General features: G+C 38.7%; 1 protein-coding gene across 1 annotated transcript; it reads left to right on the top strand.

The window, feature by feature from the left end:
- Positions 1 to 14,581: 14,581 nt before the first annotated feature.
- Positions 14,582 to 66,329, top strand: ATP10B (ATPase phospholipid transporting 10B (putative)). Its single transcript, XM_054389387.1, has 22 exons — positions 14,582 to 14,892; positions 15,941 to 16,135; positions 28,019 to 28,223; positions 31,229 to 31,314; positions 34,025 to 34,131; positions 37,613 to 37,744; positions 40,204 to 40,331; positions 41,466 to 41,718; positions 42,611 to 42,846; positions 48,592 to 48,771; positions 49,281 to 49,866; positions 50,399 to 50,505; positions 51,200 to 51,326; positions 52,805 to 52,989; positions 56,250 to 56,562; positions 57,753 to 57,829; positions 58,430 to 58,555; positions 59,895 to 60,095; positions 61,890 to 61,970; positions 62,074 to 62,178; positions 62,621 to 62,808; positions 65,822 to 66,329. Exons 1-22 carry the CDS (start codon positions 14,582 to 14,584, stop codon positions 66,327 to 66,329), a joined length of 4,437 nt encoding a protein of 1,478 aa, XP_054245362.1.
- The last annotated feature ends 5,760 nt before the right edge of the window (positions 66,330 to 72,089 follow it).

Raw genomic sequence — 72,089 nt, 5'->3', positions numbered from 1 at the left:
ATTTTCCCATACAAATCTCTGGCTTTTGCTGCTACACTTTGAGATCTATCCATTCCTTGAAAGGTAAAGTGCTGAGGAACCACCAAAAATTACTTTTTTTCTGTCTATTAGGTCAGTAGGGAAGAGAGGTCAGGATCTGGGCAGGGTTGTACTTACTCTACTGTCTATTATGTTGTTTTCAAATGGTGCTTGAACACACTGGATGAAAAGACCATCATAGATTATTGCAGCACTACCCAGGTGAAGGGATCTGGATGGACTCTGAGGACTTCTTTCCACCCTCTGTTGCTAACATAGGTAATATGTTTGTCTCATCAAATGAATAGTACAGTGTGGAGAATCCAGTAGTAGCAGGAAAATGGAATGATAGTGTGTCCCCAGAGGGTTGTAGATGACCAGTTAAGTGCAGAGAACATAGCTTTGAGTGTGTCTTGTTGAAAAGATCTTATTCAGTTGGCACTTGTTTCCAGCTTCAGCAGCAAGTCTGGAAACAGAAAGCTACTGTGAGCCAAAGCACAGATATAGGCAAAAGAGACCAGAGAGGGGAAAGTACCCACCTGCTGGAGCTGTCAGCAACGTGTGAGGTTCCCCAGGGGCTATATAAATAAAGGAGCTGTCTGGGTGGGAAGTTTGAAAGAAAGCCAGATGGCTGTCGTTGCTTGTGAGAAGGTTGGTATGCTAAATAACTTTTTACTACTCTAATGTGTTAAAAAGGTTTTGCCCTTGAGTTAAAAGTAGTAGAGTTTGCCTGATACTTCTGTGGCTTTTTTCCTCCCAGACAGCAGGGTTTGCTACATTAATCCTGCAAGTAACTGGGGAGGTAGGCAGTGCTTAATCTCTGCAATCTGCCTTGCAATCCTGCCACTGCAAATTGTGGGGATGCAGCGTTACTGGCAGCAAATGCAGAGTTCAGAGTTGTGTGTGCCTGGCTGAATTTCAAATGGATAATTACATTCTGCTTACCTAGAATTCCCCTTTATGGCTTTTAGAAATCCCTTGCTCAAAGTCATTATTCTAATGTCACTATCTGCTCTTAATTGGTAACTACCTTTCACTCCGTGAGTGACGACATTTCAGTGACAAGCGAGGTGGTACATACTGTGGTGTTGCCATCATAAGCTGCAAATTCATCTAAAAAAAAAAAAACAGTAGTTTTTCATGCATGTCTCATCCCAGCTCTTCTCTCCCAAATGGTATATTTCTGCAAAGAGTACTTGTAAAATGGTCACCTCTAGTTTGCACAGAAATATCCATTTTCCAGAGTTCTTCTATCATGAATTTATTTTTTTACTGTTTCAACAATAACTCTTTGTTATCTTTTCCTTGGGTTTTGTAATTTTTTTTTTCTATTATGAGCAAAGCATCACTTGTTGGTGTCCCCTGTGGTTAAAGAGATCTGAAACTCAGTGATGAGAAGAGATTATTCCAGAGCTGGAGAGCTCTTGCAGAAGCTTCCTCACTTCCAGAATTTGGTCATAATGATGAGTCATAACATCTAATTAGACCTAATGAAGTAGTACAGAAGTAGGTAGATTAGTAACAGCATGCTCAGTAGTGTAGGGGGTTTTGTCAGCCCACTGGTTGGACCATTCATATTGTGTGAATCCCATTTCCGGTTCCATTTGAAAGCTGATGCTCAGAGTGTTTATCACACAAAGCTCTGAAGTGGGTAGTGCCAGGTGCAGGTATTGAAGGCTGAAATTACACACATTCTCCTATATTTAACTGTAATTAAGCAGACACTTGAGTGTCCTTTCATGTGGTTTGTGCTTTTTTAGGCTTTCCATCATTCAGTAAACAGATAATTTTCGCTTTATTCCTCACATAAGGTATACACATGGAAACAATTAAAAATGTTAAGCTATTCAAGGTAGACTTCACATTATTCTTGCAGAAAATGTGTTTTGATGCTGTTTCCATCCTGACTCCTATGGCCTCCTCTAAAAAAAAAAAAGGATAAGGAAAATAAGTATCTCAGATTAGGAGAATATGTTGCTCGCTGGCAAAGAAAAGAAAGCAGAAGGAACAAAGCCTGTGGAGCACATTGGTGAGCTGCAAACTCATTCTCAGTTTTTGAAAACACCACCATAATGAGCCTCCCACTTAAAAATCCGTAATAAAAAATAAATTTGTAATGTTCCTGCTAATAGCACCACATTTCTGTAACCCAGATAATACCCTCATAGTGTTTATGCTCTGCAGGCTTTGTGAAAACAAACAAGTAGTTGCTTGAGCAGTACAATTTATGAAGCCTGGTTAAAGGGAGGAATTAGTCTCCTGTATCAGCCACTGCAAAATAGCACAACTGCATTTTCATCATAGCCCTTCATTCCAGGGGAGGCTACTTTGGGCTTCCTCCCATGGTCTGGTTGGTTGTTTTTCACAAAAGTCGTGGGGTGCTAATGTCTTTGGATTTGGACTTAGGTGATTCCAAAATTCTCACAGGGGAAAGAAAAAGGGAATGATGAATAGAATGATACCAGAACTGCACACACTTCCCAGTACATCCAAACTGAAAAGAAACATGTTCCCTACAGCATATCTTGCAAAGCTGAGCAGTAGTCCTGATTTTCTTCATTCCTATACATGTTATGAGGAGTCATTCTGCCCCTGGCTCCTTTACAACACAGTTTAGTTCAAAGGCACAGCTGACTTTCCTTGAACAGTGACAAATACTGGAGGTATTTATTGGACACTTAAGTCATGCACTTGGCTCATTAATTGGGTTCACCTTCAATTTGAATGCGGTATATTCTTCATTTTTCTTTGGGCAAACTGCAGAGGCAATGGCAGTCTCTCCCTGGCACCTGACACAACACCTTGCGTCCGTCATTTCGTATCTGCAAAGCACATACTAACAACCACGCTCACTCTCCCATAGGTGCAAGGCCCACTCTCTCAGCTCTGCAGTTGGGGCTGCAGTACAGCTACAAAGGCATTTATTGATTTTTTTGAATACGGAGCAGCTCCAGAGAAGGGCAGCAAATCTGGTGAAGGGCCTGGAGAATAGGTCTTGTGAGAAGCAGCGAAGGGAACTGAAGTTGTTTAGTCTGGAGAAAAAAAGACTGAAAAAAGGTGGATGTTGGTGTCTTCTCACTAGTAACAAGTGATAGGGTGAAAGGAAATGGCCTCAATTTGCACCAGTGGTAGTTTAGATTGGATATTAGAAGAAACTTCACTGGAAGCGTTCTCAAACACTATAACAGGCTCTCCAGGGAGATGGTTGAATTCCTGTCCCTGGAAGTGTTTAAAAGATGCAGAGATGTGATGCTGAGACATGGTTTAGCAGCAGATGTGATAGAGTTAGATTATGGTTGTACTTGATGATCTTAAGGGTATTTTCCAACCAAAATTATTCTATTCTATTAGGGTTCAGTTGTTTTTTCCCTTTTGATGAAACAGTTGCACTGATGCCAGTTCAGATATAAGCAAATGAACCTCACTTTGATCTGTCTATGGGTCACATAATGCTTAGAGCGTCTGGTGGGTTTAACGTGTTTAACATTTTTATGAGGCTACGTTTGTGGGATGGCAAATGTTGCCACCACACTAGAAACAGGGGAAATCATCCAGCAAGAAAGGAACCACATATGCTGCACTGCCCGTTCAGTCAATATGTGTTATTGAGGTCTGCATTCTGGTCCAGTTCTCCAACACTGTTGTCATCTAATTGTAGCCTGCTCTGCTTTAGGTTTCTTCCAAGTTATGGTTGTGTTTTTTTCCCCACTTGTTTATCCCATTGTCTCTCTTCATGGCCATTGGAGTTTACCTGAACATGGGTAGAAATGCTGGTGCTCAAGCTTCCCTGCTACTTATTTGTCCTCTGAGAGCATACTTCTGTCAGCAGGCAGTCCTGTGAACCAGATTACCTGATTTAATATTATATGAGACCCGTAATAATGAAGCTAGTAAAATTGGCCAAAATGGTGCCATCTTCCATTGTGACCACTAGGTGAAGCTAAGATTTATTGGCTAGAAATACTGCTACCTTGCCATTAATAAAACCAAAGGTTTGGGGTAGTGCCGCATGGTTATTTCTTCATGTGAATTTATGAGGGCGTCGAGGAGAGTCGTTTGTCTTCACCTGGTTCCCTTTTCCTCGGAGTGAATGATGATTGTGCTGCTGCTGACTGCAAGGCGAGTAGAGAGCAAACAGTTCATAAATGTAACTGCCTCCAGGAGAGCTCTTCATGTGTGCAGCAAAGTGCTCTAATAGAGGAAGCAGGCAGGCAAGGTGGGCAGGTTGTAAAATAAATATATTGCTACTTAAAGGGTTGGCTTTGTTCTGTTTATACCTCACTTGCTGCTTGATGCAAACTGATTGGAGACTTTTCAGTAGAGATATCTCTGAGGCTTTTGATAGGCAGTTCTTCTGCTCATCTTCAATGTGCCATGTCAATCATCATCTGCCTTTGTGCCTGTTACCCTGTGAATCTCTGCAGTGCGGCATAATATAAAAAAAAATATTCTAGGCTGTGAGCAACTAATAAACTTTTAAAAGATATATCTAATTCTACATCTACTCTTACACATTGTATAAAAGGAAAGATTCTTACTGTTTTATTCTTTGTGTCTTAAATCTTAACACCATACGGCTCAGATAGGAAATTTGTTTAGCTTCTATAGCTCAGGAAGGTCCCTTCTGTGTTTCATTAAGAAAAAAGGAAACATTTTTAATACATTTATATTCAGAATCTAAGTGAATGGGGAAGTGTCTTTTTTCTACTAAAATCTGTGGAGATTTTTCCCTGGAAGAAATAGGACAAATGGAAATATGTTTCCACCAAAACATTCATTTGTTTTTAATGTATGGCACTGACCTAGTTTAATGCTGTTGCTTGTGTAATTATGGGCTAAATAATGTGTTAATCTTTCTTTAAACATGGGAGTGGACTTCAAAGCTAAAACATGTAAAACAGAGTCCTGAATCCACATTCTCTGCCCGCTATTTACCTTTAAAGTATTGTGCCTCTTACAAATAAAGCTATCAATTTGCCAGGCTCTGTGACTTATGATTTTAAGCAGCAGATGTGGGTTAACCACAATTCTGTGTTTATATAGGCAATTGCTTTGTGTCTCTCTGTATGCTGAAATCCTGTTGGGATGGAACATAAGGCTGAGACAGTTGTTCCTGAATTTTTGTCCTTGCTGCCACACTGACAGCCATTTTCTTATTAGCACAGTGGGTGGTGCATTTACATCATCAAATCTTTACAATGGCTACCTAGTTAATGATTGTAAAAACAGACAGAAGGCTCTGCAATAAACGGTAAACTATTTCTTATTCTGTTCTTATGTTGATCAGAGACAGAATCTGTTGCGTATGACATCATTTCATATTTGAACACTCAGCCTGTTTATTGAAGCTGTCATTAGTTGGCAGTTCAGTTGTGGACTATTTTTCAGCTGTAATACAGTAAAAAGTTTCCAGGGCAAAGCTAGGCAAAAGCTCTTCCTAGCTGCAAGGTTTGAAGGCACAGCAGACTTGATTTTACATTGTGGTTTCTGTTAGAAGGAAATCTAGTCAAGGGAACACGGATGTAGTCAAGATGTATTTAACAATATCCAGGGTCTGGACAGCCAAGGAACCATGTCTGCAAAACCCTCTCCTAGAAGTGACAGAGGTAGGTCCTCGGTGATTAGCTAGGCTTGTGCAACCCCCTTGTCATTCCTTTCCACTGAAAAATCACTAAAACACATTTCCTTTTTTGATTCTAGCATCTGTGCTGCTATTCCATGGGTAACCATCTATATACAGCATAACGTGTGAAAAATCTCTTGAGAACTGCCTAGTATTACACCACAAATCTTGAGAAACCATCACCACCAGCTGGCAATGCTCTTCATTTATTGTCAGCAAAAGGTTGAACTTCCTATACAATAGTGTTGAAATTCTATTTGTTCCTTTCCTGCAGGAAATCATCCTGATATCTATATTTTGTGAAATTAAGGAAAGTATGTTTTAGGAGAGACCTTCTACTCTAGTTCTTGGTGTTAACAAATCAGTAATTCCATCCAGCACAGACCTATACTAAATAGGGGAAGAATTTGATAAAATTATTGGCCTGTGTTAACAGGAAATCAGACTATGCAATATTATGTCCCAAACAGCTGCAAAACTAGGAACCCTGACAATTCAGTTATGAAAACAGCTCACTTTTCTTTTACCAGTGGAAATACAGCTCCTTAGTAAAGACTGTACCACTAGCTCTTGTGAACAAGGTTCCTAGGGTGCATGCATTGTTTTTCATACTACAGTTCCCTGAAAAAAGTCCTCAGATATTACAGATTAGTTAGACTATTGTGTAATGGCAATATTGGCCAACGTGACCTAGAATGGCAGACATAGACAAAGAGGAACTTACTCCTGAAAATAATTTCTTTTATGGAATTCACATGATACAATAAACTATGTCTTGAGGTACTGCACTGATGAATAAAAAGATGGCACACTGGGTAAGAAATGGATTCTTTTCTTAACAAAAAGAGTTTGTCTTCTAACTGCTAGGGAAAACAGTAAAATTGCTGTGCAGTAACTTCTAGTTTGGACCAATGTAACAGTAACTGCATATTGCAGTAGTTGTGCTATAGCCTTCACCCACTCAAGTGATGCTGTCAGTTAAAGTCATTACAAGCAGTCTGTGAATGTTACACTTTTCCAGGGGGTGCAACTCCCAGCACCCAATGCTATTTATAACTTCACTATATGCTAGTGCAATGAGAAAGAGCAGCAGGATCAACACCCAGGACACTCAAACTAAAGAAAATATTGAAGAAATAGAAAAGAAGAAGAAATGCAGTCCAAGGGTTTGAATCTGTCTCTCTGAATTTAGAAGGAAATAATTCCCACTGTTTTCAGCAGGTCAGCTAGGTTTAGATAATAAATGAGTATAATTCCAGGAAGTTAGACTGACTACTTCAAAGGCTCATAACACTGCCTGTTGAAAACAAAGCAGTTAAACAATTATGGTTCCCATCATCCACTTGAGGGTTATAGGTAAACCTAGCAGAGTTAATAACTGGAGAAGATGACTGAGTCAAATACCACGTGTAATAGCAGGTTGTAATTAACTTAGCATGAAGATATAAATTGCAATCAGGTGCTTTTAAAGGCAAAAATAGTCAGCTTGAAATCACTGTGGTAATGCACACGTAGACTGCTGGGGCAGAAGAACAACCTGGATGAAGTGTAAGAGAAGCTCACACACTTGGTGTGATCACTTGTAACTCTTCAGATTTTGTTAGGAAGTGTTGGTTGCAGATCTCTCTTTGTTTAGCAGTATGGGCAAGAAGAGGATGATGGCTTTTTTTCTCTTTTGACTCAGAAAGACTCATGACCTAATAGAATTTCAGTGGAAACTATTGTATGTAAAAAGCCTAGAAGTTAAGTCGTTTGTACATCAGACTCAAACAGCATTTGTGCTTACTAACACTTCTTGTTGTGTTTGACTTTGAATGTCATCTGCTTTGGGTTATAATGAAGTGAATGGGAGTACTTTGAATAGCCAGTCTTTCAATTTGCATCAGAAGTCAGCCTCAGCCATACTTTAAAGGCAAGCAAAAAATATTTGCCTTTTTCATTGAAACAAGCCTTGGCTACAAATGATCAGAGTGATAGTATATTTCATGTTCTGTTTTTTAATTACATAGTAATTAAAACCTGAATTTTGTGCAATATTTATAATAGTAATAAAGTTTGATCAAAGAGCCCTCAGGATGGGTAGGTAGTAATTAACAACACAGGTAATGATAGTGAGGTCTCAGATATTTTAACCAATAGCAAATGAAGCTGAAGTGTGGAATTAAAGTTCTTTAATTCCATTTGGTTTCAGGCTTAATACTTGATGGTCTATTACCATTTGTATTCCATTCCGCCTCTCGCGTTTTGGAATTGGTCAACTGATTGCTCATAATCGATGATTTTGTATTCACACAAATGACTGCACAAGATGCAAAGCAACAAAAACACAAGCCTAGGGAATCTTCATGATGACAGATGTGTTTGCTTTCTGCCTTGAGGTTTTAGGCCACAAATATGAATTTGCAAAAAGCTTACTGTTCGTTCCTTATTACAGACACTGTGTTAAACTTTGTTAGAAACACAGACCTTGAACACAGATTGGGAGAGGAAGTCTGAACTCTTGTGTCTGTGCTCCTGAGAGATTCTGGCAAGGAAGTATCTGTACACAGAGCATGATGAGAAGAGATACTCAGTTAGTATAACTGTCTCCGTTAGGTCCAAAATAGTCAGGGCACGGAACAGTACAGTTTTATGCTTCCTGTCAGCCCATTTTTCTTGGCAAGTCTTTGCCTTGCCTAATTTTATAAAAAGGACTGCCCTGCTGAATAACAAAGAGGTGCTTCATCAGATCTGTCCCAGTTCTGCTTAGCAGTAGTGATACTTAAACATAATCACTATTTTCTCTGCATGCAGCCTGAGTAAATAGAGTAAAATTAATTTTTCTGAAATTTTTCTGAAGCTCACTTTTTTAATGTGCTTTTGAGTCTCTGCTTATGCTACCGCACTGCAGTACATCTGATATTCTGTAAATACAGAGTTTCTGAAGGGACTGGGTTACTTTCTCTTGCTTTGAGTATGGATGGTTTGGCAGGAATAAGATGTGAAGTTCCCAAAGATTACTTGATAATTACAGTTCCCTTGCAAAAGTTTTGGCTTGAGTCACCTCACAGTAAAAACGTAATCTTCCTTTCTCTCTGTGGAACATTGACTGTAGGCCACTGCTCCCTGATTTCTTGTTGTAGAAAAAAACAGAATATTTTAACTAGTTTTAGGTACCTGTAATAATTTTCACTGTGAGTGCAGCAGCATTTCCCCCTACTTATGTCATCTCCCACCTTCTCCCTATCACTGCTGCCCAACCTGTCTCCTTGTCAAGTGACTCAGATTTCCTGGGACGAGGTGGCATTTACTAAGGTTAATATTATATATCTGTGACTTGACAGATGGAGAAAAGAAAAAAAAATTGCAGAGGAAATGAGATATATAGCTAAGGAGTTAGATACCTTTCCAGGAAAACCAGCCTTGACTAGGCATATTGCAAATTTTGGTCTTTTTGGTTTTATTAACATGCAGCTGGGAGGAGATGCCCTGTCATCAAGTGAACTTCTGTACCATGCCTTTTTTTTTTTCTGTGGTCTTATAAAATGTTTCTGTTGTATTATCCTATTTTATCTATCTAGTTTAATTAAACACAAAAATGTATATTCAAGTTACCTTAGCCTGGGGAAGGATGGAGGATTATAGGAATTAAAATACATATAGATATGAATGAAAAGAATCTTGTTCCTATTTTTAAAAAGTAATTAGTGCTTACAAGAAACTTTTCACATGTGGCATTATGCATTTTATGCTCAGATTCTTATATGGAAATCTGTGATGCTCTTCAAGGCCAAGGAAACCTGTGGCTTAGAAAGAAGAGCAGATCAGTTTCCTGCATCTTAACTTAGCTCCATCTTCCACTAGCTGACATGGTCTTCTCAGTTCTCCTGACTCTCTCTCACTGTGCTGTAGTACCAGCCTGTATAGCTTTCTGGCCTGAAGGCAATTTCAAATCATTCTTTCTAAAAGGCCTTTAAAGCATCTCTCCTGACAGAACCAGAAGAACTGTAGCCTGTCTGCACACCTAGTTCAGCAACCCAGGTGTTACTGGACACTTCAACAATACTGTGTGATTAGAGCCTGATTAAGCTTTCCCTTGGTCCTTGATTGACATGGAGCTGTGCCCTACTAAATTGGCAGTTGGTTTAGCCTCTCTCTTTTTTCTTTCCGTTTCACATAAATAAGTAACTACTCTCTTTGAGGCACTTTAGTTTAATATTCAGATTTGGAGAACTGAAATTAGAGTCAGCACATTCTGACAAAAACGTAGTTGCATAAAAGGTTTTTACATATAAAGGATCTTCTGGTCAGTTTCCAATTTATTTTCAATTTTTCTGCTTCCTTTTGGACTTTTTCAGTATTGCTGAGTTCCTGCATGAACATCTGCAACATAATTTTGATCAGAAGTGCCTTATAATCATACATGCTATAAATATTAGATTGTCTTTTAAAGGCCACTTCACTTTGATTTTGAATATTAAGTGGAACAAACAAACAAAAAAATATTATGCAGACAATTGCTTTAATTTTGGTGTCCTCATTTCTGGGCTAAAATGCAACTAAATTCTGCCATTGGCTGGAGTTTGAAATACATGGTCTTCTAATTAAGTAGTGTGCAGGATCACTCAAAGAGCTAGAGAAAGAGGCACACATTGCATTGAAACAGATATTCACCTCTCTTGCAATACGAAACTCGAAAGATTTCTAAATAGCCAGATGAGGGCACAATGGAAAATTCCTCCAACCTGCAGCAATGAGAATGCTTCTCATGATATAATCTGTAAAACAAGAGAGAGCCGTGCAAAAAGCACCCCCAGAAATGGATACTGGGCTGGATATATATATTTGCAGTTTACCAAGTAAACCTTATTTGATTAAATGAGCTTCCAGTACAGTGGATCTGCAATTTGCTTCACTTTGCCTTACCCTAATCTCAGTTTGCATCCCTGGCATGGCATTGCTCTGTTCTTGCTTTCTTTCCAGGATCTGGGTGGAGATGACTTAGCAAACCATATGATGATTGCCACCTGAGTTGTGTGTGTCATGGAAGTTTCTCTGCCCAAGCAGAGGTTCTGTAGTCATGCTTAACTGATGTTTTGGAGCTCTTTTTGCAGTCCATTATTCCACTACTGGTTTTAGATACACTGGTTTGGGCCCAACAAGAAAGTTAATAACTGGACCCAAAATTCTTTAATACCTTTTAAAACCTTAAAGATGTCATTTCCCCTGCCATGGAAAGACATTGGAATTGTAGAACTCTGGTGATGCAATTCACTCCTGCTTTCTCTGATTACTGGTGTCTTAAATGTATTATAGATAGAAAAGGCCAAGTCCAAGAAGCAGAGGTGAGCTGGAGACGTATGACGTGTCAAATGAGGGAGTGAGAGGCAGTGTAGCATATGCATCATTTCCTTTCTTTCATTTCTTTATCTGGGCTTTCCTTTCTGATAACCAGGCTGGACATAATGGAGATGTAGTTTCACAGAGCTTATCTGAAGGTGTGAACAGGGCAACTGATTAATTAGTGTTGGAAGGCAGGAAAGATGCAGAAGCTACCTCTGCCTACATTCATGGAAAGTGCAGTCGGCCAGATGTAATAGGTATTACTTACATCACTGTAGTATTTGGGCACATGGGCAGCAATGATACTCATTGCAGCTAGACAGCTGATTTCAGTCTAAGTGTTTAAATGAGCATGTAATATGGGAGAGCAGAGCAAGCTCCTTATTCACAGAGTGAAGATCAACACAGCATCCAGCATTACTGTTTGCAAGTTGGAGACTTCCTTCTTGAATGATATCTAATAATCATCCTTGTCTGTATGACCCATATGTCAGCATATGCTGAGAGCACATCTATTTTGAAACTAGTCTTAATAACACAGCTGCAGCCCTGCAGGAGATTGTGCTGCCTGAACATGCCTCCACACAGCTCAAGCTAGAGGAAAGTTCTGCATCAGGCACTGAAATGTAGTCAGTCCTTGGAAAAGAGTCTTATAATTAACCTATTATTCCAAGATATTTTGATTTATTCACCAAGGAAAGACAATCTAGTTGAGACATGAAATGCATCTTTTCCAATAAAGGGAAATATTTCTAAAATTTTTTGCTAATTTAAAATTACAGTACTAACAAATAGAAGACAAACTCAAGATATTTGGGTATAAAAATGCCAAATTCCATCAACTGCATGCTGGGGTTTATAGTGCTATCTTCCCTCTGATTGGATTCTTATTTAAGGTATGTCTCATAACAACTTCACCTCTTGTATAAGACTGCCTATGTATTCCCACTATAAGAAAGAGAGAGGAAAAAATAATTTAAAAATAAGCATAGGCCTGCTTGAGAGGATGTCAGACAGGTAAGCAGACAGTAGCTCACCTCTGATATGCTGAACTGTCCAAACATGTTGAAATCCACACTTGGAAAGGACTCAGCATCATTCCCTCTATCTCTGCCTTTCAGCACTTCTCCCAACAAAAGGAATAAATAATTTCCCCATTTATCTCTAGTTTTCAAATGTTTCCCTGTCCTCTGGATATCTTATGTTATGAATACAGGGAGAAGCTCCCTGTAAAATCTTACCACAGTGTAGGCTAAATCATAAAACCTGCCTGGATACGTTTCTGAGGGGCCTGCCCTAGGTGATCCTCCTTTGACAGGCAGGGCTGGACTCAGGGATCTTTGGAGGTCCCTTCCAACCCCTAACATTCTGTAAATGAACACACTTTGACTTTGCAGGTAATGTTTAGGGCAAACTCATTCACTGGTTAAATGTAGCAAGAAGAAAATAAATGAGGCTTTTGTAACATGAATGGTGACCTTAGTTTTGACGAGATATAGTTAATGGCTGCTTATTGCAATAAATACAATCCTGCTGTGTTTATTGCATGTGCAAAGGCCTCTTTCTGAAACAGGGTAGCCAAGAGCTTTTCGCAGTGTGTCTTTTTCAGCATGCATGGCAAAATGTGGTTTTTTTTCCCAAGAATAGCATGGTTTACTCTTTTTAGTTAATACAAATAGGATATTTAAATCCAGATTAAAATGGCAAAGAACAATTGTTTAATGACATTGTTGCTCTGAATGGCCTGATGATGCAAGTTATCAGATTGCACCCCAGACTTTACAGAGAGCCCATGATGTCAGTCCTCCTTTTGTGACAAAGAAATTCTGATTTTTCAAGAGCTTCCTGATGACAGTGGGAATGATGCCATTTTAATTTGCAGCATATTGTTCACACCACCTTTTAATCAAATATCAGAAATCTTGAAAACTTTCTTGGACCTTATTCCACAATTTTATGGGAAAGGTGCAAAGATTTTCACTCTTTAGTTATTACTTCGTATTTCAAAAATTTTGCTGCAGGCTTGTGAAATAATGTGACCCCCACAACATCCTACTTGATGAGTTAGAGAGATGTGGATTTGATGGGTGGACTGTTCAGTGGATAATGAATTGGCTGGATGGTTGCATCCAGAGGGTAGTGGTCAAAGTCCAGATGGAGACCAGTGAAAAGTGATGTCCCTTAAGGGTCTGTACTGGAACCAATGCTGTTTAATATTTTTATCAATTATATAGACAGTGGGATTGAATACACCATCAGCAAGTTTGCAGATGGCATTAAGCTGAGTGGTACTGTCAATACGCTAGAAAGATGAGATGCCATCCAGAAGGATCTGAACAAGCTGAAAGGTAGGCTCAGGTGGACATCACAAGGTTCAACAAGTGCAGCGTCAAAACAATTCTCATTATCAATACAGGATAGGTAATAAGGTGATAGAAAGCAACCCTTCTGAGAGGGAGTTCTGGTGGATGAGAAGCTGGACGTGAGCCAACAATGTGCATTTGCATCTCCGAAGGACAATGGCATTCTGGGCTGCATCAAAAGAAGCATGGCCAGCAGATTATCAATCTGATTCTGCTACTCTCTGGTGAGACCTCACCTGGAGTACTGCATCCAGCTCTGAAGCACTCAACACAGGAAGAACATGGACCATCTGATGGAGCAGGTCTAGAGGAGGGGTATGAAGATGATCATGGAGCTGGAACACTTCTACTGCAAGGACAGGCTGAGAGCTGAGGTTGTTCAGCCTGGAGAAGAGAAGGCTCCAAAGATACCTAATATTGGCCTTCCAGAGGGGATGGTTCTGCTCTGCAGCAATCTCACATTTAGTGCCTCATCATTGTAAGGCAGCTTCTAGTCCTCAAAGTCTTACTGCTGGATTGAAATTTTATTGTGTTCAGGTTGAGCATAACATCTGCACCTGAACTGCTGGAGCCTGGGCATCCTGCATGCTGTATCGGAATTGCAGTTGCAGATGTGTGAGCAAGTCAGAAGCAAAGTGTTCAATGACAACAGGATTGGTATTGGGAGATTAAATTTCTTCATCTAACTAATGAATTATCCATTGTTTTACTGCTGACTGGTGTTTTCCATTCAAATCAGATTTCTATGGAGGCTCTGGAAAACTGTTACATGAGTGTAAATGAGATTAAGCTGATGCAACAGTTATTTGTTATCTGAGCTATTAAGATTCAACACCTAAACCAGTCCCTCTGTAAAGTAAGTGTGAATACAAAAAAACATTGTGAGAAACTCAGGCATTTGAAGAAAAATGCCTGAATAGATTTGGTGGCAGTTTATGACCGAGGAAAATGATACAGAATTTGTGATGGAAAAGCCATTGTTCATCTCTGTTAAATCAGCTTTATCTATGTTAGTTTGCTGTTATAACACAGAGAAAATATATATGAGAATTTTTTCCCCCCAGAGATAGAAATAGATTTTCTCATATTGAAGTTTTTCTTCTGTCTTTTATTCTGTACATTCTCTGCAGAGGGTGCTGAGCTCAAAGGCTGAACATGCACTGCACTGAACAGTATTGTTTGCTTCTTCAGACCTCTGCTAGCAAGAAATGAAGTGACTTTTCTATCAGAATGGAATTGGTTTTCAGTCCTTGTCATGCATTTGTCTTTCAGCTTGACATCGCTGCTGGGAATGGCTTTGTCTGTGGACTCTGCTTTGTACCGTTGGAGGCGACTAGGAACTGAAAGTTCCTCCCAGACTTTATCAGAATCGACACCACTGCTGTTTTCTGTCAGAGATAAAGCAAAGCTCGACTTAAATAAATGGAGGATTGTGTTTCCTGACAATGGAAGACAGGGGAAAGACTGGAAACAAGCCTCAACCATTTATTCTGGAAACAGGATACGGACCACAAAATACACGTGGTTCACTTTTTTGCCCCAAAACCTTTTTGAGCAGTTTCACAGGTAAAAATCTTCATTCAGTGATGCATGAAAATTAAAACTCTCTGAAACACTGATATTTGAGGTTGATAGAGAAGGGCTGCTTTAGGAATTGTCACATTGCTAAAATGTAGGTGATGATTATTTGTAACCAAATGCCACTCAATTCAGACTGAAATGGAGGTTTAAAACAAGTGAACACAAGGAGTGCTTAACCCACCCCAGCTGTCTCATTTGAATGCTGGAAGTGTTTGCTATGCAAAAATATCAAGGTTTTACTTAAAAACCCCTCTGTTTCAGAGTTGAATAAGCCTCTAATTTTTAAGAACATGAAGATATTCATTGGATGTCATGAGACACCTATAAAATTTTGTAGATGTCAGAGGCTTATAGACTAATTTTCATATCTTTTTGATGGCATGCAAGTGACCTTGTCTACCAGCTTATAAACAGTTTACATGTATCTGCGAGTGCTAGCTCAGGCTTCTATCCAAGTGATGGTTTGAAATTATGTAAACAACCCCCCCCAGCATAATGTATCATGTCAATAAGATGCCCAGAGAAATATCAGTATGATACATGAAAGTTGTATATCCATGTCTAGCTTTGAAATTTTCCTTCTGTATTTAGATTTATGCATTTATAATTTAACCTTCCACCTGTAGAATCCTTTATGGATTCCTGATGGAAACCTTTCCATAATTCTAAATGTGAGAGTTTACACCCATTCTATTATACTGGCTTGAGTTTTTTAAGTTTCTTTAAGCATTTGTTTTCAAGACTAAGGCAGTGGGGGGTCATTAAAGAATTCATAGTTCCTTGAGACATAAAGTGTTTGCAATAACTGGAAAATAGAGTAGCTATAATAATATGGAAATGTATTTCACAGGCTCTTCCAAAGAAAAAGAAAATAGGATCTCAGTTAAGCAACTGATTCATTCATTCTGAGAAAAGAGAAGAGGGAAGAGGAGTGAAATGATTAGTGTTCCTTTGACACAAAATGGGTGATGTGCTTTAAGAAAAGGACACAATCTAGTTTCTGGCTGCTTTTTCTTTTTTCATACCTTTTCAGGCTGGGTAATCTTTATTTTCTATTTCTGGTGGTTCTGAACTGGTTCCCACAAGTGAAAGTCTTCCACAGGGAGATTACTGTGCTGCCTCTGATTGCGGTGCTGCTTGCCAGCATGATTAAAGATGCCGTTGAAGACTATAAAAAATACCTTTTTGATAAGACAATAAACTTCTCTAAAACCAGAGTATATGACAAGTAAGTAAACTTAACAAATTATTTTGCTTTGCATTGGATGTGGTGGAAACTATTCATCTGACTCTGCAGTAATTCCCTTGCTGACCCTTTGGAGTAGAGTAAGTTTGGACAAGCTGTTATAAAAGACTTCTTTTTCTGCCTCTAAAAACGCTTCATTTATCTCACTTAAGTCATACTGCTATCATTGAAGTTTTGTTTCATACCACAGCAGTGTGTGCTGATACACAAGCTTTCATTCCAAGTTTCCAAACCAGCTTGCCAACACACACAACATCCACTCCAGGTAGCAGAAGGAACTGAAGGGAAAATGAAACGTATCCAAGTCTGAAAAGGATCACTCAGGCTGTTTAACAAATTGGAGCAGTCTTTCAGACGTCTCACACTAAAACCGTTACTGGAAAAATGAATAATCAACTCCATTCAAGGTGAAGCACAATCAGGAACTGAAAATAATTTTATGGGACTTCCAGTAAAGGCAGGCAATCAATACAGCACAGTTTTGCTGTGGAGATGGTACAACACCTGCAGTAAGCTGTGATGTTTGCTCAGTAGTGACTCAGAAGGAAGAAGTATTTTCATGTGCAATTCTTATTGCAACATTTCGATTTCATCATAGTTTCTCATCCAAGTACTAACTTGAGACTACTTAGCTTGTGACTACATAATGTAATAGACAGGAGATTCCATTTAGAAATGTAAATCCTTGGATCTCTTTCTGTTTTTCACATCTCCTTAAGCTCAGGTCATAGAAAAGAAATCACTATGGTTTGTACACATCTCATTAGCTCTCTGGGAAATTAAGCCTCATCTTTGCTTACATACATGTCCGAGGCACATGGACTGATAATGAAGAAGAAATGAGAGACTGGGAGGAGTTACTGGATGAGAGAGTGATGCATTGGGTGTCTAGAAGCTGAAGGCCTATCAGAGGAAAAGGATCGGGGTGAAGGGTGATTTAGGTAACCTGTCCTTCAACTGTCTATCATCGATTTGCTGGATTTGGGGAGGTAAGGTTGTTTAATAATCAATTTTATAGTCTTGCAAGTAGTAGTGAATAGAGGAAGTAAAAGAAAGATTGCTTACAGAAATCTTCTGTTGACTTCTGGGACGCAGAGCTCTGCCCATTACCTTTGAACTTCCTGCCAACTCCCAGGCTTATAAAGAGATTCTGAAAGCTGTGGAGTGATCCATGAAAATTGTGTGCACGTTCTTAGCTTTGACGCTGTTCTGTGTAAAACTAGAGCAGATACTCAATGCCAGGGAAGTGCTCTGAACAGGGCCTCCAGGCACAGGCTAACAGGAATAACAAAACATTCAGGATGCCTCTGTCATAGCTGAGGTGCAGCCTCCCCAGCAGGCTCTAGGACCCAGAGCAGCTGAGTCAGGATGATACCTGTTCCCAGGCAGGTGGAGGTTGGAGTAAAAGGACGTGCAGCCCTGGGCTTCGGACATCTTTACTCCTCTCTCTGTTCCTTGGGAGTTTATTTGGGTTACTGAACTCTTCTAAATCTGTTGCTTTCCAACTTGAGGCCACTTTTTGAAAGGAAAACAAGATGTCAAGGAAAGGTATTCCAGGTTGCTTCTCTAGAATGTTATGGAAAAAACATTTTTTCAAGGAAACATGCTGCCGATGTGGTGCTTCAGAAACTGAAATCCAAAATGAAGAGCTGGATAAGAGAGGAAAAGCAAAGAAAAGGAAGAAGAAGAATGAAAACAAGCGTGTGATCATCTCCAACTTGCCCTTTGGAAGTAAGAAGTGGAAGGAAAATCCAAACAGATACTATGACTCCAATAAAATTAAGACCACGAAATATACCGTCTTGACTTTCCTCCCTAAAAACATCTATGAGCAATTTCACCGTTTTGCCAACATTTACTTTGTGACCATTGCACTGTTGAATTTTGTGCCAGTGGTGAATGCTTTCCAACCAGAAGTTTCTATGATTCCCATTTGTGTTATAATGGCCATTACAGCCATTAAAGATGCTTGGGAGGACTTTCGGCGGTACAAATTAGACAAAGAAATCAACCATATGGGATGCTATATCTACAGCAGGTGAGTTTTGTACAGCTTTTATTACTGAAAAAAAAATGTTGGCTTGAGATCTTTTATCAATGATGAGGCTTTTAGTTGTAAAAAAACAATTAATTAATACCTATTGGAAAATCAAAGTCATAGCGACCCTGTATCACCTGGTATTTGTTCTGATATAGGGAAAAAACGTTTTATTTGGGGGGGGGGGAGTTGTGGGGTTTTTTGTTTGGTTTGTTGTTGTTTAAACCTCATTTTCAGATTGGGGAGGTAAGTTTGAGTTTCGTGGTATTGATGTGGCTGTTGGCCTCTTAAACATGGAATACAGTGAAAACAGGTGCCTAAATAGCTATGAATACATGGATTTTTAAGGAATTTCATGAGGGATTAATTCTACCACTACAAGGTAACACAGAACAAGATCTTCATGGAACCTATTTGCACTTTTAGATGCCAAGAAATATATTTAAAATGTAGCCCTTCAAAGTACATTTAATTTTACGATATACACTATAGACTAGCTTTCAATTTTATTTCTTTTACTATGTTGTGTATGAAATAAAAGTGGTTTAAAAATGGAAGACAGTGATATGTGCCTCTGCTCAGACATCTCTAAATGAATTAACTACATGTATTTGTGCTCAGTTCTTCAAAAAAGAGGTTTCATCACCTCTTGCTGTTAGGACTTTCAGAAGTTTGCAAATTATATTTCATTATATCCAAACTGTTCTCTTAGCAAAGCTGAAAATTACTTCTCCTTGTTAAAATATCTGGGAGCCAAAAGAGCAGAAGTTCCCATCTCTGTGAATGCTGCCTGTCATCTCTCAAATTAATCAACAGTACTTTATATAACATATGCTTTCACAAGCAAGATCTTGCAGAACTCTGGCTTTTATCACACAGTGTTGTCATTCCTGTTTGTTTCTCCTGCGTGTGTTTCTCAGATTTTTATTTTTATATCCTGCCAGTGGAACAGGAAAACAATGGATTTGCTTGTCTGGGGGCTAAACATATCCCCACATATAGAGAATAACTAAATCCCACTGCTCTCCTTGCCAGCTTGGCTGAAAAAGCAGACATTTTGAAAGTGTCTAAATATTGCTCAGTTAAGATTTCTCCTCTTCCACCATGAACACTCTTGTAGCTCTTTGGGTAAGGTAGCAAAATTGCCCTTTTTTTTTTTCCTATCTCTTGAGATTGCAATCTAGTTGGATTTTTTTAACCTTCTCAATGTTGCATTAATCTGTGAGGCAATGGATTATTTGTTAATGCTTGTTAAAACCAGTTTGAATTATAATAGATGTTGCACTAGGTACTAATGAATGAATCCACATAGGAATCTTATTTGTTTCCTCTCTGCATAAAGCAACCATGTTAATTTACTATGGGAACATGAGAAGTAGGGAATACAATAGAACTTGCTTTATATAAGAGAAAAATATCCACCATGGAATTAAAACATGTTCATATCCGGGTTCAAGTTATAGCTAGGAGTGCTTACACAGAAAGTTGACATGGGTCTGTCATAAAGTTGGTTATCCTACCCCATAAAAAGGATTTTGATCTATGAACAAATCTTGTCTAGAATTTTGTATTTCACCAAACGTTTATGGCCCAAAATGGCAATGTAAGGGAAAGGAAAATGAGGAGAGCTTCATTCTGTAACATTCATCCTGTCTGGAAAAATTGTGGGTAATTGCAATTGCCGTAAGATCAGTAGCTACAGCTTATTATATCATGAATAATTTTAATCAGGCTTCTATAGTGCTTTGGGAAGCTGATATTTCTTGTTCTGCTTGCTAGTTGCAAAGTCATGGAAGAGCCTGATGCCTTCTAATTTTCTTCCTTATGAATCACTTGACATAGGTAATTTTTTTAACAAGGTGAAAGTCTATTTTAAGACACTGAAAATTTTATTAATCTTGCAACAGCAAAAACTCTTTTAAACAGATGAACTGGTCTTCCATCCTGAAGTGAAAGATTACTTAGATTTTAAGAGTTAGTCATAGAGAATATATTGTCTTTATTTCTGATTTCAATAATAAGAACTCTAGTTCTTGTTGAAAAAAAATACAAAGGCAGAACAATGTTTTCCAAATGCTGAACATTCTTCAAAACTTTCTTGAAGACTAGGGGAACTGCAGTAACTTGCCTTCTTTCAGCTTAAAGCAATGGAAATCGAATTTAAATAGGTTGCCCTGTAAACACATTTCTTCTAATTTTCTTTTCACAGAATCAGCTGGAATGGGAAATCTAGTCTGCCAGTCAAATGAAAGAAAAGACACTTCTAATAGTGTATTTAAAGAACATTTAATTGAGAAAATAAGAGACAATTAATTATCATTAAATTATCTTTGGGAAATTCAATAAATTAAATCTAATGTTCAATTGCAGAGATTTTGATTCCTGAACCAAAAACTTTTGGAAACATAATAGTTGTACATAAACTGTTGTGCTGTCAGAACAGATTGTACAACACTAAAAGACAACAAATAACCCAATTGCAGGTGGTACAGTTTAATTAAAGTTTAATTTCATCCTTTGCTTGGTATTCTTTAAAATATACTTTGTCTGCTTTTGAATTTTCCAAGCAACGAGGCTTCCATGGCTACAAAATGTGACTGTCGAAGCGTTTTCTATGATACTATGCTTCTTCTTTAATTCCATTTAAATTCCTCATATCACCTGGTGTCATGCAAGCCTAATTAGTTATTCATCCATACCATTTAATTACAGTCTTTGAATATGTGTGATTTTTATCATGTTCCTTTTGCCACACCCTGCATATAGATCACTCTTTCATCTTTCTTGTCAGTCAATGCTTCTAAATCTGCTGTGGTTAGTTTTTTCTGAACTCTTTCCATTGGGGGCTAGCACTGAATGTAGTATACAAACCCCTTATGTGAATGTCAACAGTTGCTAAAGCTATTATTTAATATTTCTTGAAGTTCTGTAATGTTCAAGGAGCTACTCTATAAGCAATTGATATATGACCTGGATCTAATCACAGAATCACAGAATCAATAAGGTGCGAAAAGACCTCAAGGATCATCAAGTCCAACTTGCCACCCAAGACCTCATGACTGCTAAGCCATGTCACCAAGTGCCACATCCAATCCCCTCTTGAACACCTCCAGGAGTGGTGTTAAACTAAACTGGATATAAACTAATACTCCATAAAATCCAGACAGGTTTTTACATTTGTTTCACAGTTCTGAAAGAATTAACCTATTCTTTTATCATTGTTTCAACAGACCCTCAGATACAAATGCAAGGACTGCACACAGTTCAGGATGGTACAGAAACACATTAGATAGCAGCAGCCATATAAAACTAACATTATTTAAGCTATTCATATTGCTTAATTTTAAGCACCTAAAGTCAGATACCTGAGACAGTGACTCAGAGAAACCTAGCTGCTTTGGCTAATCCTGTGGAGGTGTTAGATAACTAGGTAGTCAGCAGGCATCCTAAATGAGGTAGCCTGATTGCTCTCTCAATAGAAAGTTCCTCTGTGATGCTTTCAGGCCCTGTGGTTTTCAAGTAGTACCTACAAGCATCAATCTCCCCTTCCTCTGTAGACCAACTGATGGCTGTAATACAAAAAGTTCAGGCTGGCCTTTGCTACAACTCTCTATCTCCTTGGTGCAAGTACACCAGCACTAAGTCCTAGTGCAGGAGAAATAAGGAAAAAACAAAGAACTCATCTCTGTGTTGCATGAAAGCAGAACTGACAACAGCTGGAAATCTGGAATTGGCTTATGATGGACACAGTGGTTTGAAAGGGAATTAAAATATTTCAGGCAGCTTAGGTTTTTGTAATCCAGTGCTGTAATTTATCTATTTGACAGCAATGGAGATCCACTTGTCTGCAGTATATAGATTATACTCCATGTTTTCTTAAAACTAAGGAAGCTGCCCCTCTATTTCAACCATCTTCATATGCTGTGATCAGCTGAACCTTCTGAAAGAAGTAGAGGTTTTTAGCTCCTTTGGACACTCCCCGAGTCTGGGAGAGTGACTGGCTTTGGCCAAGGATGCGATCACCAACAGAGGTCTGTGGGATCTGGAAGATAGCAGAGAAGGTAGGGGGCATGCTTGAAAACAGGAATTGACCTACTGTCAAATCTCAGACATGAAAGGAAAAAGACAACTTTTCTCTGGATTCTGGAAACACCATATACAGTTCATTCATCTCAGGGTGAACCTGAAAGTTTGTAGAGTGAAAAGCAGGATGAGGGGAAAATACCATCCTGCCAAGGGCACAGTCAGCAAAAAGAGATGAGTTGTCAGTGCTTTCATTTAAAGTGTCATTCAGCAACGCTGAATTTTCACTTGTTAAGAAGCCTTTTATTTCTGCTTTATTACTTTTATTTTCAAACAGAGCATAACTTTAAACACTAGAAGCCTGCTGGAGGCTTTAGTGGGTTCATTTTATACACATCCCAAAATAAAAGAGTCTGAAGCCTGTGGCTCACCTGAAGTCCTACCATTTTTCCTGTGGGTTAAAAATTTGCAATCAATTTTCTTTGGAATAGCAGTATCAAATTTCCAGTGAGCTGAGAAAATGTCCTTAACCAACACTACACTCAGGTGTGTTATATCACCATGCAGCTATTTGAAATAAGTGGTACAAAAATTGTGAAGAAATAATTAAAACACAAATGTATCTTATAGTGAACATGCTGACTGTGTAATGAAGAAATATATGAGGTGCTGAATTGACTAAATGCTGAAGTAAAATGTCAGGTTTTCAACAGGTTGCAGCAGGTCCAGACAGGAGCCCTTGAAAGTCAAGGAGCAGCAAGCTAGCAGTTCCTGTCAGTGTGTGTTGCTACAGGGAGGATCTTGGTCTCTGGGGAAGAAAATCCATAAATACATTACTAATGCTACCCTTGGTTTGTGTGTTGCTTTATCAGAGCTTTCTTCAAGATCTATTACCTGCCAAGGCATTTAAAACTGCTTTGCAGAAAATGTGCAATGGATTAGCAGGCAGCAGCAGAAGCTAACATCTAAAGACACAGGGCAAATAAATGAGAACTTACGGCTTTGGCTCAGAGACCTGAGGAATCATGACCTCATGGCATTAAGCTCCATCCTAACTGTCTGAATTTTTAAAACACCTGGAGAGAAGCAGGTTTCTACCATATGACCTCAAGAGCTACATGATCGTGTAAGGAGATAACTGTAGGGGGGGAAGAATAAAAAAAAAACAACAACAAAAAAAAAAAACAGCTCTGTCTTCCAGAAACTTGACAAGGTAATGGGAGTCTTTAGAAACTAATGTTAATTATTAGCAGTTGTTAAGTGACCTTGAAGTTACCTATTCATTCCACCTGGTGCCAAGCAGAATTGTAGCAATAACATTCTGTTCAAGACAGCACTAAAAAATTTACAATACTCTGTAACTTACAAAATTAACCTAGTAAAGACTAGGAAAACGTATTCAAAGTACTTGTTACCTTTTTATTGTAATTATTTCTGCATTTGATATGGATCATTATAGAATTGGGATGAAGGTGAGTTAAAAGAACTCCAAAACCTTGTATATGGACATTTAATACATTTATGAAGCTCTGGTATGGTTCACATAAACTTGAGTTGTTTACAGAAGTTGAATATTGACTTCTTTTATAGCTGAAAGGATAACTTCCTTGTCAGGATGCTATAGACATTTTTTAGCACATAAAAATGTAAGATTTGTTTCTAGTATTAGGGAGTTTGGAACGTTAAACTGGTACAATTAAAGTTGCGTTTTATTAGGCTACAGAAAAATTTCACTCCTGTTATCTTTAGAAGATGCTCATTGCTGTCTTAAAGTGGCATTCAAATCCTGAGAGAGAGTTTGGGCCTATGAGGAAAGGCTGTAGCTGTTTGCTAATGAGGGCTTGTTACAGGACCAGCTGCTGCTAGATGACATCATTGGTGCTGCTGGGCTGAAAATAACCTTCCCAGATACTGTAATGGTAACATGACAGAAACCAGTGACGAACGCTCAGATATCTCTAGTTCAGGAGTACTATCAACCAGGGTGTGCTGTACTCTAACCTACAGAAAGGTTTCAGAATCAGTTCCTCCAGTCTAGTGACTTACTCAAGTTCTAAATCTGCTCCTTTGTTGTCATTTTTCCAAAGCTTTATGGCAGTAGCTCATATTTGTGAGGTCATGGCCATAAAGCAGTCTTTGAAAACATTTTATGAGGCTTTTCTTATAAAAGCTGGTGTAGTCTTTGATAGCATAAAAATGTGTGGGCTTTCTATGGGCAAAACTAAGCTGTGAAGGATAAGTAGCTGTGTGATTCTACCAGTTGTCTATGTAGAACTGAGACTCTCAGAACACGAGCACTGTTTATGTAACAGGTGATGATCAAGGCAGGGCATTTTCAGATCTAACATTCCAGTGAATCTATCCATGATAAAGCACAAACGTTTGGGTTTGTCTTTTCACGAGACTGATACTGTTTCTCAATATGTATTATAGTCTTATGGCAATTTATGGGGTGAAAGGGAGAGCAATGTCTTCATGCTACAAAGTGTTCTGAGATGAAGCTTGCAGTAATTCAAGGAAATAAAACTCACTGAACTAATTGGTTGATACAGGTGATAAAAATTTCTGAAGATCTTTCCCCAAGACAGTCTAGGACTCATAGACCTGTTGTGGAGTGCACATGAAAAATTATTTTTATTTAATCTTATCTGGGGAGCAAACAACAATTTTTATTTGCTCCCATTCACCATCCATCTTGACCCAGTTTTTGTATGAGATTTATCTTCACTGAATCCAAGAATGGGAAATGAAATTGTTGACACAAAGTCAATAATTTATTCATGTTCCCCCACAATCTCTACCCACAGCAGGATTTTTTTTATGATCCTTCTTCCCAGAAATGACTTCATAAAGTCTATTTAGTTCAGGCCTTCTGGTCAGATATGATGAGTTCAATAACAAATTCTGGCAGACTTCACTTTGACTGTTCAAGGCTAACTGCCTCTTTTTGTCAGCACTATGCTGTGATTGGCATTATCATGCTATCCCATTATCCCAGAACTGCAAAGGAACACCTTTTAAGTGTGCTGTTTATAAATTGACTGGTAAAGGAGAGAAAGCACTGAGAAACTTTTATCTTAGATCATGTCTTTGATGTGCCCCAGCCCTGACTGCATATGCTATAAGAATCTGAGTTTCAGCTTTCCCCCTCTTGAAAATCACCACATTTTGTTTCTTTTATTGAATAAATGTGTTTGCCTTCTTTGTATGTTCGTCGTCAGACCATCTTAGCTTTGTGAAGCTCCTCTGTTTATTTACCAGCTGGGGCTTGTGCTATGAACTTTAATCACTAAACAGAAAATGGGCAGTGTTCTCAGGTACAGGAATTGCTAAAAGGAAACTACTGCATTTAAAAATCTTCTTAGACAACTGACCTAGTGCTGCCGTGGGGTGCACCAGGTTCCTTATGAAGTCTTTTTCTTCCTTTCATCCACTAGTAATCCTCCTCAAATTTGTAGAAAATCTTTGAACTGTAGGAAATTGTTAATCTCAGAGCTCCAGCTAAATAGTTCAGGAAAAGAAAATGTGTTTCTTTACCAAATTCAACACTCATTGGGAGAGTGGGACAGTCTATGCTCCTGAATGCAGGTTTGGGGTTCCAGCAATTCCTTAACTCTAATCCCTGTGCTAAGAGAGATATTTCCTCTGAACTAAAAGAGGTCATTTGGCTTTTCTTACTCACCATCTGCTCTGTAATTAGTGAATGGGCAGAACCTAAAGCTTTATGTGTAATGTATGTTTCATAGGGAATTACTGAAAAAAATGTTGCAAATCTATGATTTCTGTGGATTAGTTTTGCCAGCCTGGTCTATTCAGGCTGATGTGGAAAAGAGCCAGCTGGGCAAGGCCCTTCTATACCATTTTATGAGCACAGAAATTCAGAAGTGTGTTCTATAAACTTCAGAATTATGCAAGAGTTGACGTACAGAGGTAGAATTGCCCTGCAGAAGTCATAGCAGACATTGTATGGAAATTCTACCTGGCATCCAGATGACTTTGGATAGCAAGATAAGCTACCTACTTGCTCTGAACTGCCTCTGTTATCTAATTTTTATGTTTTAAACAAACAAATTTCAGAAAGTATTTGACATGGGAAGGATTCATAGCTACTTAGCTGATTTGCTGTACTAATATTTGCATCTACTTTGTAGAGCAATAAATACTCAATATGCACCTGCTTAAACGGTGTTCAAATACAAGTTGATCTGGAAGTTTGGATTTTTTTTTTTAATTTAAATGCATAGCAACATCAAATTAAATTACAACGAACTTCTGATCTTCAGTGTGTTCTTTTATGGCTGTTGAACAAAACAAAAAGGGACATACAGATAAGCTGAGACAGACAAATGTATAAAGAAGAATGAAAAATTCCAGAGCAAAAAATTACAGCTACAAAGTATTATTTGCCCAGTGCCTCACATGTAACATTAAAGGGATTTAAATAGTTAGGTTGGGAAGGTTGGGGGTTTGTTTTTGAATAAAGAGTGGATGCCACTAGGAAACACACAGAATTTAACTACATGCATAACCTTTACAGGATGCAGTTATTTCTTATTGTTTTACAGCTGAGGATATAAGCCAAGTGCAAGGGTTTGCCTGCCAGCATCATGGCTGGCTCTCCTTTATGGAAGACCAGGAAAGTAGGTTAGCAGGAAGTAGCCTTTGGCATGACTCTGAAGCAATGCTTGGATGTATGCTTAGAACTGTAGCAAAACATTTTATCTGCTATATCACTGCTCCCCTTCTCATGATACAAACACTTAATTGAAACACAGTATTCTCCAGGCAATAGATGAGGATGATTAAAAACTTAAAAACAAAAAATGAGACTCTGAGTCATTACAAAAAGCCTTTTACTGTCTGTCTGGTAAAGTACAATGAACATTTTCCCTCTTACAGGGCAAGGCAAAATACGATTCAATTATTCATATTGAAAAAATAATTTCCTCTCAAGAGTTAGAGGAACTAGGCCATTGTTGCCCCTGCAGTTTTCCCATTAACTAATATCAAAGCTTATTGTGCAGTTTTCAGTTTGCTTAGATGGTAAAGAGCAGTCAAAGGCTCAGTTATTGAAAATGTAATGTCAAATAAAGTTTGCTATTTTATGAACCCTGAACCCCATAAACTTTTTTTTTTAATTTAGAATCTCTTTGTTTCTTACCTTAACTTTTCCATTAAACTTGAGCTCCAGTTGCCTTTTTTTTTTAATTATTATTAATATTAAGGAGTCATTTGTCTGCTGTTCTACCTCTTAAGTTTGTTTCTTTCTGACAAGTTCAAGATTTGTAATAAACCTTTTGAGAGATACAGACTGGAAACATCTGAAGCAAATGTAGCTGAGACACCAAGTTTGCTTCTTTAGGATCTATGTGCTGTTGTTGAAAAATATCTGAGAAAAGGTCACATGGTGAAAATTAATATTTTTTGGTTAAACGTCTACATTTCTTGATTAAAAATACTTCAGAACACCTCCCTTAGTCTATGTTTTGCTGTGGAGATTCCTGATCTAATGCAAGAATGAAAGAGGAATATTCTAGTTTCTTTTTTTACTCCATGTAAAAATTTTATTTGAATGTGATGTACAGTGAAGTAATACTATGACAGTGTCTAAATCACTAGTTTCTAGCTCTTATGTTGTGTCTTTAAAAAAATAAAACACACACACAAAAAAAAAACCAAAAACCAAAGAAAAGTCCGAACACTGTGTCACCACTCCTCTATTTTCTTTTTTTGAAGCCCCACTAACAAAGAGCCCTGCCTTCCTAATGTCACTGTTGACCCCTGACATGTTTTTAATGCAACAGGGAAGAACATGCTTATGTTGAGAAATGCTGGAAGGATGTCCGAGTGGGAGATTTCGTGCAGCTGCAGTGCAATGAGACCATCCCAGCCGATATCCTACTGCTCTACTCCTCTGATCAGAATGGGATCTGTCACTTGGAAACTGCCAATCTTGATGGGGAGACCAACCTTAAACAACGACAAGTTGTGATGGGCTTCTCCAGCCAGGTATGTCTGCTGAAAATGTGGTGTAGGGCTGGGCCAGGCTGTGTCAGTGTGAGCTGAAATTCCACCCCCACACCAACAATAACCAGGCTAGTTCAGTCTGGAAGCAGATGAAAGCTGTATTTACAAAGCAGAATCTACAATCTATGATGAAATGCAGTGAATATGTACAAATATACAAAATTCACAACATTTACAAATATATACAATCAACAGAAAAGCACAACCAAGATCCCTTTGCTTCCCCCCAAAGGGGACCTTTCCCAAGGGGCCTCTCTCCCAGGAGTCTTCCCCCAGACCCCCTTGGCAGAAAGCAGAGTTAGCTAAAGCAGAAAAGTTGTTAACTTAGCTTGCCAAGGTCAGTACGTGTTATCTTCAGCCAGAAGAGAACAGCAGCTAGACAGCCCAGCAAGTTGCCCCGACTGCAGACTGCAAACTCCCCACTTTGTTTTGAGTAGTACTTCCTAAACATTTCTATCTATCCAATGGAAGTGTTTAGAACAATCGTTATTTTGCTTTCTTACACCCAATAGTGACTTATTTACACTATTTCACTTTCTCTGCTTGAACTTTGCAAAGAAAAATTAAAGAGACAGTTTCAAACCATCACACAGGCCCATTGCCACACGCTCCAGCCATGAAGTGCGCCGGTTCTGACAGGGTGGTTGTGCTGATACATCTCATGAAAGGGTTTTGCATGTTGCATTTGCTAATGCCCTGTGTGGAAAGCAACAATTTGTCCTAAAATATTTTTGTTATTCCAGCATAGGAACTGCTGTGGGAAAAGGAAGATTAGCTCAGACAGTATTTTTTTATCAGCAGACTGTATCAACAGATGCTTAAGCGACAACTCATGGTGTCACTTGTTAGGACAGCGAATCCCCCTGCAAAGGTGCTTCTACTCAGATAATCTTTTCCACATGGAAATTGGAAGAGAGCTCATGGGCCCTCTTTCAGAGCAGCCTCGGGCTTCCTTATGGATTTTGCTTCTCTGTGGCAGCTGCTGTACCATTGCTCATTTGCTAGGCAGGTAGACATATGGCAGTTTAAATAGGAACTGCTCTGAGGCACACAAAGTTGTTGCGAAATAATGGAATCTTTAATAAGGGTATAATAAGCAACTGAATAGATACTCAAGGTAAATGAAAATGCAAAAAGTTAAATAAAAGTGATATATTTGACATCAGTTTGATTGTTAGCAGAGGTCAAGTATGAATGCTAAAATCACCCTTTTTTTTCCCACGGACCATAATTTTTTATTTTTTTTTTTTTGCAAACAATTTGCTAGTATATTTTCTTGACTCATGTTTGATAGGGCTGAAATAAACAAGTAAATGTGACTTAGGGAGTTGTACTTGTTACATATTTAATATCTTTTCAAACATAGCAGGGCAGTTTTTCGACTAGAGCAAGTTTAAGGAGCTGTAGCATGTTCCGCTGTTTGTTCACTGGAATCACTCCAGCAGACAAGAAATCCAAACACTTGGCAGGCAATCTAGGATTTACATCCACTTTTTTTAGCCATTAGTAGCAGTGCCATTTGGAAGATCTTTTTGTGTTATTGGTGGTGAGACACAGCTGCCAGTGCGCATTTAGGTTTATTAAACAAAACTGCACCCTTTTCCATGGCCAGTTGTGGTCAGGTACTGTATGCAGTGAAAACATTCCACCACGTGGATCAGAAGGTACACAAAACGCCCTTATGGTCATCAAACTTTTCTGTTTCTTCCAACTATATAATTAGATCATATTTTCTGCTTGTGCTTATGTATATTTACAAAGAATATGCATATGGGTCAGAAAAAAAAAAGAAAAAAATAGAAGAAAAATAAAAGAGAGAGTAATGTAAAAATTGAAGTACAGAGAAGAAATAATTGAGAAATAATTCCCAGCTTCAAAGCTGGGAATTTTTTTGTGAATTCCAATGGAAGATTCCCAGGATTTGTGGTTTCTGAAGGAGCTGAATATTTAGAAGTCTCTCTTGTTGTAGAAAAGTGTAGTATAGGGAGGCCCAGCAGCAGATTTGCTTTCCACCTTCCCTAATGGGAGAAGTTTGGATTAAAGTAAGTTTCAGTTCTTTCGAAGATTTTATGGCACAGCAGTAATAATTCTCTTTCATATTTCTCACATCCCATTTTTAATACAATTTTCTTAATTGAAAAAACAAAGTGTTGTGTGTTTTTTCAATTAAGAAAAAAAATTAAATAACACTTAGTGCAGCTAAGTACCTTTCATGCTGTCTGCTTTCTGGACTGCTTTGCACAGTAGAAAATCCCATCGTGTTTCCTTGAACACAGGGGAAATCTAGCAAAATTGTCTCACTTCAGCTCCAAGCTGTTTTTGAGCAAGTACATAGCCTGAAAAGCTCTTTCTTGTTTTGTGTCTCTTGGCAGTTTGGACTTATTCTACTCCCTTCCTTCTTTGGGGTTGGTTTGTTCATTTGTTCATTTTGGGGTTTGGGGTTTGTACTTTGTTTTTCTGTGATGGTTTTGCATTTAGTTTTATTTGTATAGGATAATTTTATTTGAAGTTTAAGGGGTAGTAGCATGTTTGCATTTATTTTATGGTTATGCCACCCTGGCCAGTAACTCAACTTTTCTCACATATTTCAGGATTTACCCCAATCCTGATAAATCCTGAAATTATTTTCATTTGAACTTGGTTTTGTTTGAAGGCTGTCTTTATTTAATACACAATTTGAACTATTTGTTACTTTCACTTGAAAAGAAGACAGATGTTTTCACTAATTGGAATCTGTGATGTCTCCCCCAATATATAGCATTTTCTTCATTTAACTTAACCAGGTCTTAACTTAACTCACATCTTTACTCAGCCTCTCTGAAGCTTTGCTTCAGGCTGAATGAGCTAAGCTCCCTCTGCCTTTTCTCACAGGGGAAGTGCTCCAGCCCCTAACTATGCTGGTGGCCTATACTTAGCTGCTCTTGTTGTTTAATGTTTGAAATACTCATTGGATTTGACACTCATTATTGGTGTGTTTCCTCTTGCAGAATACTTTGTTTGAACCTGAATTTTTCCAAAACACCATCATCTGTGAAGTGCCTAACAATGATCTCAATAAATTCAAAGGGTACATGTAAGTATTTGCTATCCATAAATGCATTTTGTATCTGAACTTCAATATTTCTCTTGGAGGAACTGAATGGTAGGGACATATTTAACAGAAATTGATGGAGGCCACTACTATCTATTCCTGGATTCAGAAGTCAATGTAGATTGGAATCTGAGACAGAATTGAGGCTTGGCACTGAATTTATGGTTGTTTCATACAAACTGTTCTCACAAGGCTTCAGCTCTTTTCATCATTCAGACACAAGCTTATTTACATCTCATCTGAGGGTTAGGCTAAGCTAGATTTTAAATCTAAATCCTTTCTGATTTTTAAAGATATTCAGCTGTGTGGCTCTAGTTTCTTCATATTTGTGTCCACAGGGAAAAGTTAATCAGGATCTAACCAGCAAATAGACTTTCTTCTTCCAGCTAGAAAAAGCAAGCAAGAAAAAGCTTTCTGAACTAATGTGCTAGACTAGTATAAAAATATAACCTTTTACTTATGGTGTAAACCTGTGTATGTGAGGGAAAAGCCACATCCACTATCCATGTTCTTTCTCAATAAATAATTCTGGCACAGGCATAACAGGAACATTTACACTAGAAAATTCCACAAAGTCCATTTCCTGGCTGTAAGGCCAGTTTGTATCTTGTGGTTCATGTCCTAAAATCTTCTTGCCCTCCAAAGCAGGACACCTGTTTCCCAAGGACCTCTTCAGAATGGCTGTAGGAGATTTCCACTCCAGAGAACCATCTGAAATACCTGCTGCCCCAGACCAAATCCATGACCAACACTATGCAATTAACTGTATCAACCTGTCACTATCACAATGCCTCAATTCTGTTAAGTTTACTAGTAGCTAAACTAGGAGTTAATATTTCTCCAAGAGACTCTGTGCTGTGAAAGTCTTGTACTCAGAGTAACTGTAAATGGCCAGATCCTCTGACATGAGTGAACCAGAGGGTTCTCACCCCTTTGCTTAATCTGGTCTTGAGAATTTATGCCCTGTAAGAATGACACCTCTAATAGCAATGCCATTTCCTCTCTGCTGTGATATCTTAAAAGGGAAAAAGAGGTCAAGTTTATATTGATTCCTGGCTGTAGTTGCTGGCTTTGAGGACCACTGGGTATAATCTAAATTGGAGCAATCCTTCCAATTAGCCTGCTGTACTATGGCACAAGAGCACTGAGATCGTAGAAATGGAGGTGATATGTCACAAGAAAACAGACACAGATACACACCCTTAGGGCCCAGGGCTGGCTTCAAAATCGTCAAATCTCTGCTGAAAGTCTGGAACAGAAATCTCTTTTGGAGATGCCTATTATCTCACCTGCTTGAAGGAATATGGAATTAGCTGCCTTATCTCTCCCTGCTTCAGGGGTAGATGAAAGGATTTGCCAGTGAAAACTACTTATCAGCAGTTAGTGAAGTTTCTGTCTTTAGTTCTTTAGTATGCTGTTATTTCAGCTATTGAGCAAAATTACTTGGAGCAGGTTACATCTTTCTCCAAGAACCTATAATAAATTATTGAAGCTCTGTTGCCTTGCTATAAAACAGTATCAGTACACTCTCTGGATGAAAACCTAAGAACTCAATGACATCCATCTGACATGCCTGACCACAGCAAATTCTGCTTACAGGAATGCAAGAAGGCTTCTACTAGATGAGCTTCACCAACGCTGAATCTAGATTCCCAGAGAAAACAAGTTTCTGCCATTATTTTTAACAATTTTACCAGCTGTAGGTTGCTGACACCTAATTATTTTTTTAATTTGTCTTTTAACTTTTAATTTGTCTGGTTTGATGCCATGTAATAATGGGCAGCTGCACATAGAAGTAGGACTGTGCCTAGCCCTGAAGATAGCAACTAACCTTGCTGGCCATTTAAGTGACACAGCAGTGTACTGATAAATGCAATACCAAATATCAAATCGAAAGTAACAAAAGATACAAAAGACAAAAATCTCTTCTAATGATGATATTTGCAGTGCAAAACCAGATGGACTGACTGAAGTGAAAAATCTCAGCTTTGGTAAAGTGCTCTGGATAAGCTTATCAGAGTATATAATAAAAACTGTAAGGAAAATCAGTCTTCTGCTTTCATTCTCAGAGCCAAGTAACAACTTGCCTGCCTGATGAGGCACTGACTTTACAATGTCCATTTTCATCAGTCTATTCTGTTAGCAGAATGATCTAGTGTGTAGTGGGACATCCTCAGCCAGGATGAAAATTCTTCTGTCCTTTGTGAGAATGAAGAGAGCCTCAGCCTAGAGACTGTTCATTTGAACTGATATTCACAAAGATGAGAAACCCTTTGGTGGCTGACAGAAGCCCTTGCAAGGTGCGGATGTACTTATCTGAGCCTCTACCAGCAGGCAAACCCTGCTCATCTTTCTAAAAGAAATCCATCTGAATTAAGTCACATAATAGATCTTGTCTTCATTTATGAGATACTGAACCTGCCAGATAAGGTACTGAGTGAAAGTCAAACTTGCTTCACACTGACATCATGATACAGAGCCCTTGGAAGTGCTCTTTAAAAGAGATATTTGGACTTCTCTGTAACTTCTTACTGGGATCTTAACTGAAGCTATGTGGAACACAAGCAAAATAAGTCCTTCACAGTTTGTTGAGTTCAACTTAAAACATGTACGCACACAACAATTTTGTTTAATGGTCTGTTAGAACAGAAAAAGGCATTGCTTAATTTTTTTCTTGGTTTATCTCTTCTAGGGAGCAGCCAAATCATGAACGGATTGGTTTTAACATTGAAAGCCTCTTGCTTCGTGGATGTACAATCAGAAATACTGAGGCTGCAGTAGGAATTGTTATATACGCAGGTAAGATGTATTTTCTATCTAGGTAAATACAGAATTTCCCTGGAAATAACCTTAAGTAAATATAGGTAGTCTAACACTGCACCACAGTTTGACATTTAAAAATGGTAGTACATGGGAAAATTACATAACTTTTTTGAGATTACTCATCCATCTCCAAAGCCAGCAAGACTGGGTCTCTGGCAAGTGGTACTATCTTTGTATCTGTCAAATATCTTGATATTTTTGCAATATCTTGCAAAAATATTCAGACAAGTGAAAAATTGTTAAGGTGAGTTTAACTCTCACTTCTGCAGCTCTGATTATATTACTAATTTCATCTGGCATAAAAATCTAGATGATTGCCCTAAGGGAGGTCTCACTGGCTTGTCAGGGTAGAAAATGATGCAGCTGAAGATCTACCCACACCAGCAAACAAAAATCATTCCCAAGCCGGTCTGTGCCAGCGTCAGCATGCAGGAGGCAGTGACAACAGCAGCTGCAGGTGACCGAAGCAGCAGCCACAGCAGCACAGGTGTGTGCTGACGTAGAGAGTGTGTCCATGCAACCATACCGTAGAGACAGGAACCAAACAAGTGTCAGTACTCAGATGAAATGCAGCAGTGCCACGTTCAGCAGTGGGAGGGTTGATCTCTTTCTCAGTGTCTTTTACCTTTGGAATGTTAACACTGCTTTTACTCAGTGAGTATTCACCATTGACTTTGCCAGCTGTGCTCTTTTCTGCTTCAGGTACAGTGCATCAGCTACCCTTTTTATTTGGAGATTAAATAAAAGTAATCTTAAATACAGCAATTAATGCCATTACTGATTACTTTTTTCTTTCCTATGAGAAAATAGAAGTTAGCATCTTTCTAAGAGTCATTCATCTTAGATTATTTGACAACTGACTGCTTTCTTTTCACTGTTGCAGAAGTGAACTCTAAGTGATAATAGCTCCCATATGTTTCCAAAGTAGCCTTTATTTTGTGAGTCTTTTGTTGTCTGTGTCTCTGAACACCACATATAAGGATGGTGCCTACCAGACAGAGGAGGAAAGCCAGAGCCAAACTCATCACTTATTTTTCTCAGAAGTAGCTATAGGGATCATTCCCTATAGAATTGGAGTAACTTATCTCCCCTTCTCCTCTTAGGATTCCTATTTTTCTTCTCTTTAGTGAAGATCTCCCAGTATGTTCCTTTGGCTATCAGCACAGATACTAATGTGGATCTCTGTTAAAGTTGCTTAAGCTGCTGGTTGCAAAGATTAGAGTTTTAAAGTCATTCTCAAGATATAGTGTCTTTGATCTGAGTAAGTCTTCAATTCCATTTCAAACATCTTATTGTAAATGTCAGTATAAAAGTTTATTCTTTTTCTTCTAAAATTAGACTCCCTTGAGCCAGAACCAGTTTAATTTCTAGGGTTCTTTGACATTGATTATACTCTGGCTCTTAATCATGGTCTGTGACCTTTTCTGAACAATCAAGATCAGTCACATAATAAGAAGACACATTCTCCATTTTTATAACTCTATTACTCCTCAAACTTACTTTCTAATGGAAGCCTTTGTGAAGAGCACAGCCATCACTTCACATGATTATTTAGCCTGTGCAGCTCTCATCTGACCCAAATATGGCTGTACTTTTCCTGGCTGCCTAAATAGTTCTACACAAAGCAGTAGCACTAATGCACAAAAACCTCATTACAGAGTGACAGCCAATATAGTTTCCTCATTGTGATAAGGACAGCAGCAAGAATTATATGCTTTTCCAAATAATAAAGTACCAGAATGAAGTTTCAGATAAGCCCATCAGCATCCACGAATAGAGAGACAAGGTCCTAGTGGGGTGGTAGGTGAGGTGCTGTGTTGAACAGTATATGAAACTGTGAGGATTACAGGAGAACAAAGTCATTTATTCCTCTCATTTCTGATATTCTATTTCTTGCAAGGTGATAACTGTATTACAGGTGTATCCTTTTCTTGTGGGTCAGATGAACTGGAAGAGAATGACAGAGCTGAGATTTGGAAAAAAAAAATCTCTTCTGTTTTCTTCCCAAAATAAATCCATCCACATTTCCTTGAGAGTTTTCTGGAAATGGTTAGAGGGTTTGGTTTGGTTTTGTTTTGTTTTCAACACAAAACACTCCATTAAGCCTGACATAAACGAAAAGTGAGGAACAAGATTCACACAGCTGCTGGAGGAACAGAAGTTCAGGCAGCAGCACTCTCCTCTTCTATGTAGCTTGATGGTTAGAGCATTTGTTTGCCAAAGGGAAGACTTGGGGTTTGTTCTCACTTCTGCCTGAGTGGGAGTGAACATACATCTGCTTCACAAGTAGTACCATGAGTACCTGACTGTGTGGAACAAGTGGGTATGCACATTGACATGAGTTGGAAAAGAAGGAACACTGGTAGGATAAGCTAGTCCCACCAACACAGCTCCAGGTTGGGTAAATAATTACATGGTGATTGGAACAGGAAGTCAGGAATCCCAGCTCTTGGGTGAATGTTCTGAACACGAGGCTGGAGAGTAATTTTCTCTCTTGCTTTCTGCCTCAGTTAATAACCTTTGATGTAAACCTGGAATTAATCCAGCAGGCATGACTGAATCACACCTGACTTCCAGCTTTTGGTTCAGATCACTTCCCTGAGAAAGCCAAAATGTTGCTTGGAAAAACAGTCCCTCTCACACACACCATGCACATACAAATGAAAACTCAGTACAAGTCTACAAGGTCTGCATTTCAGGGGAAAGGACTGTAGAAATAAATATAAAAGATATAATTTAATATAGCAACAGATGGTACCCAGATACCCCACTTGCTGAGCCACAGTTTAGATAATATTAATAGACTAGAAAAAGCAATTTCTGCTTCTTGGCTTCTCTTTTTTCCATTACAAATATACCAGCCCAATTCTAATTCAGTGAATTTTAAGGATTGGAGGTTTGTTTTTTTTTTCATTTCTTGTCCCACTGCTTTGTTAACACTTTATAACCACATAGTGAAAAGCTAAATAACATTAGTGTCTGTCACTGCTGGATCTGACATGTTGAATTTTATTTGACACATGAAATGTGGCTACTGCCTTTTAAATAGCTGCTGAAAAGTATTCAAATGTAGGTTTCATGAATCTCTATAGCACCTAATCAAGGTGTTTGTGAAATACAAGAATACTACTGTTCTTTTTCCTTTTATTCTCAAGGAGATTTGACTTTTGAATACTTATGTGATGTACTGACTGCTGAGTTTGCAGTCTTTGGGCAAGTAAAATATATATGACAGATGAAATCTGTAATGTAATGGAAGACTTTTGTAAACCTCTGCATTTAGTCTCTGATATATTCTGCTATTCAGTCAAAGGAGAAGATGGGCAATAAAATAACTGAATAGAACTGGAGTCAAATTAACAGCATGAGCATCCTGCTCTTGTTTTGAGAGAAAAATATTTTGTTAAGCCCTACAAAACATTGCATAAACAAGATAATATCCGTTTGTGTTTTGAAGGTCATGAAACTAAGGCCATGCTAAATAACAATGGTCCTCGTTACAAGCGCAGCAAGTTGGAGCGACGGATGAATACAGATATATTCTTGTGTGTGGGACTCCTGTTTGTGATGTGTCTTGTTGGAGCTGTAGGTATGAAGCACTGACAAAAAACCTTCTGTTTCATTGTTTACTTTAAATGGTGATTAAGTTTGATCTTCTAGACATATGCTGAAAGTTCTTAGGATCTTTAAGCTCTTTGGTTTTTCCAACAGCAACTTAAAATGGCAAATGTGAGGAATTTGGATAAAAGAAAACTCATCCATGGCTATAAATATTTCAGATAAACCCATTCTCCACTGTGGTAAAATATGTGTGTAGCAAGCAAGCTGGTTAATGCACTGCAGGAATCAGTACTTGCATCTGAGATCTGCTTCTTGAGTGGGTATTTGTTCTTTGTGTATAACAGCAAAAGTAAAATTATGTAGAGTTACAATCCATCCAGTTTACAGTCTCCACATGTACCTTCTTTCTCAAAAGCCCCTTTACAGGAAGCTGTGGGATGAAATAATTATTTTTTTCATTTTTCTAGGGTCTTTGCAAGTGAGCACACTTGAATGTAATAACTGGGGTTAGCTGACTATACTTTACTAGAATGCTAATCTCAAAAACATCATCTTCACTGTGCATAAGCACCTTCTTGCCTCCCAGCTCTGATTCCAATCTATTCCAGGAATGTCAGGATTAACAGGAACTCATAATGCTGTGGAAAGGGCCAAATTTAAAGTCCACTGGCATTTGAATGAGTCACTGCTTTAAAGAGGTAACAGAGGCTCCAATGACCACTTTCTGTTCACAGCCTCTTTTCTCTTTAATTGATTACATCTCAGTGCTTCTTCACTAGGAGAGTGATGAAACACTGGAACAGGCTGCCCAGAGAGGTTGTGGATACCCTCTCTCTGAAAGTGTCCAGGGCCAGGTTGGCTGGGGCTTTGAGCAACCCAGTCTAGTGGATGCTGTTCCTGCCCATAGCAGGGGCATTGGAACTAGACGATCTTTAAGATCTCTTCCAACCCAAACCACTCTGTGATTCTGTGATTAGTGCTACTGCTCAGATTTTGCTTTGTACTGACAAAGTCAAATACTGTGGCCCTGGCAAGTGTTCCTGAGCCTGCCCTTAACATGTGATATGACACATCAGCCAGTTATCAATGTAATGGTATTAGAACTAACGGCCATCCAAAAAAAAGATGAACAATTCAACTGACTTAATTGCTGTTTTAATTTTACTCCTTCATGTTACAGTGGACTTTTTTGACACAGAAATGGGATTTCAGTTTGACAACTGAGGTGTGTGTGAGGGAGAAATGGAGACTGCATCTTCATTATTCCCTGGTTGCTGTCATGTAGATTTAGAGACATCTCTTTTTTGTGTGTGTGTTAGGGCCCTTGAGTAATAAAGTGGCCTTGGATTGAAAAAAAACAGCGTTTAAAAACCAATTTATCTGCTCAGATTTGGAAAAATAAAAATAAGTGTTTGCAGTCTAAGTGAAACACGTAAATCAATGACAGGTCTTTAGCTTACAGCCATTCAAAATATCCCTTAGCTCTACCATGAGTTTGTGCTTTGTAGCCTTGTCCAAATGTAGGGTACTAGGAAGAAATATCACAAGTGAAAACTGAGGTAAGAAGTGGCTTGTAGAATATAGTTGTTCTTGCTCAGTTGTGATCGTGGTGTCTAGCAGCCAGAAAGTATTGCTGAAATAACTTGAATTGGTTTGGCTCCATTTTAGTGGGCAGCTGCTGCAAAACAACTGCTTGCTCAACTGGTGCTAATAGAATTTTTTTTTCAGAGCTGGAGGTTTTTGGCATCTGGAGCAATGATGTAATGAGGGAAAAAGAACTGTTTGTCCTCACTCTGTGTGAAGTTTCTGATGTTGTAAATTAGTAACAGCCTTGAGCACGGTTTATTTCCATAAGGGCGTTTTAGAAGGTGGTGAAGTAGTCATGATGGGGTGTTATTAAGCCCTGAAATGGAGGCTTCATTGTAGTAATGCAATGATATCTACTATTTAAGACATGGGAGAAAAAGTAATTTTGGGGGATGGCATAATTGAAGGTAACATAAAAATGAGCTGCCCAGACTGAATTAGAGGGGGTTTGTCAACAAAGATTGAAATCAAGAATGGTCAGGAAGGAGAAGAATGATTTCAACTTGTCTATATAAAGGTTATAAGATATCTTTCTTTTAGAAATGGGAGTCTTCAGCACTGACGACTTCTAAAGGCAGGTGGTAGAGATGGACATTGCTGCAAGCTACATAGATTGAGCAAAGATCTGTGCAGAGCTAAGAGCTCTGGGGTACACTTGCTGAAGGAGGAATGAATAAACATTTCCATGACCATCGAGCATATCAATTATATGCATGTGCTACACAGCTCTGCATATACTTTTCATTCTCCAGTAGACTTACAGCTTTGCTTGGGGACTGTTGCTTTGGAAATGTTCTTTCTTTTTAATTATCATAGCAGTCCATATCTGCAAATTTCAGAAGCTTTGTCAATCAGCTTACTGTTCAGCATATTTCAGTCTTGTATTCAATATCCCTGTAGGGCATGGCATTTGGACTGGAAACTTCTCCGAGCATCCACCTTATGATGTCCCAGATGAGAACGGCAATTTTCTGTCTCCGCTTCTTGCTGGTTTCTACATGTTCTTGACAATGATAATCCTGTTGCAGGTAAAAGACAAAAAACCTCTCTAACCTCCAAGGAAGAAACTATACAAAACTGAGGATCATCACTAATGAACAATTAATATCAACTAACAGCTGTGCAGTACCTTCTTAATCCTCTTTTTAAATATTGCTAGGAGTGTTTCAAATCATTCAAGAGTGAAATAATGTAGCTTCTTTATTTTTTTCTTTCTTTCTTTCTAACTGCAGATTTTTCTTTCTTGCTGTTGAAAGGGTATAGATAGGAAGGACATACATTATATCTTAAAATAACTCCAGAATCTTTAGCATATGCAATAAAGAGGATGTTTACAATCAAACATCAGCTTTCTTTTTTTTTCTTTTTCTTTTTTTTTCCCCTATCTATGTCCAAAATTCCAAATTAAGACTGTCTCTTCATATCTCAGGAAAACAGTGAGACAAAAATTGTCATTTTTGCCAGTAGGGAATAGTAACTAGGTATGGTTCAGCCGGTTTAGGAAAGGAGTTAAATTAGAGGTAGGATGCTTGTATATTTGAGTTTAATTAAACCTAATTGGGAGAGAACATTTTATGGGATGAGGGGAAATGTCATGTTTATTTTTCAGATTGCTTGATGTAACTGCTGATATTTAAGTGGACAGAATTTCTTTAATATGAATGAAATATGAAGATAACTTCCAGAGCTGCTCAGAGATTCCTTGGAGGGTTATTCTTCATTACTGAAACAGAATATTCTTGCATCTTAAGAATTCATTATTATTTCTGCGCAGGGACACTAGTGGCTGGGAAGTGTTGTATGTCAAGTAATTGCTTGTGAACCTGTTTTACATTAAGAGTTAGTCTGCACTAGTGTATCCTTTCAGAGTTTTGTAAGAATATCCTCTGAAACACCCATCTTTGTATTTGGTATTCTAGGATTTTTGTCTTAAATTTGTCACTTATTGTCCTTATTTATCCATTGCAGTTGTGCGCAGGATATTTTTTTTCCCTCCTCTGAACTGTTATTGTTCAGTCCTGTAATATGTCTCCAGGAACAAATGTTTCTCTGAAAATTGTTGGTATAGCCACTTCCAGGACATACACCTGTGCCAGGACACTGCTGACAGAAAGCAGTAAGAGTTTTCTCGCCTCTCACTGAGTATTTAAACTCTCTTTCAGGTTTTAATCCCCATTTCTCTTTATATGTCCATTGAGTTAGTCAAGTTGGGCCAAGCCTTCTTAATTCACAATGACATTGACCTGTATGATGAAGAAGCAGATTTGCCTATACAGTGCCGTGCCCTAAATATTACTGAAGATCTTGGACAAATCCAGTATATCTTCTCTGACAAAACTGGGACACTAACAGAAAACAAAATGGTATTCCGACGTTGTACTATCAATGGAATTGAATTTTCACATCAGGAAAATGGTAAGAGACAATTTTTTATACTTGCTTTTCTCTCAGAGCAACTAAATAGTGCTAATTTAGAAATTAATTTTTAAACATACCGAGCCATCTGACTGAATGTAGAGCTTTGTGGATTTGTCTCCATTCTATGAGGGAATCCTATTACACAGTTTTATGGAAGTGAAGGTGTTTTAAATGATTCAGAAATCAGATGGGAAAGGTTTTCCGGTTCCCTCTGCAGGCATCTCAGGGTTTGCCCCACATTCAGTACCCACTTGAGTGCAGAGAACATTTTCTCTTTTGTTTCTAAATGAATACCAGCCAACCTTTTATAAGCTCACAAACTGAGATGAGTTAGCAATTAAACTCAGTGGGTCCAAAAGTAATTACCCTGTTCTTCTGTGCGGCATGCAAGGTACAGCAACACATTTTCTTCAGTCAACCCTAGCTGCAGTCCATACCTGACATTAGATGCTCTGAAACTGAGGGTTTGACTCAGGCCCATTCTTGGTCACTACTTTCTCTCTGTACATACTGCAGAAGATTTTATTAAGCTGCCAAGCAGCTGCCAAAAAGATATTTGTGCTCTGTGACTGAAAACCTCAGCATATTCATGAATTACTACATTTCACTCTCCTGTCCCAGTCAACTGCAAAATTCAGCTAAAGACAGCAAGCATTAGTAGAAATCCACAAAAACGACTGATCGCTTTGAATATTCATTTTTGTTTTCTTGCAGTAATATTGGAGAGGGAGAGTTGCTAAAATGGGTAGTGAGGTTTTTCTGGTGCTGGCTTTTGACATGTTTCAGCTTTGGTTTAGTTTATTTCAGTTTTTCTAACCAGCCAATGGATTCTTCCAGAGCAATGCAAAGAAGAGAACAAGAGGTAAACTTTCATTTTCTCTTTTTACAGCCAAGCGCCTGGAAACCCACAAAGAGTTGGATTTAGATGATGAAGAATTTGCAAAACTTCAAAGCTTCACTCTTCCTCCCATGAATATTGAGAAACCAGCCACTTATAAGCAGAGGACCATGAGACCTCTAAGGAGGTCCCAGAGTGCCAGGGCTCATTTTCAGGGGCATATAAGGAACAGGTCACTCGGTCGTCGTGACAGCAATGGGTCTCAAGTGGCGTTCAGCAGTACCATTGTAAGTACAAATAGACTGACTTAACACCTTCTAAGTTCTCCTTTCTCTGTGGCTTTTTGTGATGAGAAGCAAACAGAAAGTGGAAATCTGAGCCTTGGTGGAGGCAAGAGAGAAGGGGGAAACAAAACATTAAGATCCTGGCTCAGAGTATGCAGGCTGCAGTAAGGGATGAGCTAGGTAAGGGTTTGGGAATCTGGGTCTGTGTATCAAAGACTACAGTGGAAGAGTAGAGTCACACAGGTGAGTTTTTGTGATGGTTGCTTGATAGATGGAGGAGACGTTAATTTGGGGCCCAAGGATTGAGGCTGTGATTCATAACATCAAGAGATACTTCACAGAAAGAGGAATGAAGGTTTCGTACTGTTGTGGTACACTAAAATGCCAGGGAAAATGAGGTGGGGATCCTGGACTGGGGTTGTGCAAGTGGAGTTAGGGACACAAGCACAGGTCCTCCTGGGAGATGATGATAGGGAAAAGGTTACGTGTTTGAAGTCTGAGTTTTTAACACAGCTTGGAAAGCCACAAATTACTTCTGCTACTAGCACTGCAACATACTGTCTCTCTTAAACAAAGCTTAGCCACTCCTGCCCATTGCATGTATCCTGGCTGCACTCTTCAGAGCAGTTCTGGGAGTTTGTGCCTGTGCATATAGTGTCTTTTTCAAGGGGGGAAAAAAAAACCACAAACCAACAACAAGAAACAAACTAGCACTTCTCATAACGACAATAGAAATTAAGCTACAAGGGCTTGTCTCAGAATAAGGTCTTAAATCCTGCAAGATGTTGAAGAGCCTTGTCCTCTTTGTCCTCCAGCTACATGGCCTCAGCTGGAGTACTGACTTGGGAGTTTTTGCTCTCTTCATTGCAAATCTAGGAAAATCTTAGACACTGCTGAATTTTAGGTCTGAAACTTCCCCTGAAAATCTAACTTAACCTAATTAAAGTCAAACTGGGTTTTTTCTTCTTCTTGAAAGTTTTTTAACAGACATTTAAGACAAGGATTTTATGGACATTGCATTCCAGTTTAAAAGAGTAAATGGCTAGAAAACACTTTCAAATCTTGATTTTTATTTTTATTTTTAAATTAGAATATAATGAATACTGAATTCTCAGAACTTTGTTACTGCACTTGTCCTTGGCAAAGTTTTTGACTTGCTGAATTTTTTTTGGAGGCTGTAGGTTTTGAGTGTATTGTAAGATCCTGCCTGCCTCAGTCAGTTCCTCTGTCACATAGTAGATATCAGTCAGGACTCCTGCTTTTGCAATATGGGAATTTTGTCAGTTGTTACTCTAGAATTTTTCAGCTCAGTTCTCATGGGATTTGAAGAAACCATGGGTGATGACTTTTGAAAACTTTTTATGGGTCATGACTTTTGCAGTGTGATAAAGGAATTTCTTGCCACTATGTCCCCCCAGGTTTTTTTACTGCTACGCCTCTTCATTTTCATCTATAAATAAACTGCCATGGTTTGGGGGTTTTTCTGCTGTAAAAACAATATCTGAGGCACTAGTATCAAACATTTCCTTTGTAGAGGAAGATTAAGCTCCTGTCGTGGAAATACCTAGCCTTAGTTCCTGATAGATGTCATTCTATCTGGATAAATCACTTAAGCTCTAAGATAAATATAAAGATGCACTAAAAATGGCAGCACTTCAATGATGCCCAGAGGCTGTCCTGTATGGTGATATCCTTCCAATGATGCCTAGTAGTATCCTTCTTTACCAGCCAAGCCAATTGCCTATTAATAAAAGGGGTGTAATAAAATTTTATATATATATATATATATATATATGGTTTCTGCCCTTTGGAACTTGTATCACTTTGTCTGATGCATTTGTACTTTCCTACAAATCTGGAGCATCTTGAGTACTCCAGTTACACAGATAGTGTTGTGGGCTTGAAAGTGTCTCAGTAGTTGGAGTATCTTAAGAACAATCCATCTTTGGACAATGTGTGAACGAAGACACAGATAACTGCTATTTGACTTGATTAAGGCTTGCAGAGCTCTTCTGGATGAACAGTTCTGCTAAAATAAAAGCTTTGAAGTATTCAGTGGCAGCCAATGATTGTAAAACACAATCCTCACTGTAAATTGTTAGGCTCAGCTTCTTTGGATCAACAAAATCCAAGGAAAGAAAAAAAAAAAATAAACAGCATAAAGTCCAAAGGCCTGGAGCTGGCATTGTACAATTTGTTGTTGTTGGCTTTTTTCTTAATAGATGTCAAGTTTCTAAGGGTTGGTGTACCAGCCACTTGGAAACTATTCATGAAAACTTGTAGCCTTAGGTAACAGTAAAATTGAAGAACTTTGCACTGCTGAGAAGACACAGTGGTTTGGGGGTAAGGGTTATCACAGCACCTGCTATGAGCACTTGCATGTCAGAAGTGTTGCCAAGAAAAGCATTTTGCAGCAAGGAGGCGTGACATAATTGTATCCTACAAAATGTAAAGAGTTTAATTGGGAAGTAACTGTGCCAAACAAAAGATAATCATTTACAACTGTCAAATTTATGTCTGAACAGTTTTTGAAGGAAAATTATCTATGCAGCAATCACAAAATGTACTTACTCTCAATCAACCTTACAGGAATCAGTGACAAGCAGGTTGCATGTGGTATTTTAAGTGCATTTGTGCTGTGGTCATTGATTGTGCCTCCAAACCAGGGTGTTTGCACTTTGTCTCAGCATTCCGAGCAGTTCTGCAATTAGGATGCTCTGCAGCTACAGAATGTATTTCAGCCTGCCTGTTTGTAAGACTGCTCTCTGCTTGACAAGTTTTGATATTCTGCTGAAATCTGAGAAGCTCTCATCAATTAACTTGTTCATTTCAGTGCATCTCTGAGATAGAGATGAGGACAATGGGTTTTTAATGGCATTTGGTAAAGTTAATTTAATTGGAGCCTGCAGATCTTAGAATAACTAAGCAACATTGCTTATGTTTTCTGGAGTAAAAAGAACACAGGTATGATGTAGGTCCTACTACCAACTCCTAGGTCTTATCCTCTGGTTTTGTTCTTTCCAGTATTTTTTTTGACCACAGTCTTCATGGTTTTCATAGCAGTTTGTGGAGTCTCCTAACATAGCATTTATGCAATTCATCAGAAATTGTGAGACCTATGTCCAGTTACAGCTTCCAAAAATTCAGTAGCAAATTCTATTCAGTGGGTAAGAGCTTGGCCAGGATTTAGACAGTTGCAAATTCCTATTTTATTGTCATCATTAGCAAGCTAATGATGCACATAAATACAAAGAGATAAGAGATCTCTTAACAGTTACGTTTGGAAGATTAGAGACTGAGCTGAAGAGATCTGTTTGAACACAAATTCAAGCTATTCCAAAAACTTAGAGTTGAGAGTTGCTGCCAAGTCTATAGTATTTATGTTGATAACCAGTAAAATGTGCAATGTCAGTGTATGTCTTAGGCTTTACACAGAATGGAAAAGAAAGAATGGTGTAGTCTTTACTTCAGAAATCTCCTGAGATGTCTGAGAGAGAGATACAGTGACTGATTTATTCATTTCATAAACATTTATGAGAAATCTGGACGGAGACAGATATCACAGAACCACAGAATGGTTGAGGAGGAGAGGAACATCCAAACCCCTTGCTCACCTACATCCAGTGGCCCAGGATTGTGTCCAGATTGTGTCTTGCCTATTAGAAGTATTTCATGAAGATTTCAATTGTCCTATTGCCATCAGGTTTTAGTGCCATCAATTTAAAGGAATATTATCAAATTAAAGAGGAAATCTTAAAAACTGAATGGCACTAACCTTTTTTATACCATCAGCATTTTCACTAACATAATTGCTAACACTGAAAAGGTGATAAATTTAACTCGTCATCATCATCAATGCTACTTTATTTAATTTTCTGGGTTTGTTTGCTTGTTTTTATATATATCCAGGCTGGTCAAACAGACTTGTTTCTCTGATTTTTTTAATTTTTTTTTTCTTTAATCTGAAGATCCTTAAGGATGGAAATTCAGGCCAGCTCTGTTTTCCCTGAACATGAAAAAGAAAATGAGAAAAACTGTTCTGACAAATATTGATTTTTGTATTATTTTGGTTTTAGACAATTTTATATTTTTTCCAGAGGAAAATCTTTACCTCAGAAAGTTTCTCCTAAAGTGGAATATCCACTAGCACATTGTCATTTTTAGCATGAACTAGAGGCAGATAGTAAGTATATAGACGTGAAAGAAATTGTGTGGGATGATGATGGATAAGAGAGGCTGAGATCCATGTGTAATAATGTAGTGAGGTTGATTCTAATGATGACAATGCATGAGGAAGTTATATGATTTGATGGGCAAGTAGTCAGAAAGTCTCTAATTGTTCATGTTTTGATATTAATATGATTCTCAGCATAATTGTTTTGATAGTTGTGTCTGCATACGTGTGTTCTTCATCAGAATTGTCCAGCTAGGCTGTTTGGGATTGCTAGATGTGCAAAGAACAGTATTGGCAACAGACAGAGTTACTCATTTGCTGCAGTACTGAAGGGATTGTGAAGGGATTTCTAAAGAATGACAGCTTTAACTTTTCTGCCTCTGATTCCTTCAGAGAGACCTGAGAAGATAACTGAGAAATCAGGCTTATCCTCAGTAGGTATCAGTTTGCTAGAGAACGGACAGCATCTGTGCTTCAAACATTTCCCTATGTGTGAAACAAGAAAAGCATGAAAACACTGAGCCAGAGCCTCCTACAGCAGAGAAAGTGTAAAGCCTTGTTCCATCTTTAGATTGCAGTTGAGGTCTGTGTTGCAAAATGAGCAGCTTTAGCTGCAATTATTAGGATGATTTAAGAACTGCTACTCACTTTAGCAAGCAGTAGTTACAATGCAACGCACTCATCTCAGCACAACACAGGCACGAAGGTGGTTGGTTGACTTCTGTTGCATGTTTAGGGGACTTAGGAAAACTGTGTGAGGTTGAAAGAGGAGAAAGTAGTAGCTGAGATGAACTAGAAAGCAGCAAAATCATTTTGGCAGTTTCTTAAAGAAGGCATCTAAAATTGTTGGCTCACAAGAAAGTCTCTTTTAAATTTGGAAGCTCTTGTTAAATATGGCCCTGAATTAAATCCAAACCAGACTGCTAACATGAAATTTTCATTAAAAGTACTACTCCCACAGCCCTACAACAAGTTAAATTGTAGGTAAGTGACATTGTTAAGTAGTTTGGCTTGCTAATTTAAGTTGGATTAGAAAGAATGTGATAGTAACATTACAGTAACTTTTCAGGAACAAATGAAGTATGTATGTATTTATTTACTTATTGCAAGAACTGAGGAAGGACAATTTGAGACAGCTTCTCTTTCTAGGTGCAAAGAAAAATGGAAACAAAAAGTGATACTGCTGTAATAAGCCCATAAGCACAATATTACCTCTCTTAAAATAATACTCAGCTCCCACACTGACATGGGAGATCCCAGGTCCACTTCCATCTGGAGTACCCTTTCAATCAGCAGTCAGTGGTTTCAAAGTTGAGGGGATACAGTATAGATTATTTTTGATTTCTAGTGGGTCTCAAAAAAATTTCTAAAATCATCTATTTCAAGATGCATTTCCTTCTAGTTATGCAGCTTTTAGATATGTATTTTATTTTCCTAGAAGTACAAAAAGCATTTACTTACATAATTCTAGGTGTAAATTCAGTAAGAGGCAAGAATAAGCTATCAAATTGCTAGTTCTTCCTTGAGGACAAAGATAAATGGGAATAATCCTCATGAAGTAATTTCTCTTCCAGGAAAAGGATGTGACTCCTGATAGCAGGCTGCTGAGGCGAGTGAGAGAAGCTGCACTCCAGATTGGAAATCTTTCTTCTTCTATACATACAAATATTTCCACATCCCTTACTGACTTTTTTCTTGCCCTTGCCATCTGCAACACAGTCCTGGTCTCCACAGCTACCAAGCCAAGACAAAGGGTAATCCAACTTTAAGTATATGAGGAAAATTGATTATGCTTTCATCTAACAACATAGAGCAGTGTTCAGTGAAACCAAACTGGCGATAAACAGTTTGTTTGGGAGTACTCCTCTACTTCTTTTTACCTTTTATGAACTATCTACTGTTTCCCTGCCTGTGTACATCCCTTCTTAATGCGGGGTTTTATGTTTGATGAGTAGCTGTGGCTATCACAGTATCTGCAGTATGTTGAACATACTGGATTTTCTCTGATCTGCCAGGCCATTGACAGCTGCAATGGGCTTCATTACATCTCTGCTTCAGAGGCAGAAATATAATTCTCCATCAGATTTGTATGGTAACCCATGTATGGCCCCTGTACTGAATCTCACCACCGCAGCCTAATAGGGGAGGAAAAATAAAATTGTTTTTGTAATTATCATCATCTATATACAGAAAACATACTGAGGTTCTGAAAAGTACTTTGTAGTTCACATTTATTCAACTATAGGCTTTCTTCTATTTCTAGGTCACTGTCCCACTGCCAATCAAACCTTCAGGAATCACCCTGGAGAAGATCCACCAGATATTTCAACGGCTAAAATTAGCAAGCCTTAGTCAGTCTTTTTCATCTTCTCAGTCTAGTGCAGACCTAGGTGCTAGCTTCAGTGCAAAGAACACCGAGGAGCGTCTTGCTGCATTGGGTTGCTGTGACAATGATGACGACGCCTGTGCCAGTGGTAGAGGCGATGAGGTCCAGGGCAAGGACAGCACAGGTCTTGGTAGTGCTTCCTTGGATGAGGTTTTTAAATCTGTGACTAGCAGTTCTTTGCCAACAGACTTTTGTTACGAGGCTGAGAGTCCAGATGAGGCAGCACTTGTCTATGCTGCCCAGGCATACAGCTTTACTCTAGTGTCCCGAACTCCTGAACAGGTGACTGTTCGATTGCCGCAAGGCATGCTTCTGACTTTTGACATTCTCTACACTTTGGGATTTGACTCAGTAAGGAAAAGGATGTCTGTAGTGGTGAGACACCCTCTAACCAAGGAGATTGTTGTCTACACAAAAGGAGCTGACTCTGTTATAATGGACTTGCTGGAAGACTCTGCAAGAGGTAAATAGCCAAGAAGCTATTTCTGTTGTGTTTGCTGAAAGGAAGGACAAAAAGTTTGCAGTATTCTTTTTGGCATGAAATATTATATTTAGGCATTAGGAGAATAAAATAAGAATGAGCTTTCTCTAGTGTTATCCTTGCAGATGAGAACTGAGGTATTTATTTAACCTGAGCAGCACTTAAGAATATGGAATGAGCTAATTAAAATTCACTGACAGTGCTAACTCATGTGGATTGTGTACTGTGCAATAATACTGCCATAAGGGCCTGACCATTGTATTTCAACTTGTCAGCAAGAGGGCTAGAATATTAACAAACAAACAAAAAACCCCAAGTAATATTATCTTATAGGAAACAAGCTTCTTTATCAAGACTTCAGCTTATGCACAGTCAACAGTTTTGAGCTTTTAAAGGAATTGCTGTTATACTGGAATCCAGTTTTCTCTAACACCTAGTCTTTTTTTAATCTTGGGCCACTAGATCTCAAACTATCTGTGCTTAAGATACAAAAACTTTTCCTTGTATTCCACAGCTGACATTAATGCAGAGAAGAGAATAAAAAGAATAAAAGAAAAAACACAAAAGCATCTGAACTACTATGCCCGTGATGGCCTACGAACTCTGTGCATAGCTAAGAAGGTAGGAGGGCATCAGCTGAGTTTTGCTCTGTATGTGTCAGTAGGTTTATTTTTAAATGTTATAATTCTTTCTACTTCAGATAACAAGCCAGACACAGCCCATCTTTTTGTCCCTCTATTTGATTTCTCTGCAGTCTTTTTTTCCTCTTTTTCCCTGGTGTGAGTACATGATGGATTTTTGGTCAGTCTCAAAACATTCATTTCTGCTACTCTCATGGTAACTCTAGCTGACCTTCTCTGCAGTGATTCTAAGCAAGAAATAAAAAGTATACAGAAGATCTAACCTTGTTCTGTCTTGCTCGGCATTCAACTTTCAAAACTCTTGCCCTCAGCCTGGTGCATTAATATAGAAGTTGTCTATGTGCAACAAATAGGTCATATTCAAGCTCTGAAAATGTTGAGCAACCTGCAGAAACTCTGTGTTCCAGTTCAGAGTCCTGGCTGTGTGACCAAGGGTTTCTCCAGTCTACATTTTTAAGTTCCAGCTGTAGGCCATTTATACAAACAGGAAGGGAGGTTTCTTTTTCTCATCACTATTTGTTCTTGCAGTCTTCTCTTGGAAAAGTTTGTGTTGTTTTAAAGATGACACAGTATTTTACTGGCCTGGATAAGAGCTAAATCTCTGTGATCCTGAATGTTTGCATTCTTCTCTTATTTAAATTTAAAATGAGCTCTGTTTAAATTGTGTTCTGCAGGTCTTGAATGAAGATGACTTTCAAAAATGGGCCAGTTTTCGTCGGGAGGCAGAAGCTGCAATTGACAACAGAGATGAGCTGTTATTGGAGACAGCACAGCATCTGGAGACCAAGCTCACCTTGCTGGGTAGCTAAAAATAAGAATCGTCATTGCGTGAAGTATCACTTGCTCTCCTGTGATATTCTTGGCAGTCAGACAGACAACAGCTTACACTAATTTATATCAAAAGGGCTTCCTCTGAGATTTGGAAATCTCAGGGCTAGGCTGTACAGCCTAATGTGTCTAAACAAGTTCTTGTGCATTTTCAGTAGCAGTAACTTTGAAAAAGTGCACAGAATCTATCATGTGCTCGGGGTACAGGACATGTACACCAGCCATTACTGCCTCCACTGACACAGTAGATAATGAAGTTCCCATAATTCAATCATGTCTCTGGGTCCTTAGATAAACCTATAAAGTACTATAAATTAGCTTCAGCTTTGAGCACAGATTCCAAGGGAATTTTGGTAATTAAATTGTATTATAAAAACTGTGTGACTTAAACACATAGGCATTTTTGCTACTGAATTCCTTATGCTGTTTCACTGTCGTGATAGCTTTCTGCACTTTGTAAAAGTGTATTTCATGTCTAAACTTACATCCATTGGCACTTGTGCATCATTCAATGCCACTGTATATAACAAGACTATTCTGTTAAATTCTGGAGCACTTCAGGGCTTTCTTTTCTGTTTCCAAACATTTTGTTCTTTTAGGACTTTGATTTTCAGAGTTGCCTCACTCTCATCTTTCTGTAAATCCAATTTGTGCCCAAACTTCATTATCCTGAATTTCTGTGATTGCAAGCTATTAGCATTATGGCTTCTCATAATCTCTGCAGTGATTTAAAAAAATTAGAGTAATAACAGTAAATGGCTTAAGCAGAACCACATAAGAGGTAATGTAGATCTTGTCAGAATCTGTTACCTTTGCCAACTCTTAAGGCTCTGTGCTCAAACTTTATTGCACAAAAAATGTTCTTTTACCTTAAATCAATATCTATCTTTAATGTATCACAGTTACAGCATCTTCAAACTGACCTCTAGTGGAAGAGATAAGAAGAGTATTGTAACATTCAGGTGGTGATTTACCATCAGGATGAGTGTTGGCATCAGCTTCTAAGTTTGCACATTTTCAAAGAGAAAACTTCCTGTACCTTGTCTTCTACCTTTGATGGGTGAAGCTTCTAGCCTGAGAGTGGGGATAGCATTCATTTAAATAATCAAAGTTCATCTCTTCTGGTTGCTTTGACAAGACTTAATGCAGTATGTTAAAAATGCATATGGTACAATTCCTCTGCCAATACGTTGTCATTTTGGATTATTAAAGAGAAATGAAATGCATTGTTCTAGCAATGAGGAAAAAGAAAACTTAATTGCTGACACATTCAGATCCTAATCCAAATGCAGATCTTGTGCCTGTGGGTTTATTTGCTGGGAAATACCTTGGCTCAGCTCTTAATAAGCTCAGAATCATGACTGCAAGTCAAAGACCTTTTCTTAAAAAAAGAAAACAGCATCTTGATTTCCAAATGAAAGAAATGTACTACTTTTTTCCTGTTTGCCCAGGAGCAACAGGGATTGAAGATCGGCTCCAAGAAGGAGTCCCTGACACTATTGAGGCTCTTCGAGAAGCTGGGATACAAATCTGGGTGCTGACAGGAGATAAACAGGAAACAGCAGTTAACATCGCCCATGCCTGTAAACTCCTGAACCAAAGAGACACTGTCTTCACCATTAACACTGAAAATAAGGTGAGTACAGAGAGACACCCAGAATGTGCTGTCTTTCCCTTTCTTTCTGTCTTGCAGCCTGGCACTGTTTTGCTGTAGTCAAACAAAAACTCACAAAGCAGCATTAGGCCAGAAACTCTGTAGATCATGAGCTTTAGACACTTATGTAGAGTTTTATTTAACCAAAATGCACCGATTCTTCCAAATGAAAATATTCTTTTCAGAAATTACCTGAATAGTGAGCTTTAGAGAGAAGGTAATATGGAGTTTAAGTGCCTGGTTCCTTAATAATATTGACATCTCGATTTCACCTTACAATGGTATTTTAACTCTAGGCAATACCTGTAGGAAGACCTTTGAAAAGTACAGGTATGAGTTGGTCTGGCAAAAGTATGCAGGTGCAGATTTAATTAAATTCAGAACCTCCCAGCCATGTGTTCCCTAATAGGATTATGCTTAATTAGAAATTTATTAGTGGAAAACTTAATCTGGTATCTTTTTGTGTAAGCAGCATTTCACCTTCTTGGAAACCTAAATGTAGCTCTTGTGAGCCAGTTGAAAACATAGCCACTTCCTTGACGTTCCTGGTGGCACACATAGTTGTTGCTGTGAACAGATAGTCCCTGAATTTCCACAGGCAATAAGAAGGTCATCAGGCACTAGGCAAAGCAAACACTCCAAAATGAGGATAATGGCTTCAAAGGTGCATCTGTCAGCGTCTGTGACTCACTAAAACACGGTGAACAATCTGTGGTGCAATCTATGGATATTCCTGAAACTGCCTGAAAGGAAGAGAGAAAATAGAGTCCTAACTTTTGAAGTGGATAAATGCCATTTTTCATGGTAAAAGTAAAAGGCTTTAGAAGAGTAACCTTGACTTTTGCAGGTTGTGAAGCAATATAATCAGTATACCAGAAAAAACTATGCCTTGCTTTTGGACAGCAGAATAGTCACATCTGCGCACAGCCTAGTGTCTCATCCCTCCAGGCACCATGATAGGAGAGATGGCTTTGCGAGATGGGATTAGCTATTATGGTTGAACCAGACTTGTTTGCTAAATAGAGGTCAGCCCTGATCATTTCTAAAGCCCACAAGCAGGATCCAAAATATCCTTTTTTTTATTTTCTTGCTAGTGACCTCTGTACCTCCCATACAGCCCTAGGTGCCACGTAGTTGGTACAGGCAGTGGCTGCTGCCCTTTTCCCAAGAGTGCTGCTCTGTCCTTTCTGTGCAGCCTACACTGGTGGTGCGTGCTCAGCAGTTACAACAGTTACAGGATCAGGATCACAGGATGTTAGGGGTTGGAAGGGAACCATGAGATGAGTCTTTCTGTGAGTAGATGGGAGGTTGAGGAGGGAAGGTAGGGCTTCTTTCTGCAACAAGGCAAGCCATTGCTCTTAGGTGCCTCAGTTTTTCTCCCTACAGAAGGGAGTTATGCACACAAGCTCTGCCTTTCTCTGTAACACTACTGTGAGCATTAATTAAACACAGTTAAAACGGTAACTGTTTCTCTTGTGACAGGCAATTGTATAGAGCAGCTAGCTGGCCTACTTTTAACTGCTTTTGTCTGCAGTTAGTAGCTCTCCAAACAAGAATAAAATCCTATGCAAATGTCTCCCTTTCAATGTCATGGAAATAGGGAAACACGCAAAGACGATGTGGAATTTGGCACAGAACACATTCCTTGCTTCAATGTGTAATTTCATTTGGTACACATAGCTGCTTTAATGGAAGGCAGAATGAATATATTTAGGATGGAAATTAGAAGATGGTGTCTGTCAGAAAAGTGATGCTGCAGGCGGGACCACCCTGACTCCAGGAAACAGGCACGTGCACATCCCCATAGCACCCTGCATAGCCTCGATTCAGGCTCAGGTGTAAGCTTCACTCATCTGGGTGCTTGTGGGGGGATATGTGTGGTAAGATGGGCACCTGGAGGTGCTCTACAGTAAGATTTAGTTACCTTCCTTTCAAAATGAAGCTGAGGACACTGCTTCTGGAAGACTCTCCCAACGGCAGCAGAGGGGGAAAATAAATAATACACACAAAGTATTTAACCCGTTAATTTTGCCAAACTTAACCTCTGAATCCCTTCAGTGGGAAAGGTCTCTCTTTAGCCCCTGAGCCCAGAAGCTTATTCAAACACTGAAAATTAAATATCTTCCAGAAAGAAACAACACAAGCAAGTAGTTTGTGGGATTCATTTAAAAACACAATCCAAGGCAAACCAAGAATTTCCACTACAGTCTTTGGTTTGTTCACAGAAAGATGATGCTTCTTTGATGTTTTTTAGAGGTTTTAAATGTGCAGGCTAGATGCAGCTTTTTATTAGATGTCAGAGCTACATTCGATTCCAGAACCTCCCACTTAAGTGTAATTTAAATCTTGCAAACATCCTACACATGTACCTTATGCAACATAAAGTGAAAATAACATTTTGGAACTGAATCATCACTCAATAAAGCTGACAGATAAGGTAGAAAAGGGAATGATTAGCTCTTCAGGTATTCAGTGCCATGCCACAGAAGGAGGACTTCCAGTACTTGCCGGCAGCAAAATAACTTTTAGATTATCCTGGATTTTCTCTGACAATGGTGTGCCAGATTAGGAAATTTGTATGGGAGAGGTATAAATGCCCAAATCTTCCCTTAAATCTGTTTGTGTTTGATACTAAGTCAACTCCAGCCATGCACACCTAAAAGCAGACTTCTGTCTGATTTGATGAGAAAGAGGTAGTTTGTATTTGAGGCACAATGCTGGGCAATATGAGATTTTATTTCTGTCCTTGTGATACACACCTGAGTTGTGACCTAGAAAAGGCCAAACTGTCAGAGCTGCTGGGTAAATTTGAAAAATCTGAACTTCTTGTTTCTCTGCTGCAGTTTATTTCTGATGCAAGCAAATGCTGCAATAGCTACCTCATTTATCTAAGGACTAGATTCTTTTAATTTCCTTTGGAACAAAAAGCTTTTAAAAAAATACAAATATGTACTTCCTTGTTAAAGTTAACTAGCTGATAAGATGCAGTGTTTTCACTGGAGAACTTGATGTAATCAAAATAATCTCCAGTTTGATGAATCAGTGCTTATCTTAGTCATAGGATGTTAGGGGTTGGAAAGGACCTTTGAAGATCATCAAGTCCAACTCCTCAGTTTTCCCTAATGTTTATCTGATAGGCTTAAACCCACTGGTGTGATTACAGAACCATACCTTTATAAGGTTCCATGCTGTAAAGCGAGATGGAGATAAATATTTCCAGAATCACTTATGTTTTCTCACAGGAAACTTGTGAATCTCTTCTGGATTTAACCTTGGAAGAAGTAAGGAAGAATTATGAGATTGAAAAACCACGGAGGAAATTTTTTGGCATTATCCCAACATCTTTCTCAGCATCAGAAGTGCCCAGTCCTGCATTTGGTCTGGTGGTTGATGGGAGGACACTGAACATCATCTTCCAGGGAGGCCTGGAGACGAAGTTCCTGGCACTGACAAAGCACTGCCGCTCAGTGTTGTGCTGTCGTTCCACCCCTCTTCAGAAGAGCATGGTGGTCAAACTCGTCCGGAGGCAGCTTAAAGTGATGACCCTGTCAATAGGTACCTCCATTATCTGATTCTCACAGGGGAAAGGGGAAGCAGGTCCTTTCTTTCTGAGTCATAGAAATGTATGGAATATATTGTACAAGCTACTTCTTCATAAAGATACAATGGGGAAAGAACATTTAATAGTCTTTCTTGATCAAAAAAGATATGAAAGTTCTTATTCAGCTTTCCTTCAGCAAATCTGGGCTGCAGTTACACAAGATGAAGACACTCCAAATTCAGAATCTCCCAGCAGTCCCTTTCATGTACACCACTACAAATGTATGTACACATTCCCTCCAGAGTGCCCTAGCTTTGGGCATGGAAAGCAGTCAATAGTAGTCACTGTTTTCTCTTTTCATAAAGCCCTTTTCCTGCCATATTTTCCCAACTGGTGAAACAGAGTTATCCCCAAAGTGATATTAAGCACTGACTCATTTGCTTTTAACCTCCAAATACTGTGAAATACTTTGAGTTTCCTGCTCCACTTTTGGTAAGTGATCCCACCAAAAACCTTGCAGAATTGATTTTTGTGACTTAAAACTGAAAAACATCCCTCTGTGGAGCAAACAGAAAAGAAAGAGTCTAATGTATTTTAAAATTTCTTGCTTTGCCTTAAAGTTCAAAATAGAAGCTTTCAGCCTTCCACTTCATTTTTTTGCTTTACCAGCTAACCTAATTCACAATCTCTGCATTGCAGTCAACAACCATAGCTGTTTTTTCCATGGAAATTTGGTTATGTATTTAACATAATGCTGCAAGTTGAAATGAGCAGAATAACTCCTGAAAGTGTCTTGTTATGTTATCAACTACAATCAAATTTATCACGTAATTTGGAGAATTCAGTGGAGTGCTGCAAAGCATGATGATGAGCATATGGAGTCCACCAAGCAGAAATGTATGAAACAATGCATATGTAGATGGTGTAGGGGTGCCCATGTCACCACCCAGCTGGTGCTAGTGGCAGACTTAGCCCTGGCAGATCCAAGTCTCTTGGGAAGGAGGACGTTCCAACCCATATCAGAGCCTAGAGGTCGTGATTGCCTGATGATGAGTACCAGTTACCCTAGTGAAGATGCATGGTGGTACAGAACAGCCTTTGTTCATTAGCATAACTAGGCTTATTTTCTTGTTCTGATGTAGTCACTTTGCATTAAGCACCCTTTCTTGCACCTTTATTGTTCCTTCCTGTATTCCCATTCTAGGTGATGGTGCAAATGATGTAAGCATGATTCAAGCAGCTGATGTGGGAATTGGAATATCTGGCCAAGAAGGCATGCAGGTATCCCTTCAATTTATTTCCATTCTGTCACATGGTCTCTTGCTGCTTCATGAGATTCACAGCAGCCCTATAGTCTAGACTGTTATCTTTGAAATGCAAGTTGGCATCGTTACTGTCATAAATTAATACACAGTTTGTGATTATGGGTCCAGCCAAAAAAGAGTGTTTTGAGCCAAAGATTAACACGCGTGAACAAATGTGTGTTTGCTCATAAGCCTGGAAAATTAGCAGATGCCTGGCCAGTGTCAGGTTAGCATCTGGTTTCTGCTTCATTTCCAGGTTTTGTTCACAATCTACAAGTGTTTTCTGCCCAAAACTCTTTCCCACACATCTCCCTTCCTTATTCCCTAATGTAGTAATTTCTGCAGAGATAAAAGGTTCCAACTATTTTTCTCTACGTTCTTGTATGTTTGGGGCGGGGGGGGGGGGAATTGTTTGGTTTTCTTTGGTTGGTTTTTGTGTGTGGGGGGTTTTGGTTGGTTGGTTGGTTTTGTTTTCTATAATATCCAATACTAGGAGATCATTCCAATGTTCAAATTTCATCATATTGGGTGGGAAAAGAGATCTACTGTAAATTAATTCGTGTTGTTTTCACCCAAGGCTGTAATGGCGAGTGACTTTGCAATATCCCGATTTAAGCATCTCAAGAAACTGCTTCTTGTACATGGACATTGGTGTTATGCTCGTCTGGCAAAGATGGTGATTTACTTCTTCTACAAAAATGTGGTAAGATTATTAAAATTCTGGAAGTGTCCATCACATCAAAGGTTAAGTCTGTGGGAGGGTGTGAGCGTTGGGGAATTCTTGTTTCAGTTTTTCCAGCTTATACTCTCTTACTTTTTTAAAAGATACAATTCCTGTTTCTTCCCTGTGCAAGTTTATAGTATGCTGCCTCCCTCTCAGTAATATGCTGCATAAAGCAGTGGGGACAATATGGGTTCTAAATACATTTTTAAATAGCATTAGTCCAGAGGGAAAAAGGACTCAAGGCTTAGTAACTTCTATATGGTAGTTCAAGAAACTTTATTAATAATAAATAAAATTTGCATGAGGAAGAGCAGATTATTAGTGCTAGAATGTAGAAGGTGACTCTGCACTAAGGATTGGTTGCCTGTGAAACCTCTGCATTTTTTGCATTAAATTTGATGGGAACCACTTGTAAGTAATGATGCAGTCACATCTGGCATTTTTATTAAAAATTTAATGTATATGCAAATGAGATGCACATTGAAGAATAATGTAAAGTGTAAAAGAAAACCTGATAGTAATGCAGTTTTTACAAGACTCTGCAAACAAGTTTGACATGAAATACACCAAGAATGAAAAACTATTTACTTAGAATTCAAAATATCTTTTTGCATTTTTCTTAATAATTTTGAATAAGGATTACTTCTTATCACTGTTAAGATTTATACTGGAAATTGAAACTTTTTTTTCTTGGACAGATATCTTTTCAGAGTCCAAAGGGTATTTATTTGCAATGTAAAATAGCTCTCCAGACTGGGCTGCTGCTGCTCTATTATCTTTCCAGTATGATTAGGGAGCAGGAGGCGCTTTGATTCTGCATGGACAGCCAGTTTGTAAGAGGATCTTAAAACTTGCTACTCAGAGCTGTGAACAGTGTACTTAATTATTCTCTGCTATTTTCTTAAAGAAATCAAATAGCTTTTAAAAAGCTGCATCACAGTGGATTGATGTGAAGTAGACCCTTAAGACACAGTGCTTTGTGGAGTAAAAGTGCCGAGCTGCCCAATGGTAGCATTAACCAAAATAATGTCTCTGTTAGTAGTAAACATACTACATAAACCTCATAGGTGAAACTATGAGAGACATAGACCATCTCTACATTGCAAACTAAAGGATACAAATCAGCTTTAATGGTAGATAACAGCATGGGGAAAAGAAGAGGACATAAAGAAGAGGCCACAGGAAAGGTGCAGCTTCATGACACACAGGACCTGAAGAAGAAATGAAAGCAAATCAGTACGAAGGATGTGCTTCTGCCTGAGTAGGGAGCCACAGTTCAGCCTGTAACAGAATGGTTTTTGTCTTTGCTTCTCCACAGAGCTATGTCAATCTGCTCTTCTGGTACCAGTTCTTCTGTGGGTTCTCAGGCAGCACAATGATAGATTACTGGCAGATGATATTTTTCAATCTCTTCTTCACCTCGATGCCACCTCTTCTCTTTGGAGTCCTGGATAGACACGTTTCTGCTGAAACACTTCTAGTTTTACCCGAGTTGTACAGAAATGGACAAAATTCAGAGGTATGTCTTGACTGCTGAAATAATTGCTTAATTAGACAAAGGACCACAGGGGATTTGGTTTTGCAAGGAGGGAAGGAAGAGTTTAGACTTACTTGGAACCAAATGATCCATGTATGGTTTCTAGTTTACTGATGTTCACTAAAACAAGGTGGAAGTGTAGCTGTCAGAACTGGTAAGGAACATATGATTATTAGTTGCTTCCTGGAAGGAGGCTGGGCACTTGGTCATAGCTGGAAAATGTAAATGGGGAGGTTTATTCTGACATTAAATATATGGAGCAACCCAGTTTGGAGTCGTCATGCTGCATTCTGATGAGTAAAGTTATGTGTTAGCAGTGAATCATCTCTGTGTGTGGTGTTTCTCATCTGAAGAAGAGATGATGGAGCAAATACATGTGTGTATGTATATATGCATACACCATAGATATATATCAAATTCCTCAGTGAAGGCATGGGGAGAAATTAATAAAACAGGATTAGAAATATAACAAGAGGGTAAAATAGTTTAGTTGATCCTTGATTAAATTCTGCTCAGATTTGGTGCCTCAAACAACTTCAACCCATTGAAGAAAAAACGCTTGCTTAAAAAGATTACAGAAAAACGTGACAAGAAAAATGCAAACACGTAAATTGCTAAACAAGCCAACATTGTTTTCTACTCTGAAGTTCAGAAATACACCTGTAAATACATAAATTGTATCAAAATTTGCTGTCAGGGCTGTTCCAGGCATGAGGCATTTCATCTATTAAGTTCTTCTACTTTAAATAGTCAGTATTGATAACCCTCAGAAAACATGCATGAATATGTCATGTTTTTCAATTCAGTTTGCCTGTCAGGTTTAGAGAACCAGTCTGCTCCCTGTATGTTTGCAAGGAACAGGCATGGATACCTGGGTTTGGATATACACACAGTGCAGTAGCACTTATTCCCAAATTGCCTTTATATCTTTAACAGGAAATTGTCAAAATGTTAATGAGAAAAACTTGAAGTAGCTTCAGTTTTAAATCACAAAATTGCAGGGTACTTAGGAATTCTTCCCCGTTCTTTGTCTCCTGACCCCAGCTTTCATTATCCTGGACTGTGAGTTTTTTTAGCACTGATGAGCACTGGGGATTCCCATTGTGTTTAACAATGTTTTGAAAAACACCTAAGCAAGGGAATGTATAACTTGAGGAATCTTTGTAGGGTTTTCCATCTCTTTTCTTAGGAGCTCTTGAACCTCAGATATATATATGAAATATATGTTCTTTACCATTTTGAAGAGGTCATTGTTGTTGCTTTGACATTTTGTCTGAATTGAAACAGCAGGGGGCTAGCCTTCCGTTGCTCTGGTGATGCATTCCACTGCATGGAAGCATGGCCCCACAGGTCACTAGATAAGTTTAAATATGATGAGTAGTCAAATCAAAATGTCACAAAATAGATATTCCAACAGAATGAACCTCAACAGAAAGGATTTTTGACCGGTTCCAAAGCTCTAGGAAGAGCTTTGTTTGAAAACGGTTTTGAGGAATAGGATCCATTGAGGAGGGATGGAACTTCATGGAATTTGTTTTTTAAGACTCTAAGTTGACTGTCTCACTTTCCTAAGGTTTATCTTTATTTAGCACATAGAAAATGCATGTTCTAAGACAAGCTTTTCAGCTAAATCAGCTATTCAGGAGGCACTTACTCATGAAGGGACATCAGTTAGCTATAATCAGTAGTGTGAATGGAAGGAAAACAGACAGCATTTGTGTTTGCACTGGAGATGTGTGTCCTGTCATAATGATTGTTATCTATAAACTCCTGCAGATATACAAGCTGTCAACTTTTATTATTACAATGTTGGATGCCTTCTATCAGAGCCTCATTTGTTTCTTTGTCCCCTATTTGGTAAGTACTGTGGTCATTAATATCCTCCTATCATCCTTGAAAAATAGAAAAATTTACTTCTGAATAGTGAAGATTCATCACAGTCTGTCTGCCTGTTTTCTAGACTTACAAGGACTCTGACATAGATGTGTTTTCCTTTGGAAACTCCATCAATACCATCTCTCTCCTGACCATTCTCTTCCACCAGGCACTAGAAATGAAAACATGGGTATGTGTTTCACCTTTCCTGTTCTTTTTCTTTTGTGACCATAGCATACTGTGTAGGAATGGCATTGTCTTTCAGAGTCATTTACCTGGATTCTGGGTCACAAAAAGCAAGTAACAGATGTGCAGATATTTCACAATGTGCCAGAATTATTACCTTAGGGATAATAACTTCATGTGCACAGCAACAGATTTTGTTTCTACTGTGCCTTCAGACCAGGACAGGACACAGTTTTTACATACTTCAATATCTGAGAATATGTTTCCTAAAGAACTGCATTCACTGCCACTGTTGTTTTGTAGGTTAAGCTCCAGGTGTTTCTCCTACTATAGTTTTCAGGAGCATGGATTACATTCTTTCCAACCTGTCTTTGAAACCTTCTGTCTTGCACCCAGAGCCAGAGTCCCGCAAGCATTGCTATCATTTCATGCAATTCTGCTTACAGACCCTGTTCCACCTGGTAACAATGATTTGCAGTGTCCTGTTTTACCTCGTCTTCTCTCTCATCTACAATGCCGTCTGCGTGGTCTGCAACCCTCCCACCAACCCATACTGGATTATGGAGAAACAGCTCTCAGAGGCCACCTTCTGGTTACTGTGTCTCATTACCCCGCTCGTCGCACTCTTGCCAAGGTTTGAATGATGCACTGTTTCCTCTCAGTTTTCGTTTTGTGGACGTGCAGGCATTCCAGTGAAACAATAATTATCATGTGTATAGAAATATGATAGGTTGGGCATGTGTGCTGCACAGGGATAAGTGATCAGTGTGGAAGTCAGATGCCTGGGTTCAACTTTCCAGTTCATGAGCCATTAATGTATCCAGTTATATAACCTTAGATGAGTCACTATGTATCTACTGCTTTTCTTATCCCATCAGGAAAACCATTCTCTCTGGGGTGCTTCAAAGTTTACCAGCACAAATGTGCTACATAATTGTTCACTCTCATAGACACAATGTTGTCTTGCTGATCAAGGCTTGAAGGCAAGCCTTTGAAATACTCCTGTATGCTTTAATCTGTTTCTTAAGCACATTACAGTGCATTACTAAGCCAAATTTAACAACGTTTCTATATTAAATCTTCATTTCTGAATTTTAGTCTGTGCAACAAATCAGTTATGTTAAAGATAGCTTTAACTGAGGCTAAATAATATTTGGAGAGGAATAATTATTTTGATAAACTGCCCCAAAAAAATTGATTTGAAAACACGATTCTGTTCCTGTATATGTTAACCTTACTGCTTTTGGTCCTTAGTATCTTAACCATTCTTTAAGCAGGTAAGCTTTGTCTGAATTGCACCATTTATGTGTGCTTGAACCATGAAAGTAATGAGTTTGACTATCTTGCTGGTCTCCTTCTCCTCCTAATTGTCATGAACTAGTGCAGCACATTCATATTGCAGGAATCCAGAAAATATTTTTAGTATCTGATTTCGTAAGTGCTGTAAGGCATTAGAATCTGAGCCTCCACTTTGTCTAAAAAAATGAACCTTTCAAGCCTAGATAATATTTTTCTTCAAGTTATTATTTGCCCATTTGAGTTAAGATGCTCTTGTGATTTCATGTTATATAACTTCAGGTCAGGATAAACAACATCTAGTTCAGTAAGGTCTCTTGTCTTCTAGGCAGGGCATCTCTTTCCAGTCTTTTGTGTTCCCATGTGATTTTTGTTTTCCTGTCAGCCTTCATTCACAGTGTCATTTTTGACCCTGAGCTACATCCAAAAAAGAGGTTAGAAAAGTCTTGTATCCATCTTGGGAATTCAGCAAGGTTAAGATCATTGGTGCCTCAGCAGAACACTGAGCTTAAAGATTTATATCTTTATATTTTCAAAATTGGAGAACTTCTGTTCCTTCAAGTAGGTACCCCAGATTATTTTCAGCAGAGTCCTCAGTTCACAAATTATCTAGCCTGTAGTTTCTGCTACGACTTAGCTGTGCCAGCATATCATAGCAGTGGTGAAACCACCTTTTGTTAGAATGTGCTTGATTTTAAGTTTCATCTCACCATGTTGCCTGCTCCCCGCTATCTCCTTCAGAAATCAGTTGAAGCCCTAAGATTCTAGTTTCTTTCTAAGAGGCTTTGTTAAAATCCTTGCTTTCCTTGGTTCTTCCTTTTGCTGCTGCCTTCTGTGCTAGCTGACACTTTGGAGACCCTGCAGGCACTGTGGGGGTGCTCACCGGTGTCACTTCTGCATGCAGGCTCTCCCTGGAGCACAGTCTGGCAGTGCTTGGCACAGAGTGCATCTTCTGTGCATCTGTATCTCAAAGCTGCCTCTGAACTTGGCTTTGGGACACGAACAGCACACCATAAGATTCTAAAACCCTCGAGTCTGAGAAGAAAAGGATCTGAATTTCATGTTCATTCATTGGCAAGGCCAGGCACTATGTCTCTTGGAGGATTTCAAAATCTGAACTGGATACATTTCTCCAGCTTTGGAAGGCAGACTGTAGTCTGCCAGAAAGCCTTGCAGAGGTCCTACAGTTCTCATACCCTGCAGGGCTGTGGGGAAAGGCAGGAGCAAGTGAAAACAGTTCACAGAATCACAGAATACATCTGGTTGGAAGAGACCTCAAAGATCATCCAGCCCAACCTTCAACCCAACACTGAGGGGTCAATGTTAAGCTCCAGATCCACATGCCTCTTGAACAGGATGGAAGAGTTTTCCTTCCTTTCTCTGTCCTTTTGTCTGGTCCACCTGTAACTTTTACAGAAGATACAGAGGACAACTTGAGGTGAAAGACAGGACAATATGATCCATATTAGATCCACACAGGTGGACCTAGGTCCTCTGTAGCTGTGTTCTTAGCTGTCCAACCACAGCTACTAACTGCACAACTCCCAGGCCTGAGATGCTATGGGACTGACCAGTATGAGCACATGCACAGCCCAGAATGTGTTTATTCTCTCCTACTTGTGCAGATAAACCTGCAAAACCCACTGCCTTAAAAAAGCCTTTTCTGTATTTAGCTCGTTAGGCTTTTTAATCCTGTTATACTTATTTATGCACACATTTAGCAGCAGGATGTGAAGGTGGCAGCTTTCTTAATACAATTTCAAAGAGTCCCCATGTTTGTTTTAAAATACATATCGAGGCCATCCATGTTAAGGTCAAAATACTCTTAGAAACTTGCTTTGCAAGGCACTTTGGTTTTCAGACAAAACTGACTTGACACAGAGAGGATGTGTGCTCTCTCACTGCACACAATATATAGTTATGTAAGTTCTCCATCCTGCAAAGGGCAGGTAGGACACACTTTATTTACTGTTTCCTGAGCAAATCCACAAGCTGAGGTTTTTTGATGTCTGGGTTTATATTATCTATCAAATTAAGAGCCCTTTAACTTCTTTTCGCAGTATTAATATAATCTGAATCTTGTCAATTTCTACACCTCTTAGTGATCTTCTGTGTATCCTTCTTGATCTGTTTAGTATTTATATACTCCTAGTTGACTCTATAAAGGTCAAGGTAAGTATATAGTTATATGTTGCATAAAAACACAGGAGTCAGCTTTCAATCTACTAGTTACAAGGTGTCTACTATATGACTGTAAAGAAAGGAAAATTAGCAATGGGATTTGTGTTATGTGATGCAGATTATGGATGGAAGCACTGGTAACACAATCAATTCTCTTCCTTTTTCATCAGGTTTGTAATTTTTGTTCTGCGAGGAACCTTCGGAGCATCTCTGATTCTGAAAGCACAGCAGCTAGATAAACTTCCCAAACAGAAACAGGACCTTGAAATCCAGAAATTGAGATCAACAAAACTACCTACTTCTGGTGCACCTGTAGCATCACCTGCACCTAATGAAGACCTTGACCAAAACATGAGCCACTTATGTGTGTCACCATTTTTACATCCAGTAGTCACAGCAGCTACGCCTGGAGACACAGAAAGTCAGGGACTTCCCACATCTGAAGTGAATCCTCTCAGGAAACAGATACCTGAAGAAGGCTACTATTTCTTTAATAGGTGGGCAGAGGAAGAATCTACTGCTCCAGAGCCTTCAGGAGGCCCTTTCTCTGGCCATTACCCCATTGTACCCAGCAGGGTAACAGCTCCTGGACAGAACAGTGGCAAACTAACCAAAGATAATGCTAACAACTTTAGCCATGGGAGCCATCGGCGATCTGTGAGTGCAGTCACACTCTGAAGAAACATTCAGAAATGGGATCCACAGCCCATGTGGAGAAAGACACCACAGAGAAAATAAAAAGTATTTTTCTACTTAATGATGATGTTCACTACAAAAGGGGAGAGAGGTGTGTGGAGTAGTGCAATAATACCTCTAATATGCAACTTTTCCTAAGTGCATATATAGTTTGGGTTTGTCATTACATGACTTCTTCATCTACCTGCTTTTGTCTTATTAGAGGAGTGTTCCATGAGCATCATCACGGAGTTGCTCTGAAATGTACAATTACTTTCTTTCATCAAGGAATATTTTCCTTTCATAGTAATAGGGATAATTGTACTAGTGATGTTTCAATGTTATTATGCTATTGAGGTAATAGAAAGAGAATTCATTCTATATTAAGCCAAGTCTTACAGCAACAGATTACACTCTAGCTTTTACTGTTGAGATTAGAACTTATTAACTTAAAAGTTACATTTCTGCAAAATATGTTACCTCCTGGTACTAAAGCTGTTTGCAGATTAACAGCATCTGAATGAGACTAGAGAATGGTCTGGGTTTTAATATATTTACTTTATTCATACAATAGTATTACGTCTATTGTCTATTTTCCATGAACAGTAGGCTCAGTATTTTTATGCGGGCAATGATTTGACCTGATACTGTTAGATAAGGACAAATGAGTTTATGGAGTAGAAAAATGCTAAAACTGAACCACAAGGACTGAGAGAATAATTTGGGTATAAGTGGAGCCTACTTCTTCATACCTACGAAAGTAGACAGATAAAACAAGTCAAATCCAATGATTTATGTTCCAGAATCCTAAAGTTGTCCATGCTTTTTCATCTAGAAATTCAGTTCCTTCCTCCTATTTTCTATATCATTATGTAGTGTTCCTGCATTCAATCAAGTATAAATCATGCTCCTCCCCACAGCTGGTTACATTCAGTAGTTGATGGAGATCTCAATGGAGATTTTGACAAGCAATATATGAAGATCATTAATCACATTGCAGTAAGTACATGGTGTAGAATGGCCTAGATATGCCTAATAGATTCACCTTCGTCAGTATCACAGGGCAACAAGATGCAGGGAAAAAAAAGCAAACCACAACAATATAAAATGTCACCATCATCACTACCTATTGCAATGCAATGAAAGGTGACTTTGGTATTTCTTATAGAAATGTTGACTAGTAAGACCATTTCCCAAGTTTTTCTTTACATATGGGATGAAATCTTAACTATGTTTTAAACTGAAGCCATCTCTATTTTGGGGGGTTTTTTTGTAAATCTAACACTGGTTCTGATTTAAGTACTTTTTTAGTCATTTTTTATACATGCTAAATTAATTTAGCTATTTACTACCTATCACAATGTGTGATCTGTTTAATAACCCATGTAGGAAACATTAATTTAACTTGTGTGTATTATAATAATTACTGCAACCATATTCTTCAAGAAGTTACTTAAAAGGAACTCAGGCAAAACTGAGTAACATCCCTGCCACTGGGATTGCTAGCAGCCAGAGCAAGAGCACACATAGAACTGTAATTCTTAAAGTGATGTACAAAATGAAGGGAATTAGACATAGCTGAGATTATTGTTAATGGAGTGTGAGATTGCTCAAATGTTTGCTCACTGGCTGGCAATGGACCTTGGGTGACAAGACTTGGGTGATCAAGCCTTTACAATTCATAGCCATGTTTTGATATTAAATGGTCCATTTCCTTTGAACTTCAAGATGATGTCTATTTCTTATACGTTTTATTACAGAATGTGAAATGTTTTTATAGTAATAAATATAATATGGTTATGACTTGGTGTGTTGTTGAGAGTACAAAAACAGAGGCAAAGGAGTGGTGTCCCTGTTGCCATCCATGAGTGGCAAATTTGTGTTTTCAGAGGCCCCTCCTCTACCTAGCAGGCCACAAACCAGGGGTGCTTATCATATAAGCTAGATAACAAATTTATATGAATGTGCAAGAGGGATAAGCAGGTATGGAAAAAGGCCAAAGGGAAAAAAAGCAAAAGGAAGAATCCAGTTTGTTCTCTTCTCTTAGATGTCTGAGAAATACAAAATAAGGTTTTAAACTGGGTAGAGAGGCATGTGTTGTGCTCCAACACAGAACACAGTTTTCCCAAGGATGAACTGTGTATATTTTGTCACTTTGTTGGCTGATGCTGCAATGTTTAATTCATTTGTTTGATTGCAGTTTGAGGTGATGTGGGAGTACAGAGCTGTTTGCTTTAGGGTAAGGTGACTGCGGGCAGGATGTAGCATGATTAGGTACTTGTAAGCAGCACTGATGAGCAAAAATACAAATGTAGAGACAAGAGACTCTTGAAGATAATGATCACAGAGGGTGGGATTTAGAGAGGTGACCAAATAACATTGAAGATCTATAAAGTACTTTTGACATTGCCAGTGATTGGAACTTACTGCAATTATCAGTACCTGAGACAACTGTGAACAATACTTGCTGCCTGGCTCTTTAATATAACACCTGATTATTCTCAGCTACATAAACAAGACTGAGAATGAAGAGTCTGAATCATTACTTTTCCAGAAATATCAAAGGGGTAGATGTCTGCTGTCTGAAGGCATTGAAGGTGATGGTTATTTATCCACCATCCCCAGTGCGGCTACTGAAGCGTGCTCCCACCTCTAGGTATACTTTACAGGTTTCTTTCCATATTAGTGCCTAAAGAACTCATGTGGTTATTGTGTTTTTCCATGGGAGAGCAGAGCTCTGCAAATGATCATCACTAAAATGTCAGGTTTGGGCTCCACAGAAAGGGAATTTTGACCGACTTCACAGAAACTAAGTCATTAGCTGCTGCTTTGTTGTTGCCATCCATTCAGCCCCATTACACTAAGCCAAGATCTCCATGGGACTGGGGAAGGGGAAACAGTTTAACCCATCACTGCTGCCAGCGTTGGAAGGCTTTTTCTCTGCCACAGTTTATTACCTGCATCAGAAGGGTGTCACAAGAGCACCAACAACCCCTTCAACTACTTCAGATAATTCTGACAAGAAATTTGTCAGAGCTCTGTTACATTTTCTGCTGTTCAGATCTTGTTCTCCATTTTGCTTGTAGTCTCTGTAAGAGTTTGAAGCCAGCCAGAAAGCAAAGCTAGGCTCTGAAGTTGAATGCATTGGTTTAATAGCTGCTGTGCTTACAGTACTGTGGGATGTTCCAGTGGCTCATCAGATATTTTAGTCTCCCCAGGCATTGTACTTTGCATGAGATGGTAGGCATCCAAAAAACCTCAGATGCAAAGAGTGTATTATTCCTAGTCACTGAAAAAATATTGAAAGTAAGTACCCAGTGCTTTGGAAAATGAGTCCAAAGACACCCAGGGCCTTCCTTTTGTATCCAATAATCCTCCCTGGTTTACTACCATTATTCTATTTAACCTCAAAGAGACAACTTAGGAAACTCCTGTACACTCACAGATTTTATTCAAAGAAAAGGACAAACATAAATCAGTCGGCTGCAAGCAGGTCAGTAGAGCTCATTTAAAATCAGCTGAGACCATGTCTTGGTTTGTTGATACTTTACTTCTAAAGACTTTTGCCAGCAAGAGCAAACATCCTTATTTGCTCAATCTGAATGGTTCCTCTTTCACAATGTTTAAGCATCTTCTGGCCAATAACATCATGATCTAAATCAAGATTTGAGGTGGAGAGCAGATTCTTCACTTTCTTACTGTGTACATGGGGTGGAGTAGCAGTTGGACTAGTAAGAACTGAGAGCGGGAGTGCAGCATAATGATAAAGGAAGAACATTAATATGTCCAAGGCCTTCTGGAGACTACCAAAAAAGTTCTTAAATTACTTTCAGCCATTTCTCAGTGGTTAGTCAGGGCTTCAATTGTCTAACATATTTTATGAGTAGAATGAGTAAAAGTATGCATCTGTGTATGTGCTCAGTTAAGTGTGAAGCACTGTGAAGACTGGCCCCACACTTAGTCTAAAATAATTTTGCTTTTACTCTTGTTTTGAGAGGAGGTAATGCTGTAAAGATTCAAATAAGATTTCTCCAAAAATTTGAACATATATATAAATTATGGGAATATGTTCTTAAGATCCTTTGCTCCTTTTGGTAATCTTCAGTTTCACAGTAAGGAGGGAATATAGTCCAGAGACATCAAAGAGACAGAATTTTGCTTGAAGCTATTGGTTCTCAGATGAAAAATAAAACCAAAGCTAAAATTTACAGCCCAAAGGAATCTAACTCTCCAGCACCTTTCAATAAAGAAGTCCAAGAACATATCAAATAAATATTTTAAATCCTAATACTTATTTGGAATGTGGCTTCTTTAAAAGGAATATTCTGGCACCACAAGTGAATTTGACTTGCATTCATTTAAAATTTAGACTAATTTGCAGTTTCTTGAGATCACTCCACATAAGTGGTTATTTGTGGCATATCATCATCTCACAGAAATGCAAGACAGCAGAGCATCTCAAGAGAAAATCTGATCTCTTTGCAGCAAGGAGTTATGCGCAAACCACATCAGCCATTTGTCTACCCAAGTCTGTATTAGTAAAAACAAACAGCAGCAACAACAACAAACAACAAAACCACTCCAAGAAATTAGATTAGAACTCCAGTGTGCCTTGCTTGAAGTGAACCTGCTTACTGGACCTTTGAAGATTCATCCACTATCCATCATCGACATAAAGCTTTTCTTTACTTCTAATGAATAGAAATATATCCCAATAATGGTCAGGATCCAGAGCAATCTCATATGCTGTGATAAATGACAAGACTTCCATGGTGTTCAAAGCGTTATCAGAATCCATTTCATACCTCATCCGTTATTATAAGCATAAAATGTGTAAATGTTCTCCACTGCTGTAAATGTCAGCATGCTGGGGGCAAGTGCTTTGATTTTCTATCAGCAAATAATGTTAATTTATATAGTGTTTAATCACGCTTAGTGAGAGTGATAAACTTTAAAGAATGAGTTTCTTTCAAATCACTCAATCTTCACTTCTCCTGGAAATGGACATCACCATTTATACAATCCTGGAGGTAACTTACCCAGCCTGGAGGCTTCACGATGGTCCAGGGCTGACAGTAGAGCACTGAAATACAAAACCATTTAGACATCAAAATTGTTTTGACAGAGGTAATCTGGTATTCAAGCACAGAATTTGGAAGTTAACTTGGAAAACTAGAACCCTCATCTAAAACCATTCTGGCATCTTTTAGTGAAGTTATTTGCTATAGAAGAATCTTCATTACCTGGTATGACACAACCTCAAAACTGTCAGTGTCTAAATAAAGCAGCTGCATTTACCAGGCCAGATTGTAAGTGGTTGGAAGGTAGGAGTGCTCTGCTGGCATAACTGGAGGTCTCTGCCTTCTCTGCATTGGAGAATCTCACCTACACTCTCCACCTGCTCTGTCTGAAAGGAAAGGTGCAAGTAAATGTGTGGATGCAATACATGGAAGAGACTTTTACAGGAGGGTAAGAGACTATAAATCTTCAAATCCCAAAGACATGGTGAAAGGTAACACTGCTAGTATCTTAGCAACCAGAGAAACTCCAAGACAAGCTGTAAAGGGAAATCAGCTATACCTCATCTTTAAGAGCTCTCTCTGGTTTATATTTATTACACATTTCTGAAACTGGATTTTTAATCACAGAATGTAAAAACGCAGACTTTTTTCTTGAAGGGCTTCATCATTTTTGGAGGGGAGCTACATTTGTACATTTGGGTCAATAACCACTCATTTATTAGAGCAATTTCATTAGCACATA

The sequence above is a fragment of the Indicator indicator genome, chromosome 18, assembly GCF_027791375.1.
Source record: "Indicator indicator isolate 239-I01 chromosome 18, UM_Iind_1.1, whole genome shotgun sequence".
In the NCBI taxonomy this organism is placed as follows: Eukaryota; Metazoa; Chordata; class Aves; order Piciformes; family Indicatoridae; genus Indicator; species Indicator indicator.
This window is presented reverse-complemented; position numbering and strand designations above follow the sequence as displayed.

Coding starts and splice junctions, on each gene's coding strand:
- ATP10B (XM_054389387.1), top strand. CDS start 14,582: ATGCATTTGTCTTTCAGCTTGACATCGCTGCTGGGAATGGCTTTGTCT. Junction 16,136..28,018: donor AAAACCAGAGTATATGACAA/GTAAGTAAACTT, acceptor TTAATGCAACAG/GGAAGAACATGCTTATGTTG. Junction 56,563..57,752: donor AGTGATGACCCTGTCAATAG/GTACCTCCATTA, acceptor TTCCCATTCTAG/GTGATGGTGCAAATGATGTA.